The 72089-nt window shown below is 40.2% G+C and overlaps 1 protein-coding gene across 1 annotated transcript; it reads left to right on the forward strand.

Annotated features, from left to right (window-relative positions):
• The first annotated feature begins 21346 nt into the window (after positions 1–21346).
• Positions 21347–47194, forward strand: plekhf2 (pleckstrin homology and FYVE domain containing 2). The gene is made up of 2 exons (XM_022762061.1): positions 21347–21457; positions 46449–47194. Exon 2 carries the CDS (start codon positions 46460–46462, stop codon positions 47192–47194), a length of 735 nt encoding a protein of 244 aa, XP_022617782.1. The 5' UTR covers positions 21347–21457; positions 46449–46459.
• Positions 47195–72089: the final 24895 nt, after the last annotated feature.

Here is a 72089-nt window from a genome sequence, read left to right on the forward strand (position 1 = left end):
TATAGTGAGAGGGAAAATGCACATTTACACCCTGAGCCAGTGCCTTCAAGTCATTTACATGAAGAGTCACATCCTGCTGCAGAACTGAACGGAAAATCCATCCATGGAGAATTTTTCCAGCGCGCTTCAGAGTTTAATTTAATTCGTTGATTAAAATTGTACAAAAGATCATTAAAACATTTCCTGTTCCATGTTGAGAACTATGACAAAGACGCAGCTATAGGCCACCCTGCCATCACTTGTTTTGTTTTCCAGTTTCAGATGCCATATCCCCCCAGCCTTTTTTTTTTTTTCACTGTATATCCATCTACAGCGCGCAGTCATGCAGAAACCTCCCGCGTGTCCGGCCAATAATCCTCAGGATGCGAAAGGGAAATCCATAAAGAAAAACACTTTGCAGCGCGCGCGGATCAGCGCTGTCCAGCAAGACTCTGCGCGTCTTCCAGGACATCCTCTAAAAAAAAAAAAAAATGTATGTAGCTTCAGGCTGCTGCCACAGTCGCTCTGTGTGACACTTTGCGCTCAGAGTTTTGGCTCTTAAACTTGTGGAAAACGCGCAGATCTGATGCGTTTTTACGCGCTTCCAGGTGCCCGGTTTAAAACCTACATTATGATAAGGTTCACTCATCCACTGCATATTCATGGTCAGATCATATTAAACATTGCAGTCAATTCTACTTACTTTAGCTTTAAATTCCCCTCGGGAAGCAGGAGCCAGCGGTCCGTAAAGCGACATTTCCCCCGCTGGACATCCGCACAGCAGGCTTCCACTGCGGCTTAAAGCATCCACAAGTCCTCAAGATGAGAATAAAGAAGGAGAAAAAGGAAGAAGGTCCATAACCAGGAGCGTGAAACTCACTTTTTGATGCGCAGATGAAGCTGGTGCACGCACGGGAGGAGGATGGATGGATGGATGGATGTGTGGAGCCGGGCGCAGAGATCTGGTCCGCTCCGCGCCGGAGACACGGTTAAAGTGTCTCCTCCGCTGGTTTCTCCATTGGCTGAGGATGTGGATGACAGAGGAGTCACCCTCCCATCCCCAACCCCTCACACACACACACACACACACACACACACACACACACACAGTATGAAGCATACCAGGACGCCAGTGCCTGAGGATGAAGATGGTATATTTCCTGTCATCACGTCCTGGTAGAATTCCCATCATTACCCAGGATCCCTCCTGTTACATAAACCTAATTTGGATTCTCCTTTTTTCCCTTTTCTCTGCTGAGTCACTGCTGCAGCATGAAAATTATCTCCCACCAACCACTAACTGGTTTTACAGTTTGACACGAGAAGCTCTGACTTTTTTTTTTTTCCAGTTTTATGATTTTCTTTTCTTTTTTCCTTTTTTTTTTTGTCAGTTGCCATGTTGGATTACAGTCACATTGGGCAACCCTCCCCAAGAACCCCAGGGACCCTAAAAGCCCCACACTCACTATGTGTCAGCTGGTTTGTGGCAGAGACACCAGTGAAGCAAGTGGCAGGATAAAAGCCGGAGGGTCCTGCTTTATTACCCGATCCTGGGCTCCTCTCTGAAGGAGGGCACCTGTGTCAAATCTACTTTATTTTGTTGCTTACATGTTGAATATTTCAGTCAATCTGGGGCGAGCTTAGAGAAAACATCCATCCAACATTGTGCAGAGAGTGGGAAGATAGAGGCGTAATAAAGGTCCAGGAGCTGCTTTTCATTCAATCATTGTAATGAAACGATTGAATGAAATGTGACGCCTTTAGTTCTCTGGCAGGTTTTCTACAAGGACAACGGCCCCCACCACCCATAATTCACACCTCTGACTTGTTTTTACTACAAAACAGTTTCAACAGACTGAGCTCGACAGTTCACCCTTGGCCTTGGAGGCATCAGCTGACAAAGAAATCTCAACTCTGGTCCTTGTTCAGGAGCTGTTGACGGTGAGACTCAGACTTTTAAAGCTCCATGTTTTCTTCTTCTTCTGTGTTTTATTTGAAGTGTTGATCCATCAGAAGATATAAAAACCATCTCAGTGTAGTTTTACATCTCCTCTCTCAGGCTTCTCTCTGGAGCTCTAGTAACAACAGGTCTGTGAGCCAATCAGAAGAGAGGAGGCTCTGAGCCTCTCTTCTGATTGGCTGACTGTTTTCTGAGTGATCCAATAAAAATAAAGCAGATTTCAGGTAAAAACATTCAGAAAAACCAAATCCTGCAAGGTTTGGATGGTGGGTCCAGGTGGGCGGGGCTTGGTGACTGCTTTGTTGTGACATCACAAAGTTCCAGAAGTCCTGACGGCTGGTTTTAAGGCTCAGTTTCTGAATACAGGCTGTGTGCATTTCTCTGTGGACTGAGGCTTTGATACTTTCACAGTATTAATATAGAACCTAGACCTGATCTATAATCACACTACACATGGACAGAGACCTTTACACTGGAGGAGCTTTAAACATCTACATTTCATCATCAACAATTTAACAAACTCTGCAGATGAAAATGAAGTGATCCAGTCAAAAGTGAGTAAGTAGATGTTGAGTTGAGATTTAAGAAAAACACAAGAAATTAAAGATTAAAGCTGCAGGAAGATATTATTTAAATGTTATTGTAGATTAATTTATTGATCACATATGGCTGTAATCAAAGCAACAGATGTGATGCGCCGTATGAAGAGCAGCAACAATCTCTTAATTGAATGCAAAACCAAACAGATAAAACACAAGTAGTCTGGTGACGGTGTAACGTGGAGGTGCTGCTGCACCCGCTGAGTCTTTCTCCTTTAATTTCTCTAACTTCTTCAAAACAACCTTCTTATTTCTCGCCTTCCAGGAAGCCGCCTCAGAAAACCCTGTGACTCCAGCAGGCTGAGCATAGTAAACACCGCCTGCCTGCTGTTGTAGTATCAGTCATCTGCAGGTTTGGCAGCAGCGGACCCGACAAAACAAAAGCATAATCCCGTGCTTCTCTGTGTGTGGCGGGTAATCCTTAATCCAGAGGTCAGAGCAGGCGGCTTCGCTCCGCTGCTTCAGATCACAGCGTGGGGCGTTAGTCTCTGGAGCTTAAATCAGCCGCACGGCTCCATGAAACCTGTCGCCCGCATCATCTTATTGTCATTTTATTACAAGTCTCCATTTAACCACCACTCCTCCATTTATAAACATCCATCCTGATTCCATGAAGCTGTGAAACCACTGAACAAGACGATAATGTCACACGGATTCTTTACAGAGAGATAATATTCACATTATGTATCTGCTCGTTCCATCACTTTTTGGAAGTGGTGTTTATTCATACACACTGTTATCTGCTCGGTGCTTTTCATATCCCGAAAACCTTTTAGCTGCTGCAGAACAGTCGTGAGAAAAGATCTAGGAAACAGCGTGGAGAAGAGAGGTCCTCAAAGTGCTGAGGGAGAAAGGGAAATTTGAATGTGTACAATTACATGGCAACATGGACAAACTCCATCTGCTGATGAAGACCAAGTGATACGACTGAGGGCTCCAGAACAGCTACTCAATGGACCTTGTGTTGAGACTGTGTCAAGAGACAAGACACAAAATATTCTCGATGTATATTTGTACTTTATTAAACCAGGAAGTCACATAGAGATGAAGTTCTCAGCTGCAAGTGAGACCTGGGCGCAGAGGAATAAAAGAAATACACATTCAGATATGTATCATATATATACTTATTCAGTCTACATTTAAATGCTTTCAAATATGCATTGATATGCATTGATATGCATTGATATGTATTGATATGTATTGATATGTGTGGTGCATCATTCTCCTCACACGTCCACACTCAGCCTGACTCACAGTCTTTGTGTTTGTCTTTGGAAAATGCCGAGATTAAAATACATCTCTGTGGGTTTGCATGAAGGTTCTGCATCGACGTTGTGCTTCAGACATTTGAGCATCATCGCACTATAACCTGATGATTGTGACGTGGCGGTCAAACTTCACGTCTCTCCTCGCTGCACCAGCCTCAGCGGCCTGTTTATTAGCCCGTGGAGCAGCTGCCGGTTTCACATCCTGCTGGACGCCCAGAGACTCAAGGGAAAACGTCAGAAGTTCAATCAGACCGGCTGAAGTGCAGCGATCAGACACGACATGAAAACCTGAATTGTTTTTTATTCCCTGTGAAAGACAGGGAAAAACACAATTTGACAAAGAAAGAGAGGAAGGTGACTGCGTTTGTTTTCCTGTCGCTGCTTCTGTTTGTCTGTGTGAAATTGAAGCTGATGAAGCCTCTGGTGATTTATTCCTCCTCTGAGTTTTCCATTGAATAAAAATCCCTCCCTCCCTTCACCTGGGTCTCATCAAACACCGAGTGAGAGACGCTGATCTGTTGAGTTATTACACATTTAATTTAAAAGTCAAGTAGGCACACAGAAATAACAACAGCCTTATTAATACCAGAATTGGGCTGAAATGTCACTTTGGATTTGATTCCTGCAGCTTCCACAAGAAGAGATTATTAGGTTTAAATGGAGAACTTCAGTGTTTCTGGGTTTTTGTGACTTTACTCCCCAGTGCATTAAAACACACTCATTTACCATCAGCAGCTTCAGTTCAAACGTTGACTCGTGCTGAGCGTCTGACACATTAACATGCAGAGTAAACCTTGTGTTTGACTGCAAACAAACTGAGTACAGATCCAACACTGCATCCTTGCATGCAAGTGAAATAGAAATTCATCTCTTTATATTCAAATTAGAGACGAGGAGGCTCTTACTGTGATTGTGTTTCCCCTCAGGATGAATTTTATAAATAAATAAACCGAGATAGTGAACGTGGTCAACATTACAGCATGACAGCATAAAAACAACAATTTAGAAATAATTAAAACTAGAATCACCCCCTCGTGGTCGTATCCTTCCGCCACTCGGACTAGTTTCAGTCTGAAATGTCAGCACATGTTTTGTGAGGTCGCCACACCCTTGACCTTTGACCTTCAGCCACACAGTTCATCCTTGAGTCCTTTTGAATGTTTGCTCCAAATTTGAAGAAGTTCCTTCAAGGCGTTACGGAGATATCGCGTCCACGAGAACGGGACAGACGGAAACAAGAAGCAGCAGAAATACCTTCACTTTAATAGAATTATATTATTTCACATCTTCTTTTTGACGAGGTAAATAATAATTAAATATATGGTGTGTAATATATCGCTGCTGCTCTGGCAGTAATGAGTCACCTCGTCTCCCCCTCCCCCTCCTCACACCTCACCTGCAGTGTTTCAGGGCCTTTAACCTCCTCATGAGTGAGAACCTGAAGAGGGGAGGAGATGGGCTCTAAGGCATCAAGGTGAGAGACGCCGTGAGGAGCGGCGACCTCTGACCTCTGTGGCTCGGAGCCTCTCTCTGGCATCCTCAGAACAACCCGTGAAAAGTTTCCAAAAGCATCGAAGCAGAGCTTGTTGATGTGTTGATGTGTTTACCGCAGGTGTTGCTGGAGTTTGACCTCTTCAGACTTTGGAAGAAAAAAGAGTCGGTGAAGTTGAACCAGAAACCTCTGAAATTTAATCATTTAAATGTTAAATGTACAACTTCTATAAAGTTTGGAGACTCTCAAGAGTTCGAGATATCTTCTCTTTCAATTCCTATTAATAATAATAATTAAAAAAACTTTATTTATAGAGCACCTTTCACACAAGAGAATGAAATAGAACAATAAAATAAAGGTGAATAGATGGACAATGAAATTAGACAATAGGAAAACAGTAGATGATAAAATATGTAAATGAAAATAAAAACAGACACCAGTAAGAAATGTAAAATATGAGAGAATTAATTAATAGCCAAATTAAAATGTGTAAAAATGTTCACAGAGCGTCTGTTGTAGCTCTTGGCAGGATTTTCCACAGTCCTGATTGACTGTAAGTCCTTTAAGGTTCAGGAGTTAGCATTAGCACAACCGCTAACACTGTGTTAGCCACTGCTGGTTTACAAGCTAACAAACAACGTAGACAAATAAAAGATGCTAACTGTGCTAACCGCTCCGATTCCGGTGTCAACAGACTCCTCACTGACGCTCTCTGCTGGTGGAGCAACAACATGTGCAACAGCAACAACAACAACAACTGTGCAAAGTCTTCTGATTCAGCTGCTCGATCAGCTGATCATCTCCACCTGAGAGGACAACAAACAAAAACACACGCAACCGGAAACCTCTCAGGTGAATTGACAGCAGCTGTTTCCAACTGCTGCGGATTCATCCGAGCTCACACATCGTCACGTCGCTCATTGTGAGAAACTGATTGATAACAATGAGTTTTCAGATGTTTAATTCAAACTCATTCAGTGTGATCACAGCACGGAGATGTCTTTTCCCCTTTCCCCGCTACAAAAAATGCTCACACTGATGATGACTAATCACGGAGTGTATCTCATTACTTATTTAAACAAAACACTGTACAACCTTCCACGCTGTTTTAATGATGCCTGCTTCAGGGATTCCCGCCTTAAAGCTGATTTCAGCTCCGCATTTCAGCAGGATCAGGACTAACGTATGCACGTTTATTCATGAAAAGCAAAGACGACTATATTAAAAAACATTTTTGAATAAGTCAGTAAAAGCAGGGGTGGGGGTGGGGGTTTGAGATATTAAATATTTCATCGTATCTAACTTTTCAAAGTGAGTGTTGATCTTAAAATCAACAGTAAAATCCAGTAAGAGACAGAGGACGGACGCCAAAATAAGAGCTTCTCACAGCAGTGTTTTAAGACAAGAGAATAAAGTGTCACAGCAGCTGATATTCACACACTCACAGACGTTTTGCAAGTAGAAAAGAACTGTGATATAATGATCGGTTACCTGCTAAAGTGGCTGGTAGAGCTGACAAATGACCAGCCTTCACCTGTGCCCTTCAGTGGACAGAGCGCGCTAATGGACAGGAGAGTGGACAGACGTTATATAAACCCAGGCTGACCGGGCCGCATGACTAAGAACACGCTCTTTATTTACAGTCACACCTTGAGGCGTCCGCACAGCTCACTCATCACACCTGGGCGACGCTCGCTATCATCTCCTGTGTCGTCGCTTCTCCCCAAAGAAACAGAAAGTCAAATCTCAAATCTCCAAACAGAGTAACTGCACCGTCGTCACCGACCTCAGTCTCTCCGTGACACCTTGAAGGAACTTCTTCAAATTTGGCTCAAACATTCACTTGGACGCAAGGAACGAACTGATTTGACGTTGGAGGCTAAAGTCAAAGTTCAAAGGTCATGGTGACCTCACGAAACCTGATTTTGGCCCCTGTGAACGCAGTATCTCCACAACTCCTCAAGGGAATCCCTTCACATCTGGCACAAACGTTCACTTGGACTCGAGGACGAACTGATTCGGTTTTTGGTGACTCTGGATAAACAGGGATGTAACCTGGAACTAGTCTGAGTGGCGGAGGGATACGACCACGAGGAGGCGATTCTAGTTTCTTTTTACAACATGAAGCGTCTCTTCGGAGCGTCTGTCGTATGATGAAAGCATATGTTAAATATCTGAAAACACATTTGCCGACATGTGAATTTGTCACAGGTTAAGCAGTGTTTTGACTGAGGATAGTAAATGTGACATTGAAGTTTCACATGTGATGTCTTAAAAGGCGTAAGCCACTGATTTAGCATTAGCAGACGATGCTAACAAGCTACACCGAACTTTAAATAAATACACTTCAAAAGACAGAAGTTTCTCATCAATGAACAATAATAAAAAGAGAAATATTACATCTCCTGAACAGTTCCCTGAATAACTCTGTGGAGATCATTTTATCAGACTCTTTTTTCTTATTTTACCTGTGTACAATCAGAAACTGTTTTACTGCTTTTCACTTTTTCAATGGATAAAAATTTCCTCTCATCATCTCTACCTGTGCTGAAAGGAGCTGTTCTTTACCCCAGACATGTTGTTCCAGGTGGGATCTGACATCGTGAGATTCACTCAGCATTCGCTCAGCAGCTCTCTGGGGCAGAGGGGTTCAACCTTGATCATATGAAAGAGGAGGTGAAATACAGGCGACGTAAGAAAAAGCTCCCTCCTGTCAGCGGCGGTGACGTGAGGCAACCTTGGTCGACAGGAGCCGACAGGTTTATTTGACGCCTCATAGATTTTCACCGAACTCCAAAGTCCTTCCTTTTCAGGTCACTTGGTCTCATTTTAGTTTAAACAGGAAAAATGATGAAGATAAATGTTGATGTTTCTCCATCGCAGAAAGATTTTGTGACAAACACCAGAACACCTTTCTAAAGGTTCGGTCGTCCTGGAAGAAAGAAAAGTGAATATCTGCTCTGGGTTCGAAGGTCAGGCTTCTTTTTGTTTCTAGTCTCTAACACTGGCAGGTAAATGTTTCCCTCTCTTCTTTCCTGAACTCAGCACATTAGTTTCTAAAGACGTTGGACTCGTTTGATGACATTTCATCAGACGCAGGTGTTATGTGGTAGTTTTGTTTCCTGCTGGGAAGGACAGTCGTATGTAGTAAAAACACCAAGCGGAGCTGTGGCAGGGGAGCTCACTTGGTTTCGATTTCTTTGAGCTCAAACTGTGAAAAAGAAAAAGATCATCTGAGTCATTTTAGAGCAGAACTGAAGTTCGCTCTCTGTGACTCACAGGAATCAATAGAAAAAAACCTTGATTTTTTTTTTCTTCTTTCTATGTCATGTTGACTTTTTTTTTTCCTCAGGGGCGGCACAGTCTGTGTCCAAACAGCGGTCAAGTCGTCTTTGTTCACGCAGCTCTGAAGAGGTGAAAGCTGAGAAACAGTCCAGAGTTCTTCCCGTGTCATTTTAAATCTGAAACAGAAAATACTTGAATCTCAGTTTTGCCTCTTTGAGTGCGGCTTCCTTTCAGCCACACAGCTGGTGACCCACCGCCAAGATCCAGAGTGTCTGATGGGGTGTCGTTAAGTTTAGTTCAGACCTGAGGATGAATCCTACTGACCTTGGTGAGCCTGTAACCAGCAGGTCAAACGACCATCACTAAACAGAGCAGGAGGTGGTGAACGACACCCGTCACCAGCCACTTATTAAAACACCCGTCCACACCGTGAGTCAGGCGTCGTGCACACTACTACGTTTTCATTTTTAGAAACAAGAACGATCTCCGTCCAGATGACTGTCGTAGCTCCGTATCAGAAACGTTCTCCATCCGCACGCTAACGTACGTGAAAACACCCATCACCCATCACATGACCATTCACGCACGTGTCTACTGTGCAAACTGGTGTAAACAGGAAGCAGATTGTCTTCTCTGCACAAAAATACTAAGAACGAGAAACAGTGAAAACAGTTGTAGGCTGATGAGAGCCAATCAGGAGAGACCGTGGGTGTCTATGTCATCAGTTTTTGCCCGCCCAGCAGACAACGAACCTGGAAATTTCAAACTAAAAAGTCTCTGTTTTAGACGCCTGAAAACTCCAGACGCCAGGAGCGGACTAAAACATGCTAAACTAAAACATGATAACGTGGATGCAGCGTCGGGTGACACTGACGACTCATGTGATAGCAAGGTGGGTCAACGACTCTGTTTAACGACCTCCAAGGTGTTAACGACCCCACAGGGAGTTAAATACCTGGATCTCCAGCTGGAACTGAAGAAGCCTTTTGGACGAGAGGTGAAACGTTTTTTACGATTTTTTTCTACGAATCTGATCTGAACAATTTTAGCAATTTACATTCTACAATTAAACACTTACATATAATCTATAATTATTTTTAAAACACACACAACTGAAAAATACATACTAAATACATAAAATATTAAAAATCCGAGTAATTTAAACAGTTTTGAGATGTTTCAGAGACTTTCATCAACGTCTTCTTGTTGTGTGTGTTTTCTGGCCTGTTCTCTTTGGGTCCAGGTGGGCGGGGCTTGGTGACTGCTTTGTTGTGACATCACAAAGTTCCAGAAGTCCTGACGGCTGGTTTTAAGGCTCAGTGTCTGAATACAGGCTGTGTGCATTTCTCTGTGGACTGAGGCTTTGACACTTTCACAGTATTAATATAGAACCTAGACCTGATGTATAATCACACTACACATGGACAGAGACCTTTATATAATGTGTGACCTTTCATTTGTTGCAGCTCAACAACAGTCTGGAACAAAAAACACATTTAATTGTGTTGGGAGTTACTGACGTCCTCCTCAGGAAACATCATTATCTTGTTAATATGGAAATTCAGCTGCATACATTTGACATTTCGAGCTGTTTATGATTCTGTTTATATCTGTAACACTAATAACTCATTCTCTGTTTTGTTAAAACCTGGTCTCACATGGCCAAACACGCTGTGAGCTACTGTATGTACATATATACGCTATAGTGGTAAAACATAAATGTGAATCTGAAATGGATTTCGCTCCAGGCGTTGCGGTGGTCCCGCTGTGGACACTCCTGGGTGCAGGAGTTAATTTGTAGTCCAGTGTAGGATTTCAGCTCCAGATGAATGTGTCATGAATTATCAAACCACGCAGTGGGATTCATTATTTATCCCACGGACCCGTCATTCACCGCGATAGAAAGAGGCCGTCACAGGGAGCAGGTGTGGTACAGTAACGTTTCCATTAACAGGCTGAAAACCTTCCTGAAATCGTGCTCGACAGTTCAATCTTCACCTGGACGTTCTGATAAGTTCTGCAAAATAAAACGATAATTAGTGTCTGTTCCCATCGAATGACCTTCATGTAAATGTATTGAAGAGGACAAGACTAAATAATGAGTCAAGCATTTTATTTCAGTGCTGCTCTCTGAGCTAATACACCCACAAACAGCCACGCTTTTATTTCTCATTTTTCTTTCTATCTCTGAAGAATATGGAGTCATACGAGTGCCATAAAAACAACTCAATCTGTAAAAGAATAGGAAAATAAATATGGGATATATCAACAGGAATAAATAAAAGAATAAGAAAGTAAATTAAAAAAGTGGAAATCATCAATAAATTTCTTTATATTTCTCTTTATACTCTATATAACAATTTATTGTTATTTATTCCTGTTTATATTTAAACATTTGTTTTATTTTATTATTCTTTTTTATAGCACTCCTACATGAACTTGAAAAGTCAGTTTCCATCAGTCAAAACTGCATCTTCTATTTTAAGATGTGCCAACTTTTCCACCTATTTCAGCTTTTTTTGATTGATTTATTCATTTATTGTTCCAGTTGAAAATGAGAACAAAAACAAACATTTGGAAACGAAGCTTGAAAATGTTTTTCAACATCACATCAATATCTGTGATAAAATCTTCTACACACAAGGTTCAGTTATCGTCAAAGCTTTGTCAAAGCAAGTCTTTCTCTGGTCGTCCGACCGACTCCTGGTCCGTGACCTTTGACCTCTTCCTGATGTTGTCTGTCTAGTGTTCATTTGCTCCTTGCTGTTTTTCTGATGTAGTGTTCACCACAGCTGTTGCAAGCACTCGATGTCCTGAATGAACCTCCACACTCTTCACAAACGTCTGGTGTTCTTAAAGAGCAGAGGATTACTGAGCCTTTCTTCCACTTGATTAATAATAATAATAATAATGATAATAAGAAGAAGAAGAAGAAGTGCTTTACAACAAAGAAGTTACCTGCACCGAGAGCTTCATATGAAAAGACATAAAAACATTAGAAACATTAGTGTAAAATGAGATGGAATAATAACAACATAACATAGAAATAATAAAAATAAATAAATAAAATTTAAAAAAAATAATTACATACAAAGCATAAAATCAGCTTTTAACAGCTTTTGAAAGACGTGCTGAGCTCTGATATCTATGATCTGATCACTTCCTGACTGATGATGACTTCACTATCGATAATCAATAGGCATCAGGATCTAAACAAGAGTGTCACAGTGGTGCAGTGGTTCGCTCTCCTCCCACAGTCTGCAGAGGCAGGTCGGGCTGAGTGTTGACCGGTGACTGTGCGAGTGAGTGTTTGTCTGTGTGTGTGTGTGTGTGTGTGTGTGTGTGTGTGTGTGTGTGTGTGTGTGTGTTTGTGTGTGTGTGTGTGTGTGTGTGTGTGTCAGCCCGGTGACTGACTGCTGATCTGTCTCCTCCCGTCCAGTGTCAGCTGAGATCAGCACCAGCTCCTCTTGACCCTAAAAGAAAAGGGTAAGCAGCTGTCGGATGGATGGACACACAAACAGCCCGAGCTGACGATTACACACCTGCGAAACCCCCAGAGAAAAATCCACCGCTAAAGTTTCTACAAGTCACACTTTCTGTTCATAAACATCTGCACCTCCACTACATCTTTAAGGTTTTGGGGAAACATCATGGTGACAGTAAATGTTAATCGTAGATCTGTGAGGGACACAAACTCTGGTCTCCAACCCAACCGTTCTCCACACACTGGCCGCGAACGCTCGTGTGAAGTCGTCCAGTATGACAGTAATTCCAAGGATTAGGATTGAACTCCTGCAGAAAATCTACAGTTTGCATGTTTATTGTGCTGGAGACGTCTTAAGGTTTTAGGTCAGGTGAAGACCAAAGACGGGTCCATTTCGATCGGTCTTCAGATTCGAGAGCTGCTTCTCTCTGCGCCATCAGCCGGCTTCAGATAACTGCACAGAAACAGAACAACAGCAGAAGAGGAGAGGAAACCCAAAGGGGAATTATAGAGTACACAGAGAGATGGAGATCATTACTGTGGAGTAAAGGGGGGAGGAGAGGAGAGGAGAGGAGGGGGGAGGATGTCAGAGCAGCCAGCGAGGCAGAGGCGCCACCACCAAGTGTGGGATTAATTCGCTCTGACTGTGATGTGCTCGCTTGTCTGTGGGGAAAGACAAGCACTGTAGCCCCCTCCTCCTCCTCTTCCTCCTCCTCCTCTTCATACCCTGACTCCCCCTCCTCATAATGTCCTCCCACCTCACCCCTTTCCTCCCCACCCCCTGCTGGGTCAATCTCTGCGGGGCTGATGAGGCTCGGCTGGGGGCTGATGTTGTGGATTTCAGGCGACAGATGGGGGGGCTGTGCAGGCAGCAGAGCATCACGGTCCGCCGGCCGCTCGCTCGCTCTGAGTCACGTTTGAGTGTGCGGTGATGTCATTTCAGTTTACACTTGCGTATCCGAGTGGGGGGGGGGGTCGGAGGAGAGAAGTGTATTGTGGGGAGGGTATAAGATCATTACAAGAGACACGTGCAGGCCTCAACAGCTGCACGATAAATCTATGTAACAGAGTTTCATGACAAAGGAGAGGTTTTACTGAGGTGGACATGATGAGAGCAAGCTGAGTTCAAACAAGCTCCTCCGCCTCCTAGAAATTAAATTCATATAAAACCAAAGTAAAAAAAAAATCTACAAACTGGGAAAAACATTTCTTTATGGAGCTGGTTTTGTGCAGAGGGACATTGTCATGATGAAACAGGAAAGAGACAAACACAAACTGTTGGAGAACACTGTCCCCAGATCAAAAATATACGGTTGAGGCGTCCACATACTTTTGGCCATATTGTGTATTTATTGTTAATATGTAAACAGCTTTTTACTCTATTCTATTCATGTGGACCCTTTTTGGCGATGAAGTGTAAGATTCTTTTAAACTTTAAAACTTGATATCCTGCCTGATGAACGAAGCTGAAGCTGGAGCTGAAAAAAAAAACAAAACCTGTGTCCCCTTTCATTTCCAAAACAGTTCCCCATGATTTTAATTAAAAGCACTGTGAAGTCAATTAAAGATGAGAAGGAAAAATTACAGCAATTATTACAATTATTATCACAGCCTTTATTTATTTTTGCTGCTTTTGTCCACAGGGAGTTACATTTCTCCCCATGTGAACAGGAAGTTGTAAAACTTTGACTAAGTGGAAGTTAATGGCACAATGTCCACTTGAAAAAATCAGTTTTACGTCTTTATTGTTAATTTTAATGTTGCTGCAAACCTCAGAGTAAACAGAGAAGTCATTATTTGAAGGGCTCTGACGAGAACTGTCCCTTTAATGGACGCTCGGTATGGACGTACAGTATATAGGGAACTATAGGATCCAGCTTCCCCGCCAGTGGTTTCCATTTATATTCATCACAACAACATGTAATGACGTGTTTTTCTGTGGGAGCACGTTCTGCATAATTCAGTCGTCACTGAAATAAACAGCAATGGACGCCGGGTCTCCTCCGTTGCACGTGGCCTTCAGCCTGTCAGTCAAACGCAGCTGAGTGACAGCTGCACTGCATCATGGGTCTGCAGAGACTGAGTCAGCTGTGATCTCAGACCTGACAGCTGATGACAGAAGTGGAGCAGAGAGGAAGAGGAGCAACAGTCCAGTTTCAGAGGTCAAAGGTCACAGACCCAGAGAGTTGAACCTACTTTATTCTTCTTTGTTGCCATCACCCCACCTGTCCAGGTATCAGAAGATATAAAAACCATCTCAGTGTAGTTTTACATCTCCTCTCTCAGGCTTCTCTCTGGAGCTCTAGTAACAACAGATCTGTGAGCCAATCAGAGGAGAGGAGGCTCTGAGCCTCTCTTCTGATTGGCTGACTGTTTTCTGAGTGATCCAATAAAAACATAGCAGATTTCAGGTAAAAAACACTCAGAGAAACCAAATCCTGTAAAGGTTTGGATGGTGGGTCCAGGTGGGCGGGGCTTGGTGACTGTTTTGTTGTGACATCACAAAGTTCCAGAAGTCCTGACGGCTGGTTTTAAGGCTCAGTTTCTGAATACAGGCTGTGTGCATTTCTCTGTGGACTGAGGCTTTGATACTTTCACAGTATTAATATAGAACCTAGACCTGATCTATAATCACACTACACATGGACAGAGACCTTTAGATTATATGGAGCTTTAACAGTGGGCCATGCAGATTCCACAGCGACCACACTGAACGAGACCTGATTAAACATCACCGGTGATCTCAGATCGATGCCCACATGTTTGAAATGAGACTCTGGTTTGAACACGGGACACTGGGTCTTAGAAAACGAGATGATTTCCCTACAGAACCACAGGATTGTCTAGTAGCTTGAGTCGAGGAACATCCTGCTTCCTCTCCCCGTTCAGTTACAACCTCATTTGCATTTAGATGACATGATATTTATATCAGGGTGAACAGGTTTGGAGCCGTTGCTCCTGCTCAGGGTCACAGAACAGCTGATTGGGACTTTGGCTGTTGGTGGGATTGAACCTGTGACCTCTCTGTTACAGCGCACACACACCCTTCAGCTCGTAGGGACCATCCAGCGTCCCAATTACATCCTGCCTGTACAGACGGCTCACATTCATGCTCTTTACCACGCAGCAACAACAGGTTGTGTTTCTGGGATAATGCTCCGGCTTCCTTTTTACTGTGAAGGACCAAATTATGGAGGAGATGTTTTCCATTCCCACAAACCGTCTCAGAACACGCTCTGGTGTCAGGATTAATACAGACTCTCGCCTGACAAACAACGACTCAAATCACAACGAGAAAAAATGTAGAACTGTCCAATGAAAAGGAACCTCACGGTCCAACGCCACCGGACGACTTCCTCTTATCTGAAAATAACAAATGTGTTTCTACAATTTATATTTGTGTGAACTGCCTCCGAAGAGAAGGTACCTGTAGAAGAGAGAGGTGAATAAAAAGAAGAAGGGATGGTAGGAAAAATGGAAAAGGAAAGACAGGAGATGACAGGTTGTTTAACTTCCTGTTTGGAGTTAAAAAGGTCGACAGTTTGCACATCCAAAAAATCCCCCCAAAAAAACCAGCATACAAAGGAAAAGGAGAAGTTTTCAACACTTTCAGTTTTTCCTTTTTCATTTTCAACTCTTTGGATTTTACCAGAATATCAGAATCGATCTGAGTCTATCCAAGTCTATACATCCGTCTGAACGTGATATCTCAGCAACACCTTGAGGGAACGTCTTCAGATTTGGCACAAACGTTCATTCGGACTCAAAGATGAACTGATTAGAATATAGAGGTCAAAGGTCAAAGGTCAAGGTCACTGTGACCTCACAAAACACAGTTCATAACTCACAAATTCATATGCAGATTATCACACAATTTAATTCAAGTGTCTATCAGGTCAAGGTCAAAGGTCAACTTCACTGTGACACCTCTGGATATAATTCAAGCTGTAACTCAGGAAGGAGAGACAGCGATCATATTTCCTGACACTTGGCTGGTTGGCGGAGGGATACAACCACGAGGAGGTGGTCCTAGTTTTTCTCATGTGTCTTACAACATCAGATACAGTTGTCACATAATAATAATAATAATAATGATAATAATAATAGAACCATGAGGCTTTGATTTGAGTATTAATCAGATTTTTATCTCAAATGATGCAACAAACCCTCCGCCCAGCGCACATTCAGGCCACAGCTTGTTGACTCCACCTCTCAGTTATTATCTGGTAGTTTTCCATTAACTAATGAGCATCTCATCTGAAGAACATTTCACCCATCTGTTTTGTCTCTGCTGCAGTCGATACTACGTCGCCCGTCCACCACCGCCACCATCACGGAGATCGGACCCTGATGGTCAGGGTCCGATCTCCGTCCCAACCAGTCGGACTCGGTGATTGTCCGTCTGAACAACATCTCCAGTGGTTGCTAGGCAAACTCTGACAGATCACATGACTCTCAACTGACTGCACCCAGGTGTGTTGTGAACCAGTCTGGACAAGGTGATCGGGGGAAAGGTTGAGGCGCGCCCGGCTCCTGATCCCAAAGCACTTCATTCTACAAACTTTACTTTTGCACGTTTGTTTTAAGTCTGACACAGTAATGTTTAAACTTTATTTCTTATTCTTTAATAACAAAGAGGAATACATTCAGTTCACCATTTTGCATTTTCAAAAGATCAGGAGAAGAAGTCAAGAGTTTAAGGAATTTTATTGAGCAGAAATCTGTTTTCTTTTTAACTGAAAGAGCAAAAATGGCAGATGGGACTAAAGCCAGAGTGAGAAAATAAATGCAGAATGAATTAAAACAGAAAAGCAGACCACTGGTGCCAGGATGGTCCGGTGCCAGTGACCTGCTGCCTCCAGCTCCACCCACCCAGGAACCAACATCACAACACACGAGCTCCGACAGAAGCCCTGGCACCGTCAGTCTGCAGATTATTATGAAAAATAAACTACCGCTGGGTGTCATTTTACCACATAACCCAGAATAACCCAGTCACCCACCCCCGCCCCCCACCCCAGGGTTGATCTATGGAGGTGATTTAGGGCCTAAAATGTAAAATGAAAGTTGTAGATGAGCGAATGAAACTCTGAACGTAAACCGAGAGCGAAAACGCAGAACTGAGAATGAAAGAAATGAAGCATGAACGAAAAGACGGATGTGAGAGTGAAGAATCTGGATCGTGTTACATAATAGTTCCTCAAGCATATGGAGCTGTACAGACGTCCACTCATAAACTCACAGGCTGCAGGTCGAGTGTTTGTCTCATTTCATAGCAGCTAATGTTACTGAAAACATCACATTTTATCTGGATGTTATTCAGCAGCTAAAGTTACTGACATTTTGTCACATTACGTTCGCTGTTGAATAAATACTGAATTAGTGACGGCCAGATTTAGCAGCTAATGTCACCGTCAATTTTTCATTTTCTCTTGACGTTACTTTTGTAGCAGCTAAAGTTGTTGGATTCATTTTCATTGGAAATTTGATGTTTAATGGCCAAACTTTTTTTTTTTTCATTTCATCTTACTATTAGATTATTGATTATTCCTCTACGCCGGCGACAGCCAGAGCTGGAGGCATGTTGATTTGAGGTTGTCCGTCTGTACGTCTCAGTAACACCTTGAAGGAAATTCTTCAAATTTGCCGCAAATTCAAAGATGAACTGATTAGATTTTGGTGGTCAAAGGTCAAAGGTCACAGTTACCTCATGTAACACGGTTTCAGCCTCTTGACTGTGATCTCTCAAGGACGACCTTGAGGGAATTTGTTTAGATTTGTCACAAAAATCGATTCTCAAAACATGACTTTTGGCCGTAACTCATCCACTAATCACGACACAATTTAACTCAAATATCCACAAGGGTAAAATTAAGTGATGAGATTTTTATATATCCAAAGGGTCAAAGGTCAACTTCACTGTGACATCATAATACTTTTATTTCATTCACACAATAGATTCATGAAGGCTGAAGACAGCAGCTAATGTTGAAGAAAATGTCATATTTTAACTATATATTATAATTATTAACCAATTTATTGTCATTTAATTACATACTATTCTTTTTTGAATTCTTATATTGTCATTATTTTCCTTACTAATGCTGTAAAGGGAATAATTCCTGAAAAGTAAAACCAGCACTGAGAGGTCACTGTGTTATTCTAAGAGGTGATTAGTGTTGCGGTGTAATCTGGTTTCTTCCAGTGTCTCCAGCATTAAGTTCATTGATGATTCAGGTCAGTAATCACCTCTATAGATGGATGCAGGAAGTGAGTTGAGTATCTTGATCCTCTTAAACTGTCATCTCAGATCACCTGTGACAGGTGTGCTTTGGCTACACTCACATTATACATTATACATAATACATTATAACTGTCTCCACGCTCAAACTCAACCTTAAAGTCTCCCTGACTGTTATATGAACTGAGTTTGACAGTAGAAGGTCGGTTTCACTTTGATCTGCTGAAAGTTTTTTTTTTAACACATCATTATTCAGAGCAGTGTAAATTTTAAGACTTTGAAGGTGCCCAGAGGAGATGTTTAAGAATAAGCATATAATAATAATAATAATAATGATAATTATTATAACACATAAAATTGCACCGAGACAGAAGAAATGTAAAAAGTTTGTTTGTTGTTGGTTTGAACTCACTGAACTCAGACTTGAACTTAATATATCCTAAAAATAATAGATCCTTTAATATATTGGGGGGGTTCAGTGATTTTTGAGTCGATTGATGTTCTGCACATTTGCACATTAAACCAAATATTTTCTAGGTAAAAGATTTCAGTGTGAAGCATCTGTCGACTCTGGAAAGAGCCGTGGGACAAAGCCAAGGCAAATTTATTTGTATATGACATTATCATACACAGAGGTCATTCAGTCTGCCTGACTGTGAAAACAGAAATAAAAAGCGTAATAAGAAAACAGTACAAAAACAATCTTTTAAAGGTGTGCTTATTTGCTTTTTCTGGGGCTTTCAACCATTATCATATGGTCTTCATCTGCAGGTGCAGTTTGCTCATCTGTTGATGTACAAGCCTGGTAGCTGTTACACTTTCATGCGCAGAAGTATTCAGACTTCTCATCTGTTTAAAGTTTAGCATACAGTTGAAAGCTCTAAAAAAAAAAAAAGCATGTAAGTGGACTTTGAGCAGGGACTGTTGTCAAACTACTATTTTCAAGGTTTAAAATGAACTTTGATGCTTAACTTTTAAGCCAATAAAAAGTCTTAAACATGCTATGGATGAATTCATGACCGCTGCAGAGCTTGGATGTCAACAGACCCGTCTCCGTGACAGACGAGGAAGCTCTATTTGCTGATGAAGACCATGTGATATGGACTGAAAGCTCTGGATAAATATATCTAATTAAGTCAGACAAGCCAGACTTGTTACAGTGGTTTCTGGTGGGTAAAAACCAGCTTTGCCCTTAAGGCAAACTGCCCCAAGGGCAAAGCAGCAGCGCGTTTCTGTTTCTAGCATCTAGAAAAGAAAAAACAAAAAAACATTATTCATCTTTTGTTTTTCTGTTTTTTAAATATATTGAGTGACTGTACATGTTTGCCTGCTGAGCCACAGCCTGCCCTGCTCTCTACACTACTCTGAACCAGAGGCAGGTCTCCTCCCAACAGCACAGCTTCTGGCACTGCTCATGCTGCCTTCGCTGCACGTGGGAATAATCTGCTTCGGCGCTGTGGTAGTGGAGTACCTGCACTTGTTAAAACTTGTGTGTAGGTGTCAGCACGCCAGTGGTGAAGACTTTGAGCCTTTTGCAAAGATGCACTTGTGTGAGTAATAAAAGAATCCTGCCTGACTGTGAGTAACACACCCCGATGGCAAACACACACAAATGAGACATTTCGCAAGATTTCTGTCCTGACATGTTATTCCAAGAGGTGAGTTGAGTCAGTTTAATCAAGCATTTCGATCATTATATGTAAGTATAAAGTTCCACGCAGTTGACTCTACTGACACTATTTTTGTATTGGTGAATGGTGAGGATTTGTAAAATTTGATTAATCTAGACTCCACCAGCAAAACAAGACATTCAGCAACTTGACATCAGAATAAAAGTAATTGTTTAGGTATGATTTACTGAAAGCTGATATCACACAAAATCTATAGCGAGTACTAGCTCTTGGTCTGTTTCTGTTTATTTTAAATATTTTAGCCAGGGGGGGGGGGGTCACTAAATGTGTCATGTTGTAACGTAAAAATTTAAATAAAAGAAAAATCTAAAAAGATTGAATTATGACAATAAATTAATCAGCATTAGGTAAAAAAAATGACCAATACCAAAACAAGAAACTGCATAAAAAGTATCTCAAAGTTGTGATGTACTAAGTCAAAATTAAAACTTCATATCTAATAATTATGTTAGCAGTTTGACACAGTAATTTGGAATTCATTGTTATTGCTATAAGATTGTGAATCAAGTTTGACCCAGCACTGACTGAAATGTCATTACCACATCACAATAGTGGTACTTAATCATAAGAGTGACAGCATGACAATGTAATACAACAGAATGATATCATTTGTCAGTCGTCATAGATTTAAAGTGTAGTGGACCATTGAGGGCAATGATAAAAATAAGTAAGGTGACTGTTTATTAGATCTTTGCATGATTTTGCAACAGTGTGTATAAATACTTTGAAGCACTTGTTTGGCTGAAAACTGGACCTTGTGACTGATATGATAAATTGCATTATTCATACTGTGTCATCAGTGCTTAAGCAGCATTTTACTGCTTTAGTAGTCCAGTGGTTGGGCCCCATCCGAAGGCTCACAACATAAATCTTGAACTGTGTAGGAGTCAGTGATATGACTAATGGAAAAAGAAAGAAGTCAAATACACTACTCTGTTTTCAGTTTTTTGGACTTTTTTCCAATTTTTGATTTGTTTTTGTTTTTTTTTGGAATATTGGTGAGATTTACATCTTTAAACCTTGATTATTTAAAAGAAACCATGAAAGGTTGGAAACCACTGGTTAATTCTTTCTGATCATATCTGCTTTTGATTGCAAAATCTGAATCTGCAAAGTAAGTAAAGTAGTCAAAAATGTGGTGGAGTAAAAGTATTAAGTAGCCTAAAATGTAAATACTTAAGTGCAGAAGTTACATTTTGAATCAGGAGTTGCCTTTTCGATGAACATTTGTTGAGGAGTTTGTCGCTTCTGATCTATTCTCCGACCGTGCCGTGTGCCGTGAACGCAGCGCGTCGCTCCGCTGCCATGTTGTTGTTTTATTTTCGGGGCAGCGGCAGAGTTTCCAGCTGCTGTCGGTGTCTGCGGACACAGCGGGTGGTTTCTGAGGTGGAGGCGCTGCTTTACTGACTCTATCTGGAATACAACTCAGCTCCAAGTCGCCGTTAAAGTTGCCGTCGGGTATGTACTTTTTTGTCTGATTTAAAAGTTGTCTCTGTTGACTAGCTCCGTGGGTCGGTGCTACTTTTTCCCATTCATGCTAACAGGCGCTAGCTGCTCAACTTAGCGCAGTAAAACCTTCCTTTTTTTCGACTTTCCTTAAATCGTGAACTGTGAGATAAGATAGACGAGCATTTGTGGCGGCAATAACAAGCTAGCAGAGTTGAGTTAGCTTCGGCACAAGTATAGACAAATGAGCGGCGTTTTGGAAGCTAACTTCTGTGCTAGCTGTGCTAACGCTGCCAACTGACACCAGTCTGCCAAACTTGGGCGATAACTTAAAAACACTGATGTGCAACAGAAGAAACTTTCAGATGTTTTATTGGTACAAAGTGTGAATGTAAAGGGAGAATTAAGTCATTGTGACCCTACGTGCCTCGCTGGTGTCGGCTGTGTTAAGCCTGTGGGATAAAGTCATTGTGGATTATTTATGTATGGCAGATCAGGACCGACTGGAAACGCACCATTTATCAAGTGTTCCTCGGCTCATACAACTTTAGCTTCATGTATGATTAATCAGAAGTACTTTTCCAAGTGGTACAAAGTTTGGGTTTGCCTGGCTTACTCCACCCACCTGTACACCACCGTACCGGTAGCCTATAATGAGTGAGAGGTCCGGGCTGTGTTGTAACAGAAGTGAATGTGTGTGATCCTGACTGCTAGTGAAACTTTTTCTACCACAAAAAAGAGGAAGTTCGCCTTGTCCTGTCTTTGCTTGAGTCATGTCTGTAGTTGGGATTACACTGCTCCAAATCCTCTTTTGTTTTTACTTGACTTCTCCTGTGAGAGGATGGTGTTCCTTCAAGGCCAAGGGTAGTTCACATGTCTGCCATAGTCTGTCTGCCATAGTGGGATTATTCTTATTATCCATTTACATCCAATAACATGCTTCTTAGTTTAAGGAAGGAATTTTAAACCCTGATTAGAAGATGCCATTTGGACTGGATTTCAAAACAACACATAGTCAGTTTTACATCTTTTATAGCTGCAACTATTGATTATTTCAATTGTTGTTTAACCTGACATATTTATCAGTTAATAGAGAGTTTGTTAAATCTATTAAATAATAGAAAATGGTGAAAAAACACAGTTTTCCAGAGCCAAAGTTCACCTGTTTGGATGCTTTGTTTCGCCTGACCAACAGTCCAAAACCCAGAGACAAAACAGTTATATATTATTATTAATTAATCCCCTGATTATTTCCTTGATTAATTTAAGATATAAAATGAAAAATACCTGTCACAAGTTCTGCAAGTGTAAACTGACTTAAGAATGTCTTGTTTTGTTCCACCAACAGTCAAAAACCCCAAAATATTTAATTTGCAATAATAATAAACACAGAAAAGCAGGAAGTCTTAACGTTGGAGAAGCTGAAAACAGCAAATCTTTTATCCATTTATCAAAATTGATCAATTACTCTCTTACAAAAATATTTCCTGATAATTTTTCATTTGATTAATTAACTAATTGTTGCAGCTCTCACCATAAAAACCATAAAATTTAATCGACTAATTGATTGATTGTAGCAACTTTAGAAAAAGAATTCTCTTGATGTTGAGTTTTATTAAATGACTAATCAATTTTCAGAAATATTTGTAGATTAATTGTCTGTAAATGAGCTTATTATTAAATGAGTTGGTTGTGTCAGCTTTACTCTTCTGGTCTCTCTCTCAAAACGAACAAATTAATCCTGAAATAATTCATTTAATTTGCAAAAATATCCAATATTCACTGAACCCAGCTTATATCATATTGAGTATTTCATGGTTTTACTTGCTTTATATCATTTTAAATTGAACATTTGTGAATTTTGAACTGTTGGTCGAACAAAACAAGCAATTCCAAGATGTTCCCTTGGACTCTGAGAAACTGTGACGTGCATTTTTCATAATTTTTTGATATTTCATGAACTAAACTAAAATAAATGTTTTTTGCAGCTGTAGTTGAACGACCAGAAAAAAAACCTTGTACACTGTTTTTTTTATTTTTTATTATTCTTGCCAAATCATTGTGGTAGAAAACAAAATGCAGCCCTAAACCTGTGGTAAAGAGAAAGTGTGAAGGGCAGGAGAGTTTCACAAGCTGGAACTTGAACTTTGTGGTTTTATTTTACTTTAGTAGATAAATGACCAGAAATAGCTGTTGGCAAACATCACAAAGAAACTCACCTGTTATTATCTAGCTGATCCACAACCACAGCTTTAAGTAGAATAGAAATACAGACACTTTATTTGACTAAAACATCATCTTCTACATCTACACTCATATATATACACACACACACGGATGACAGTTTTGGAATTAGATTAGAAAACATGATTAAACATGAGAATGTGTTTGTTATTTAAACTTAATGAGATTGTTGTGTGGAAACATGATTTAACATGAGAGTGTATTTGTTATTTAAAGTTAATGAGATTGTTGTGGTGTTACACAGAGCTCCTCTGCAGGAGGAAAAAGTTTAGAGGAAGTGGTTGAGATAGGATCTTGTTTTTATCGGATGTGCCGTCGAGTATTAGAAGTGTTTGGGGTTGGGTAATTAGATCATGTTCACCTTGACAGCTTTTTGTAGAGAATCTGCTGCACTCACACCGATTTACACTGGTTGTGTTGATGTTCCTGGTGTTAAGCTTTGCAGCAGCTTAGAGACTCTTCAACCAGATACTTCACTCATAATTGGGATCAAACCTGTGAGCTTTTCGGTAATGAGACTGAAGTACCACCCTACTTTATGTGCCTGAAAATCAAACCTGAATATTTTTTGAAATCCAGCTGAATCGTGTTAATAGGGCTGTAACTAAAGATTCCTTTCAATATAGATGAATAACAATATTCTTTCAATTAGTTTTAAATATGTAAGATTTAAGTGAATGCTGATGAAAACTTCCGAGTCTGAGGTGCCGTCGTCAAGTGTCTTGTTTTTGTCTGACCAACAGTCCACAACCTAAAGATGTTCAGTTTACAGTTTAGAAAAACAGCAAATACCCTCAATCAAGGTGCTCGGACCAGTGAATATTGACTCTGATTAATTGACTGAAGTGTTGTTGATTAATTAATCCACTGCTGGAGACATAATGTTACACACCAACTTCTTTTTTTTTTTTGCAAAACACATTTCTATCTAATCGGTGGAGAATCTGGGTTTGAATCGAGAATCGATCCTGAATCCAATTCTGACCCAAAGAATCGAATCAAATTGCAGGATTCCCGCTGATTCCTTTGTGGCGTCTTGTATCAGAAGGTGGAAATGTGAAAACTTACTTATCATAAACCAGTTGATTGATATTCAGCATCTATTTTGAGAATCATTTAATCAGAAATTCTGAAAAACTGTCAAATATTTACCGATTTCAACGTGTCAAAAGAGATCAGCTTTTAAGGTGAATATCTGAATATTTGGACTCTTGACAATGTCACCTTCGGCTTAGCAAAATTGTTTGCAATATTCGAATAAATGGTTAGTCAATTAATATTCATTAATTTCGGTCCTAACTGGCACCCATTTTTGAAACACTGTGAATGATACCGAGCCCTGTGTGACAGCATATCCGTCCGTAACCTAAAGCTGATGCCTCAAACTGAGAGAAATGTCTAGTTTCTACAGTGTCATGTGCAGAGCAGCTGGTCTTTTGGGTAGTCTCACATTTTAGTTCCTCAGAGGACTGACAGCAGGAGGCTGGGGGGGGAGAGAAATACCATCATCTTAGTCAGATGTAAATGAAGAACTAACAGGGAACCTCCGGTTACTGACTCCTCAGAGAAGAAACTGTCACTTTCCATTTTCCAGTGCCTGACCGGAGCGACTGGTGAATTACAGCACACGCCTCTGGGCAGGTAATCAGCCGTTCATTGTCATTAATCGGCTGCGTTAGCTGTTGGACGACACTCTTGGGTTTCCCGCTGTCAGCAGGTCGGTGAGCGGAGCCGTCTCTCTCTCCTCTCTGTGTCTCAGCGTGGTAAAACTAGTTCTGCCTGAGCTGACGAGGGTGAGGCCGAGTTAAAGCAACTAAATGCTATCACCTGCCACTACCCCCGCCCCACCCCCTCCTGTCCTCCCCATCCTGTTACTCTGCAAGCACAGGATGTCTGGTGTGGCTTCCTGTGTAATCCAGCACCCAGCTCGTAATCCAGTGTATGTCTGTTTATAAATAGAGGCAGATTACCTGCATAAGAAGAGCAGGTTATTTCCTCGTCGCTACATCAAGCAGCTCACAGGTAAACAAACAGATTACAGTATGGAGCGCTTGATTTGATGCAACGGAGCTGACCCGCGAGAGGAGATGGGTGGTACTGCTGATACACAGGGCTGCAGCTAATTATTCATTTCAATATTGCGTAATCTATCCGCAATTTTCTTCAATTAATAGATTCATCATTTGATATATGTAACACCAGAAAACAATGAGACGTGCATCACAAATTCCTAGAGCCCATGAAGACCTCAGGAAATGTCTTTTTATTTCCCACCGACAGCCCAAGCCCCCAAAATATTTAACATGAGACAAGCAGCAAGTTCCTACATTTTAAACCCCGAACCATCAAATGTTTGGCATTTTTGCCTGAAAAAAAATACGATTATTATTAAAATAGTTGTAATTTATTTTTGTGTTGATTGACTAATCATTGCAGCTCTAATATATGTACGCTTATCTATACTCTAGGGCTGCAATTAATGATTGTTTTCATAATCAATTAGTCTGTTAATGATTTCCTTGATTAATTGAGGGAAAAAAAGTCAAATAATTGTATTTTTAATGCAAAAGTGCCATTTATTTATATTACATATAAAGAGATGCGCCTGGCTGACTATAGCTCACGTGTGTTCGGTTGGTATCATAGAAACAACAGCCAGCGCTCTCCTCCAGACAGAGGCTCATGTGTTGAGAGCAGTAACCCAACAAATGTGCACAGGAAGTTAGATGCTCCGAAACAGGGTAACACAACAGATGTAAGGAAACAGATGAAAATGCATTGTATATATTAAAAATACTGTTTGACAACAGGAAACCCACAGCCACAGCCTTGCAGCTAAATTTAACTCCACTCATTTCATATGACACGCGATGCAGCAGAACTACAGATATCACCTTCTTTTCTTTTTTTTATTTATTCTACATATTCTTCTTTGTAAAAAAAAAAAAAAAAATCTGGTGCCTACATTTCCCACAATCCACAGCACGATTGTAGAGTTTGTTGTTTGTAGTATTTTGTCTTATATAGAGAAAACAGACCTCCGAGTCTGAGCTGTAAAACGTGTAAAATCTGTCGACCTCCTTTAACATTTGTGTTTATATCAGCTGCGTTCATTTCTAAAGTTAATATTATTGGAACCAATTAAAATAAATAAACATAATTTTACCATTTATAATCAACTACAACTGAAAGATTCAGTTTAAATCTGTGATCAGCAAACTACATTTATTTTAGTGGCCACTATTAATTTAAAGAAGCCTAATTAATGTTGGCAACCTGTAGCTCCAACCTGAACACGAGCTGAGCTGCTGAAATGTTGATTATTGATTGATATTGATCGTTGTGAGTGACAGTGAAACAACATCTTTCACAAACTGCTTGATGCGAGCTCCTGATCCAGAACTCTATTGATCTGATGCATGAAAAGCTGAGGCTGCGATCGGCTGATTATTCCTCCGTAGAAGAGTCTCCAGTGATCTGTCAATCCAAGAAGAGACACGAGAGATTCATTAGCGTTGGAGCTTAAAGAAGAAGACCAGACAGCACAAGGCAAGTTAGCAGGACCTGTGTCTGTTGGTGTGTAATGTGCAGGGGAGTGAATCATATATTTCTAATAGATCAGGTGTAACGAAGAAAAGACATCAGTTATCATGTTTAGTGGTTATAAAAATGAAAGATAGTCGATGCGTTGGCTTTAAGTGTCACCTCAGAAAATCCTAACTCAGGGACGGCCTTAGTTTTGTCCAATCAGGAAGTGGAACTAATGCTGCTCGTGACAAATATTAATCTCAGCTGTGAAATCAATTTCTAATAAAAGTGTCTTTGATGTGTCTTTGCACTTGTTAGGACTTTGCAGTTTGATGCATTTGAATGTGATTTTGACTATAAAACCAATATAAGTGTTGGATAAGTCACGTGACAGAGAGGACAGCAGAGTAACAGTGTAAGACCTTATAAGGACAGCAGCATGTGCAGTCAGGATCCACTTTCAGCACAGACACTTCTCATTTTCATATCTGGCCACACTCACTATTAACCATGGACACTTATTTAAAAGTGTTTTATAGTAAGTCACAGTTTCACTCTGTTTCTCATCTGGCCTCTGCCGAGCGTTTCACACTTCTGTCTGTGTCGTCTCCTCTGTGCTGTTCCTGCTGATGGTCACAGCGCTCATTTCCTTCCAGACATTAATAACATGCGTTCTGATTACTCGGCCAACGTTACAGCCTGACTCTGAAAAGCTTTTTAGCATTAAATGAATACATAAAAAAAGAAGTAGCTTCGTTTATAATGCCGTAAAGACTCCAGAAGTAGTATATTTGTCCGTTTATAGGAGGCACAAAGAAATAATAAGTAGGTCAAGTTATTTTAAAGACCTTCAGTTATGCAGGGAAGTGTGTGTCTAGTTGTGGCTTGAAAAGGGAAGGTGAAAGTCTGTTGTCATAGAGAAGGGCGAGACATGATAAATGTTCAGCTATGACGGTCTTCCCTGGAAGACATTCATAATGGTGCTCTCCTTTGTGCAAGGGAAAAGTGACAGAAGCTGAGGTGTGAAAAACTTTCACACCTCAGCTTCCACGTAGTTGGCATAATTTTTTTCGGAAAGTGACAGAAATTATCGGACGCTTCGCCCACCTCATTACGCTGTTGGATAGGTGTTGGGGAAGGAGGATTCAGACACTATTCTGCTACTGCTGAGAGGTTGGAGGTGGGCGTGTTGTGTTGTGTCAGTATACCTGAGTTTTTGAGGTAGTGGGTGTTGCCCACCTTGCAGACCCGACTGGTGACTCTCTTCTAGGGAAAGTCCCTAGATCTGTTGTTAGCTGCTAAGTTAGCAACGCTGCCTGTTCTAGCCAAATCATTATGAAAGCGCAGCAACCAATTGGAGAAACTCCCAACACTTGACTGGCCGACCAATGGTTAAACCTTATCACTGAGTCACACAGTATTCAGCTAACCAATGGTGTAACTTCATCACTCAGCCAGTCAGCGACATTAGCGTTTATAGGCCTGTCCCTGCTGTTGCGGTTCAGCCAAAACGAATCCAGGATCATTTTAAGTACACAAGTGAAGTTCACTTACCAAGTCCCAGATTACAAGCAGCCAGCAGCCTGACATACTTCCTCGTCTAGACCAGGTGAGCAGGTGTTTCATTTTGGGATATTTTGAATTGTTTGATTGGACAGCAGGAGCTTGTCAGTGGATCCGCTGCTCCTGAAGAGCTGCACTGTTTAAAATCTGCTTCTCCAATCAGATTTTTTTTTTATTATTGGTGCTTCCTTTTTTAAAAGGGGGAATAAGGAAAGTTATGGAAAGAAAACAGACGTTAAAATAAAGATTTAGTGAAAGTATTAAACCCTGGATGTTTTAGTGAATCATATAATCGTCAACATGGATTATTGCTGATTTAGTCTTCCATGATTTACATAACAACTGAATGAACTAGGGCTGTAAATAATGGTTATTTTCCTCATTGATTTATCTGCTGCTTTTCTCTATTAATTCATCTATCAAACAGAAACAGTGAAAATGTCCACCGCTGTTTTCCCTGCTTGAAAAATCACTTTTAATGATTAATTGATTTTCTGAATTATCTCTTCTCTGAACTTTGAAACACAGATCCATTTCATCCATTTCATATATTTTTTTTATTATTACTGTTTTTAGGTCTTGAAATTTCTCCTTTATGTTTAAGGGGAAAGCACAGGATCAACACCACACTTCATATACTGTATGTGCTCCGTTTGCTATGATTATTTCTGTATTGAAGATCAGTTTGTTGCTCTGTTCAATGACAAAGTTTCCCCTTGTCTGTCCAGATTAGATCTTTCCAGAGGCTTTTATCACAGTCGAGTGAGTCTACATTATTGACCTGATTAGATAAATCCTTTCTTAAAGCCATTTCATCAAGGCTTTTCTAAGCGATACTGAGCAGCTCTGTTTTGTTGCTCTTGTAATTTGTTACTCCTCTTCAGGCCTGTTACTAAATTTCTAATATGCAAGCTGTGATTTGCGACATGAGATAAATATGTAATGCGGTAAATATCTCACTTTTACAGGGTTCAGTCATCAAAACAAAAAGTGCCATGTTGATGCTTTATAGGGGTTGCAAATTTATCTGCAATTTCCTGCATGTGAAATTTGATGCTGCAATCTGAGTGTAAGCAGTACTTGCATCACTTAGAAGCCGCAGGGAGAATATTATTTCTCACAGTGAATAATGTACAAAAAACATCATATTTCTAAACTTTAAATAATTCAAAAAGAACCAAATGTGCAGAAGTGAGGCAGAGGCTGCCTGTGATCTTTACCTCCCCAGGTGATTTCAAGCAGATTTGACACCGGTCTGTGTCCTGCCTGAAACCCTATTCTCCTGTAAATTATTTTGTCAAAACTGATTGTGAACGTCCTCGTCATAGCGCAGAGCAGCAACCAACCCAATTATAAACATGGGCAAGGAGATGAAAACCAACAGTCTGCAAAATTGCTCATTTTGAGGACATGACATAACAAAGTAAGTAGCTCTCAGCCTGTATATATTTAGCCTTTAAAGACTTTTTTTGTAGTTTAAACCGAGTCAACAGCTTAGGTTTTGTAAGTTTAAACATCTTTCATAATATTGTGTATCCTCAGCTGATGTAATTATTTCCAATTCACTTTCATACTGAAGCTAAAATGTGATTTGTTTTATTCTAAACATCTGCACACATTGTAAAGTTTTATTTAGAGCTGCAACTAATGACTTTTTACATTATAGATTCATCTGGCAGTTATTTTCTCGAGGAATTGATTTATCATTTGTCCATTGGATGTAATTTGTCCATTGGATGTAATTAGGCCAACAGGATATTCAGTTTACTATTTTAGGAAAGTAGCGAGTAATTTTGTCGGAGAATCAGGAAAAATCTTCACTAACTTTCCTGCATTGAGCAGAAAATGAGGCACAGATCGGACAGTGTTTATTGGACTGCAAGTCAGATTAAATAAGCAATTTAAAGACACCTCCGGGCTCTGGGTCCTTAGGATGAGCATTTTTCATTATTTCTGAATAGATGGAAAGTAGAAAAGTAATTACTCGTTGCAGCCGTTAAAACAAAAACACGGAGCGAGTTAATCAACTTTCTGGTTGTGACTTCTTCAGGAGTGAATTTGTAGCCACGAGGTGTTTGGATTGAGTGAGGGCGAGTCGGCTTGAAGAATTGATCTGACGTGATTTAAAAATATTTGTTCTCACAGTGCGCGCAGATTCACCGTGACTTTAACCAGCTCCCGGGATTGGAAAATACGAAAACGAGAGCCAGAAACTTAGGTCACGGCTCTGCGCTACCTGTTGGGTTTATTTGCAGTGGAAAGGCTCAAAGGTTGAGCTGCTGCACACACGAGTGCAGCAGAATGAGGGAAACAGATGGAGGCCTGTTCAGAGCAAATTCCTCAGAAACGCCATCCTGTCAGTCTCGTTTTGGAACGCCACTACGCGCCGAGCCACTTGAGGTTGTTAGTGTGTGTGTGTGTGTGTGTTCGCGTGCGTGTGTATGCGTGTGTGAAACCACAGACCAGGAAACCTCTGCAGTTGGAAAGGTTACAGTCTCATAATTTCCTGCTCTCTGACACATTTATCAGCCAATTAGCCTACTTTAGTGTGAAAGTGAAAGTCTTGGTTTATATGGATGGATTTTTTACACTCATTTCTTGAACTTTGAATTCTTCTGTGAGCGTGTAGTCTGAGTCATGTGATGGTAAAACTCTCACTGAAGCTCAGACTGTTCAAACGTCTGGCTGTAGTGTAAAGCTGAAATTTGGCAATAATTCTGATAATCGATTGATCATAATGAGTCATTTTTCAAGCTAAAATGTCGTTATCTGATTCCAGCTTCTCGAAAATGAAGAGTGTGACTGTCAAGTGGACAAAACAAGCAATGAATGTTAACAATTAGTTAAGCAAAAAACTGGCAGATTTATCAGTTGTGAAAATCACAACACCCTGCAGTTTTAATGGAAAAGAAAAGAAAAATAACTATTAATTATTAATATTAGTAATTACTGCCTGGTATCTGAGAGGCCAAGTTGTTCACATAAATTGAATGAAATCTGATGAATGTTGGAAGTGATGTATGAAATGTAAACATGTAAAGATAGCAGCGGTCAGTATGAGCTGTTGAGTGACATCATTTCAGCTCAGATTCAGTGAGATTTTATATTTTTAGTTATGAATTAAACATTTGGGTAAAAAAAATAAACATTGACATTTCCTCAATTTTTCATTTCAAGTGTTGAATTGGAAATACCTTTTTAACTTCATCAACAGCAGCAGTCCACAAGGAGGATGAATGTTTTAATAAAATACTGTTTACAGGTCATCGTCATCCATCAGAATTCGGTATGTTAAACCAGTGGTTCTCAAACTTTTTCACCTCAAGGACCCTTAAACTGACACAGATTAGACCACGGACCCTCATCTGATAGGATTCCTGCTTTTTTTATTACAGAAAGTACTCATGGGAACCCCCCAGGAACCCTGTCTAGGACCCCTTGAGAACCGCTGGTTTAAACCAAGCACGTGGCTTCAGTTATTGCCTTTAACCAGGAGGTGTTTGGGAAGAGTTAGTTGCTGCTCTGGTGTCGCTCACCTCAGGTTGGTTGCTGATGACAGTAACTAAAACATCAGCGCCCACACGTTCTTCCTAAATTAGCAGAAAGCTCTGCGTTGTCACCAGTATGTTTATGATCTGCAGACTACTGATGTTGGGCCTTGTGGCTTGAATGAACACCTGCTTAGAAACATTATTTCTTGCCAAACTTAAAGCTGAATTTAGGTCAGGTCTGTTATTGTGTATTGATGCATCTCCGACTCTTGCATTGGGTTTTATATCAGATAATCTTTACACCTCCAGTCAGTGTATTTGGTCTGCCTGCCCAAGTATATCCTATGAGCCGGAAACACTGATTGAAGTTGCAGTGTGTTTGCAGAGACTTAATAGCATGAGAAGACGTGCTGTATCAGCATCTGAAAGATTTCAGTCTTCTTTCTTCTCCTCTGCGTGTTTGAACGTGTACTGAACTAATTAGTTTGCAAGATACCCTGCCTCCTACACTTCATCTGTTTGAACCTGTATGGGTGACTGATTAAAACCTGCCTGCCTGCTGACAAACTCAATGAGTTTCAGCACGGGCTGCAGCTTTCACAGGCCAAACTAAATCTCAGCAATCACTATCATTTGGCTCGTTATTCCTCCAAACACCCAGCATTTTAATTCTCAAGCTTCATCAGTGATAAAGTCCAAAGCACCGTCAGTTTGACTGCATTTCATTTTTTAAAAATCTGCAAGTCACCTAAGGCATGAAGACGTTTTCATCATCTCCTGTTGGCGGTGAGGTGATGCCAGCCTGCGAAACATTTTGGCAACAAACAAAGGTTTGATTGACTTCTGTATTTGCCCGAACAGAGGTCTGTGTAACCAGCAAGAGACAGAATAAAACAGAAGCGGATGAAATGTGATAGAGTTGAAATGAATGGTTGACTGACAGAAAGTTATTTGATAATTTTTTTGCTAATCAATTAATTATTTGACAGTCGCGAAATTCTTGCTAAAGGACTGAAACACTCTGGTTTCAGCTTTTTTTATCAATGTAAATTAAAAAACTTTGAACAGAACATTCACAAACGTCACCTTGGACTCTGGGAACTGTTGATGTGCATTTTTCATTTTGAAAATAAATGATTAAAAGAAATAAATCATCAGTTTTAGCCCTATACTATGCTTATCAGTATATTAGCATTATTGTTTTTTTTGGCGTGGCTGTGGCTCAGGTGGTAGAGTGGGTTGTCCACAGATTGCAGGGTTGTTGGTTTGATCCCCAGCTGCTCCTGTCTGCCTGCCGAAGTGTCCTCGGGCAAGACACTGAACCACAAGTTGCCTCACTTCTAAACCACTTTGAATGAAAACATCAAAAATAAGTGAATTAATCAATATTAGATGCATCTCTGTGGTTAAATGTTGATGTAATAATTACTCCACTTTAAAAACTTTTACTTTGAAAGTTTCCTTGTGTCTCCTGGAAGTCACATCTCTGCTGATGTCAGTGTGTGACCTTAAAAGGGAAGGCGTTTAATCACTGCGCTGGTCAGCACTTGAAGACAGCTGAGGTCAGGAGGAAGCAACTGCTGGAAATGACTGTGTAGGTCAGCTGCTCTTGTCCGAAGCTCCAGGAGCTAAAAACGAAGCCTTAAGAGCTTTGTCTGGTCGTATAATTAATGACAGTCTATGTATGCAAGTATTTGTATAATATCTTTTTGGAACATGTTTGTTTTGGGCAGTTTTTCTCACTCTTAATGGGACCATTTAGGTATTGTAACTGAGGTGGTAATTATTCCCTTCAACAGCCTATATTGCAAACACAAGCCTTATATTTCAAAATGGGGAAAAATATGGAGTATTCTGCAGAAACTGATGTCTTTGAGTGCAGCTGGACTTTCCCTTATGATGAGGTTTGGTCTGTTATTACTCTGCAGCTGCCCCCCCAGATCACTGTGGTGTTTAATCTGCTGTACATGCCTTGTCTTTTTCCCCTGAGACCCGTCGAGCGCAGTGTTTATGTGATCGGAGGCTGTTGTGATGAGCTGAGAAAAAATTGTTTGCACTGTTGCTGCATACCAGTGGCCTGTCTGAGAGAGGACGGCAGCAGGTCTTTAAAGGTTCGAGTTGTGCAAGGGAAAAGCCCTTCGTCAGTCATGTGTCCGGAAATATAATTTTGTTATCAGATATGACATTAACTGTCCTCCCTTTCTAACTCCAGACTTTAAGTATGACAGGAAGGAAATAACATCATAATTATATGATTCCTCATTCTGCTGGGAGGTCCTAGTTGAGGAACCTTTTGACCTAAATTAAAGTGAAAATCTGATTAGTAACAAAGCTTTGATTGAGGACTGCAACTAACGATTATTTTTATCATTGATTATGTCAGAAAATAGTGAAAAATGCCTGTTAAAATTTCCAATAGCTGAAGGTGATCTATTTTAAGCTCTGACCATCAGTCCACAGCTCAAACTAGCAAATGAAAAATGACCGAAAGGATTAATTGATTGTTGCACGTTAACTTCTTTATAGATTTGGCTTGTCGATAGTTAATCCTTGCAGCTCTAACTCCAATGATGACCTACTTTTATAAAAGCCAAACATCCATAGAAACTTTTCCTGCAGCTTCTCTGCTCCCTGGCTATATTTTAAAATAACCCAAATATTTGTAGTTTCACCATAATATTAGGACAAAAATAATCCAGATCTATAATGATAATAATCTGTATTTATAGAGCACTTCTCTAAACCCCCGTTATAAAGATATGGAGGACATGTAAGGCAACAGAGTTAAAACAAGCAAATCAGAAATACTAATTAAAGTATCTTAGTATTATAGAGCAAATAAACCAAAGGAAGGTGATCTGTAAAAATCAATAAAACCATGAAAATAAAGAGTTCAGTCATCTGGACAATAAAACAGAATCAAAATTATACCATAAAACCATAAAAATACATTAGGGAGAGACAGATTTGCCTTAGGTAGTCAACAAAATAAGTAAGTCAGGAAAAGCTCCCATGTTGTTATTATCATTAAACAGAGATACTGATTGAATCACATTCCTTTCTTGAGATATCAAACGTTATTTTCCTGTGATAATTATCTTGAGATATCACTGAAGTGCGTTCTCATGACGAGACATAATAACCAAGTGGTTTATTCAAGTCGTTCCACATGGGAGAGAAGTTTCCCTGAATGAGATTAATCTACATCCGTGTAGATTAATCTCATTTATCCAGATACTTCAATTACAGGTAATAACACACTGAGTACTTAACATGGTCTCTCCTGTCATACTCATGTGTTTCACAGACGTTCCCAGATCGGCTTGACTGTTGAAATCCTCTAATTGAACCTTCCCGTCAGGTTAAAGTGGTGACATGAAATTTGGTCATATTACATCCTGTTTAATTAAAGATTTAAGCAGGGAAGCCATGTGTCATTTTCTCATCCAGTGTGGGAGATTACTGTTAGCTTCCAGCCACACAGAGGTAAATGAAATACTGTGTGCTGGTCTATAGGAGAAAGGGTTCATCACTGGTTTTCTAAAAGTCAATCAGAACCTGGAGAAATGACAAGAACTGTTGTTGTATTGACTAAATGACCAAAGTACACAGACATAGGGTGCACATAAGGTCTTCAACAATAAATATTGAGCTGTTTTTAATGCATGAACGTAAGATTTGTGTTGGTAATCCTAATTTTTGCACTAATACTTTCTCCATTCTTGGTAATTACACATTTTCTCATGCAAGTTAAGCAGACTTTTCTATTTTCAGACTTTTTATTTGTTGTGTGAAGGCACAGCAATCTGTTTTTTTTTGGGGTGGGGTGGGGGGGGTGGGGGTGGAGTGTTAAAATCATTTTCCGGGATATTGGCTCAGTTTTCACACCATCCTCTTTCACACCAGATTAACCTCCAATCCCTTTATCTGTGTTCATACTCATTCTGCGGCTGTGTAATCTCGTGTGTAGGCTGACAGGATGTTGTTGACGTGTTGCGGCACGGTGGCATGTTCAGGTCGGCCAGGAGCTGATTTGAAGGAGGATCTCTGTTACCAAGGACTGTCCTGCTTTGCTTCAGTCAGACTGTGTGTGTAATTTAATAATAAGACTCCTCTATACTGCTTTCACACTGAAGCAGTTATTCAGGGAACACCTGTTTTTAGCAGGCAAAATACCATCTCAGTGTAGTTTTGCATCTCCTCTCTCAGGCTTCTCTCTGCAGCTCTAGTAACAACAAGTCGGTGAGCCAATCAGAAGAGAGGAGGCTCTGAGCCTCTCTTCTGATTGGCTGACTGTTTTCTGAGTGATCCAATAAAAATAAAGCACATTTCAGGTTAAAAACATTCAGAGAAACCAAATCCTGCAAGGTTTGGATGGTGGGTCCAGGTGGGCGGGGCTTGGTGACTGCTTTGTTGTGACATCACAAAGTTCCAGAAGTCCTGACGGCTGGTTTTAAGGCTCAGTTTCTGAATACAGGTTGTGTGCATTTCTCTGTGGACTGAGGCTTTGATACTTTCACAGTATTACAGAACCTAGACCTGATCTATAATCACACTACACATGGACAGAGACCTTTACACTGGATGGAGCTTTAAACTTAGCTCTCTGGGTGCTAAGCTCTGTGTTTCAACTGTTTGTGCAGGAGGTGAAAACACTACTTTCAGTTATATAAATCTAAAATTAGTCCTTAAAGCATATAAAATAATATGTTTTATAATTAGATTCTATTACTTTACATTCATTTATAGAACATTATTATTGCAGTGCGGCTTATTTTGGCCGCGGCTGCTTGTGTATTCATAGTGCATCATGCTGCTGCTGGTGTCGGCGTGGTCACAGGGTCTCTTTCAGGTCAACTGCATTTTGAATCTGGTCTAATTATCCTCGGGTCTGACTGTGCTCGATCCGGTCTCTCTGTTTTTTGAGAATTCATTTATGCAGGTCAGGATCTGGTGAGTTTTCCACAGGTCCACGTTGTGGACTGGATCAACTTGACTCTTAACCTTTTATAAACTCTGCAGTTCGTTTTCTACACCATGTTGCTTATTTACCTTGTAAGTCGAGAGCGGCAGCTTAAGCACAGAAACTGACACTGCCTCATCCTCGACAGCATCTGCCCTCACATTACCCCCTCGGGGTAAATGGGCGTCCTTGTGTTTGCGGCTGCTGTTTACAGCCCACAGAAACTCTCTCTGTCTCTCTTCACTCCCTGCCTTTGTCATCGTCACTCTCTCCATTTAGCTGGGATGACTCACCACTTCCCTCGCTGCCCCAGGCCTCCCAGTGTGGCGATGCTGGAGGTTTAGCTGTCGGCCATGTTGGAGATATGAAAACCCCCAGATCCCCTTTTTGTTTATAGGCAGAGTCACAGATTCACAATTCTCTCACAAAACTTTCCTGATCAGGTGGCCGATTGATCTGCCCCTCCTGTTATTAATTATTATTTTTAAATAGCGTTGAAACAGGTCTGTGATATATGATTACACATGATTAATGGCATTAGCTGTGTAATCCCAGGGTGTATTCTGCAAGATTCATCCAGAACAAAATATTTTTTTCAAAATCTTTTCATGAAAAAAATGATAACATGGGAAAACGGTTTCTCTTAACGCTGAATTTTAGATTGAACAGGTGTCGAGTTGAGTTCATACTGGGGGGTTAACTTGCTGTGGACAGGCTGTGATTTATATTTCAGTGTTGGATTTCTACTAGATGGTTTTATCGTACATGATGAGCAAAGCTCTGCGTGGATACCCATGTATACACCCTACATGGACTGTTCACAGATTTTTTCATGGATGGGAGTCTGGAGGACTGAGTTACTGGATTTTCTCCATATGTTCCCTAATGTTGTCTTCACTCTCAAATAAATCCAACAGCATTGGAAACTCATGGGAGAAAACACAAGCAGCTCAAGCTGAACTATCTCTGTCGTGGCGGTCCCCACGTGGTCTCTCTGTAGCCGAGAGCTGGATTTGTATTTGTGCGTTAAGAGGCTATATGCTGTATCCATGGCAGCTCTGGTTCTAGCAGACGTGTACCTCCTCGACATGACAGAGATACAAGAGCTGTGATTTTTCAAATGGCGGTTGAGTTTGTTGAGAGGTAAAGTATTTCTTTTCCTACGTTTCGAGCCCCAAAAAACGGAGTCTTTTGGAAACGCTGCTGGACCCATTTCAGCTTGCAAACTACCGGGTTACGTTGCAGTCTGGTCGCGCAGAAACTTGAGACCTTTGGAAACGATGTCGGTCGCTCCCTGTTTGGGTCTCATCAGCTTCGACTACCAGTGGGGAAAGCAACATGGATAACGAAATACAAGCGTTACTGACCCTGTTGTCTTTGCTCTTCCTCATTCGTAGTATTTTGTTTGATTTTACGCGATCGTTTTAAATGAAAACGTAGTAGTGTGGACGTGGCCTAAGACGAAAGAAATTACACTACAAACCGCCTCCCTATACAATCATGGCTGTCGTCTCTTATTCCCTATATCACAAAGTAAATGTAAGAGTGTAAACACAGATACTGTGGGGAATGTGAAGCTCGACACAGCCTGATCATATACAACACATGTTTTCTAACAGAGGTGATGCCAACTGGTGAAATCCAACACTAGGCTATAAATCAAAACCTACACCACAGGTCCCTGCGTATTAACCCCTGATGTGGACTATAAATTCAGCTTATTGCTCAGCTGTGTGTGTAGGTTCTGAAACAACACCGTAACCCCCTGCATGTGCTATACTATAAATCCCCCACTTTACAGTACAAGAAAAAGTCTGCACGGCGCTTTAATGCCTCTTGGTTGCGGTTTCCTAGAATCTGCAGCCAAATGATTCTTGGAGAAACATTTTGTCCCAGTATCTGAAAAAACCAGCTTAGTTTTTTTTTTTGTTCAGTTGCTTATGGGAAATTAATTTATCTTCACAAAAGCTTTGCACCTGAAGGAATAGAGTCACAAAGGTGGAACCAGCTTTTACTGAGTCAGGTTAATGTTTGTTTGTTTTTGTCTTTTTGACTTGCTGTACAGGGCATTCGGTATTTCGTCGCCCCAGACAAAAGCCTTCTTGTGCCCTGTGCCCCCTGTTGTCTGAAATCCTTGCCCTGCCTGTTGTGGAGAACAAAGTACTTTATTACCAGAGGATTTCCTTGCTTTTTGGGGAAGCTTTAATCTGATTCAGTCCTGGCAGTAAATGGCTGCACCTTTTTGTAAGCTGAGAGAGAAGGCATCGGTCCTAATTAATTAATCATTGGGCTTATCTAGAGCCACTGCTGTTCCTGGAACCCAAGGTAGCAGAACCAGAGGCCTGGATCACATTGACATTCAACATGACCAAACTCCAGCTGAGCATTTCCAAAACTACCTGTGTGCAGAAATAGCCTCTTCATTTTCTGCCCTTTTCTCCGTGTGATCCTCACCCAGCAGCACCTGCTTATCATCTGTACAGGATGGACTCAGGGTGGTTGTGTTGTGCCACTTGTAGCGGAATTAAAGCAACTGAATATTTAGAGTATGGAAATGTAAATCCATGAGATTTGTTGAAGCGAATCAATGATCTCGTTGAGAGCAGCTCCCAGAGAGGAATTAAAGTCTAATCCTGACATTACCTGAACAATCCAAGGTACTTTTTTAAAGCACCTTGTGATTGCAGCTGAAATCAAGAGTCAGTTCATTGATATATTGATCAAAAGCACTTTTTATATTGATGAACGATGTCATTTTTCAATCCATATTGCCTCATTCCAGCTTCTTTTGTCTGTTTCATATCATTGTACATTGAATAGATTTGCGTTTAGGACTGTAAGTTGAACAAAATAAGTCATTTTAAGATGTTACCTTGAACTTTTCTACTATTTTCTGACATATTATAGACTAAATAAGTACCTGATAAATCAGAAAATTATAGATAATGATAATTATAGTTATATACTTTACCTGATGTGTAAATTTCTGGTAATTTTTTGATCATTTCCTGGATAGAACTCTTTCATTTGGCAGCACATATAGGTAAAATAGACGGTGTTTAATTGGTACACTTCCAATTAAATAATTCCAGTAAATTTATTTCTATAATCTTCTTTACGCTGCCATTTTGGACAGGTATCTCCGGCTGAACATGCAGAAATAACAACAATTAAACTTTACGAGGAGTAAAGTTTTCAATAACAAAAGGATAATGAATAAATACTTTTTAATGAGGCAAGTGTGTCAGGGAAACTACTGGAAATCAACAATTACTGTAAAACCCAACACAACTAAACTAAGATTAAACTGGAGAACTTTTTATTTTTATTAAATATTTTAAATTACGCAAAAGACCTTCCTGTTTCTGTTATCTACAGTGCTTCAAGCCCTTAACCATGGCAACCTGTCCAAGACTAATCTGATGTTAAAGTGTGTGAAATTGTTTTTGACCTGACCTGGCTCAGTTGAGGCTACATCTGTCAGTCCAGGAGGCAACAGCTGGATGACGGATGTGTTTCAGGTGTCACAGCAGCTGTGTTAGCTGTGTTAGCTGTGTTAGCTGTGTTAGCTCTACAGAGGGTGATACTGGCACAAAGAGGTCCAGTCTGCCACTCTCCAGCTGGCTGACAAACCCAGTCTGTCCCCATGGTGGGAAACTGACACCTTCTGACAACGTAGTACGAATAGATAGTGAAGTTCTTCTCCACTATCAGACACTCACTGAGGACATTTACCTGTACGACCAGCTGTGAAGATTGCCTCCATTTTGCATTTATCAAATTAATTATATCTTTAGTAGTTATCGTTATATGGTGCTGCAAATTCTCCTGAAAATCCTTAGTATCCATAACAACAAGCACCATCCGCTTTCCTGCAAATTGGGCAGCAAAAGTTATGACCAGCTCTTATTATCAAACAGAAAATGTATCTAGAGTCTCGAGTTTACCTTGGCAGGTGCTGTTTAACGTCTGTGAGGTTGGAAAATCGGTCCTCTCACACAGCCTTGTGTCAGCAGACTCTATCTCCTCCGTCCCTGAAATTTCTTCTTCTTTTCAGTAGAATTCGATGGTCTGAGCAAAAAAGGGCAAACAATCATGTGTAACTGCAGGCCGTTAGTCATAGTTCACACTTACTGAATGAGGTGTCGAGGCAGGAAGTCAACGTGCTGCTGATATTTTGACATTATCAAGTTTAAGTGAGAAAAATCCACCACATCATCACAGTGTCATATTGTATATTGATATAGATCAACAGTTTAAGTTGTTTTTCAAACCGTTTTCCTTTTGATTTACAACATTTTAAATTGAAATCGTTGGGTTCTGGACTTTTAGTTGTATTGGACCTTTCATTATTATCTGACATTTTGCAGACTGAATTGATAATGAAAATGATTGTTAATTGCAGCCCCTATTACATAGTTTAATAACAAATTAGAAGTTGTTGCTATTAGCCGTAATCTGCACCTGATCAGCTGATGGGTTTTGATCTACAAAGTGCACCTGTGAAGTTTGACCATAGAATGAGATAATAAAATGCTATTTAATTAATTAATTGGATGTATTGGATTATCCAGGATGCTAACGATATGCAAAAAAAAAAATCATATTGCGATTATTTTTTGGCAGGTTTCAGTTGGAATAGTTGTTTTCCATTTTCACTGAAAAAAATATTAAAATGACGATGATGTAATTGTTGTTGGTCTTGTACCAAACAAACATGTTCCCTTTACGTCTGGAGAATATGATTCGTAGGCCGAGGCACCACAACACTTATGGTGCTAACAGTGTTGTTGGAAATTGCACTTGGCACATATTGCGATTTATATTTGGATTAACTGTGCAGCCGTAATTTTGCCTTCGTTCTTTTCTTCCTCCCAGTCGTCCTCTGTTCGCTCATGAAGCTCATCACTCTCATTCGTCGCTGCACGGTGAAGAAAGCTCATTGTGTTTCTCCTCTTGTATTTTCAGTCTGTTTCGTCCCTCTCTCTCTCTCTCTCTCGTTTTGATTACTGGGTCGGGAGCCTCCAGCCTGTATTCATGCCGCTCCCTCTCTCTCTCTCTCTCCAGACCCCTTGTCTGTCTGCTGATGGGAGCTGGTCGCCCAGTTCCCTCAGCAGTGGGCAGCGAGCCCTCGCTAACAGGGCTGACGTGTCAGCGAGCCCCCCTGTCCTCTCCAGGGCTTTCAGCAGCAGCGGCTCACTCTCGGGGTCATTAGTGTGCAGATCACTGGGGAGCCCGGCCCAGGCTGCACTGGCATCCTGGTTAATTAGCATCGTTTCTAGCTCTGTGGTTTTTAAAAAGGAAAAAAAAAGGGGCAGCAAACCAAAAGGGTAGTCACACCTACACTTTGTTTTCTTTGTGTAAGTGCAGTCCACCCACTGACAAACAAACAAGTGCTCGTAGATGAAAGTCAAAACAGTAACTTGTTTATTGTGAGAAAAAACTTGCCACAACTTCTCAGCCTGGTTCTCCAGCTGGTGTTTTGAGAAGGTAGAGGACAGTGTCTTTTTACAGATGTTTCTCTTGTAAACAGCTGTTGGCTATGAGAGCGGAGAGACTGAACCCGAACAGCAAAGTACTGACCGTCCAGACGGATAAACAATGAGCTGAAACTCACTATAAAGCTCTGTAAAGCCGAGTGGAGCTGATTCAGCTGATGATTCTCTGCAGGTTCATCACTCCCACAGACTGTTTTCACATTGTCATTTCATGAATCATTATAAATAAATCCACTAAAACTGTTTTTAAATCTTCTGTTATTCACTTCAATTCAATAAAAAAACAAAAAAAACAATGACATGAGGAAACAACATCAGTGAAAAGAAAAAACAATCAACAATGGTGCAAAACAAAACCTGTAATATTCTAGTGAGAATGACAATAACAACATGTCAAGTGGAAATAAATAACTGAACACATAAAGTACTGACTATACACTGCTGCAATCCAGTAGAACAGTCCTATAATAAACAGAACCTCTTTTAAACTGACAGTGTTCAGCTGTTGCTTTGACTGCGGTGATGTTTCCTGCTCCTGGTGGTGCTGTGTTAGTTAGTCTGCAGTATTTCGAGGCCCACTCCATTTAAGTTTGAAAACAACAGCAGCAGCAGCAGCAGCGTCCATTAGGGAAGAAAGCGGAAAGCATCAGGAACGCAGAACAACGCTGTGAACCATATTCACAACAAGTCAAGAGATAGAAGCTCATCTGACTTGTGTTCTCTCTGATCTCGGTTTATGTATTTCGCAGTGGACGTGATCTGAGCATCTCTCTGAGGTCACGGCTCTGCGCTTGAGCCTCGAGGCTCGCCAGAGACCCCCAGCACCCTTCCATCTATATCGTCAGTGAACTTTGACCTCCACTGTCATGCTGTAAGAAAAGCCGAAGGGGAGGTGGGGCATCTGGGTCGCGGCAGAGCTGGTGCTTGCTCTCTCCCGCTCTCCCGCTCTCTCTCTGGAGTCTTTGAGACTGAAACCTTTATTTTCAGATTCCACGTGCCAGTTTATAAAAGCCTGGTGAATGTTGAGGAATCTGAGATGTACTGACCTTGCAGTCCAAATTAACACTGAAGGAAGCTGTTCATTCTCCACATTGCACATGTTGTTTGTGTGGTCAGTTTTTTTTGTTTTTTTTTTCCCCTCCAGAGCCGTTCTTTCAATTAGCTTTTAAATCTGTAGTTCAGGTTGGAGTAAGAAATGTTTGGACCGCTAATCATTAGCTGTTTCTAAGAAAAGATACAGAGAATATCCCATTGCATGCACAAATAATACTTTGTCTACGGCCACAAGTAACAATTATTTTCATATTTCCACTATTAAGTAAAGTTCTGATTATTTTCTCAATTAATGAGTGAATCGTTTTGTTTATAAAATGTCAAAAAACTCACTGTTGGTCAGACACAACAAGAGAGAAACCCATCAACAACAACAACAACAACAATAAACTGCAGGGGACAGATACAGAATAGAAAAGTGTGGCCCAAAAAGGCCAGAGAATGAAATGTGTTTTTAGGTTTAAAAACAGAGATGGAGGCAGCACATCCAATATCTTAACAGTAAATGGCTCCACAATCATGAGGCAGCAACTGCAAAAGCTCCGTAACCTGTTTAGTCGTAGTCGTGACCGTGGGACAGACGAGAAAGATTTGTTGTCGGATCTAAGACCTTGGAGCTGAGTGCCAGTGAATAAGGTCTGTGATGGAAGACGGGGACGGACCATTAAGAGCCCTGAAAGCAATCAGGACCATCTGCAGGCGGGTTAATGGAGACTGGGGAAGGGATAAATACAGGGGGATGAAATAGTTTGGAAATGGGTCTTAACTGATAAAACAGAGACAGAGATCAGAACCGAAGACGACAACCCAGCATGTGACTTTCTGGACTCGGACGGACCGAAGATAATTTACTTCAGTTCTGATGCTGTTCATCTGAGGGAAATGATCAGTACTGTTGTGTACTGAATGAGGGCTCGGAAAACCGTAAAAGAGTTGTAGTAATATTGGAAGTGGCAGCCATGTTGTCTTGTTGACATTTCACTCCAGGGGACGGCGTCGTGGCAGGAAGTCAGACTGCAGCGGATATTTTTCAAATTACATTATTATTATCAAGTTTAAATAAGAAAAATCTACCTTCTGACATTTTATACACTACACAATGAATTGATTAATTGACAAAAAATAATGAGCCATTTAATTGATAATGAAATGATTACTAGTTGCAGCCCTAATTATACAGCTTAATAACTAATTTCTTGATTTACGAAGTGCACCTGTGAAGTTTAATCACCGTACGAGTTCATAAAATAATCAGTTACTAAAGATAGGACCAAAGATAATTTACTTCAGTTCTGTTCCTGTCAAGCTGAAGGAAATTATTTGCCATCCAACTTTGAATGTCAAAGAAAATCCAGGAGATTGATTTAGATTTTAGTTGGAGAAACGGCTGTGAATCATGTCGCAATATATAATATAATATCATAAACTGTGAAAGGTATTCATTTTCTCTTTGGTCCCAAATGACAAGAGAAATAAGAAATTCTGTTAAACTCATTTAGTTTCAGTTGAATATGAAGCTACATGTGATAAAGATCAGACGTTTTCTAATCAATGTGATCGGTCTGAACCGCACAGATGTGTTCTGTAAAATCAGATCATGTGGCGCCCAGACAGCACATGACGTGACGGGGGTTTTTACATTTAAAAATGAGAATATCACTGACCTCGGACAGCTGTGGTAGTTTCTGGTGAAAGAAGAGATGCATCATGGGAAAGAACAAGAGTCTCTTCCCACAACCAAGATGTTGTGGGAAGAGGGGGGGAAAGTGTTGCAGCTAAACGAGTTTCATTGATCGGTTTTATTTGTTTTTATTCCCAGGATATAACACTCAGCAGTGAATAGGACTGTGACTCATTTTAGGTTTCAAAATAAAAGTAGAAAGTTAAAAAAAAAACACATCACCTTGTGTTTAAATTTAAAGTATTTAGCTGACACCGGAGAATCCTGCTTTACTCAATAACCTGGTTAATTATCAACGGCTGTGTGAAATATGTAAAATACACCACTCATAAAGAAATGTTTCTCTCTCACCTCTGTTGCATTTTAAAGCTGAATTATGAAATGAATGAATTACAGTTGAACACTGTCTCAAACTGGACGGGCTTCGAGCCGTTACACATGGAACTAGAAATCGCCTCCTCGTGGTCGTATCCCTCCGCCACTCAGACTAGTTCCAGGTTACATCCCTGTTTATCCAGAGTCACAGAAAATATTCACCATTTGTGTGAAATTTCGTCATAACTGCTGAGTGAAGTCTTGAGTGATGGGTGTTCAGGTGAATGTTTGTGCCAAAATTTGAAGGGATTCCCTTTTAGGAGTTCTGGAGATATCGCGTTCACAGGGCGAAAATCATGTTTTGTGAGGTCATCGTGACTTTGACCCTTGACCTTTAGCCTTTAGCCACCAAAATCTAATCAGTTTGACCTCGTCCCTGCAAGGCGTTACTGAGATATCGTGTCCACGGAGTCGGATTCATGATGAAGAAACATCCAGTTCCACATAATGTAATTTAACTATCGCACTGACGAGTTTCTCCGGTGTCATTAATGGTTGATGAGAATTAAATTAAATTAAATTGCTCTGGGACGGAGGAGCATTCACAGAAAGTCTGAGAGCCGATGATTAAACCTCTCTCCCTCTCTCTCTCTCTTCTTTGCTTCAGGTGAGGTGAAGATGGTGGACCGGCTTGCGAACAGCGAGGCCAATTCCAAGCGGATCGCGGTGGTGGAGGGCTGCTTTGGGGCGGCGGGCCAGCCGCTGGCCATCCCGGGCCGCGTGCTGATCGGCGAGGGCGTCCTCACCAAACTCTGCCGCAAGAAGCCGAAGGCGCGGCAGTTCTTCCTCTTCAACGACATCCTGGTCTACGGCAACATCGTCATTCAGAAGAAGAAGTACAACAAGCAGCACATCATCCCGCTGGAGAGCGTCACCATCGACACGGTGCCGGACGAGGGCGACTTGCGCAACGGCTGGCTCATCAAGACGCCCACCAAGTCCTTCGCCGTCTACGCCGCCACCGCCACCGAGAAGTCGGAGTGGATGAACCACATAGGGAAATGTGTGGGAGACTTGCTACAGAAAAGCGGCAAGGCTCCCACCGGAGAGCACGCCGCCGTCTGGGTGCCCGACTCGGAGGCGGCGGTGTGCATGCGCTGCCAGAAGGTGAAGTTCACGCCCGTGAGCCGCCGCCACCACTGCAGGAAGTGTGGCTTCGTGGTGTGCGGGCCATGCTCGGAGAAGAAGTACCTCCTGCCCAGCCAGTCGTCCAAACCCGTCCGAGTCTGCGAATACTGCTACGTGCAGCTGACGTCGGGGAGCCTCGCGCCGCGGTCAGACTCCATCAGCCGGCCGGGGTCAAAGTTCAACAACCTGTCGGACGACGAGGACGAAGACGACAGCAGTGACTGAGGAACGAACCGTTCCTCCCGGCGGCCTGTCCCGTCCCCTCGCCGAGGAGGAAACCGCTCTGATTCTTCCTCGTTTCTTTCTCCTCCCTGATCGTCGAATCGCGCTCAAGGATTAATTCATGAATTCAGCCGGAGTCTCGTCTACAAACCAAATAATTTTATTTCCTCCTCTGATTCCAGCAGGGATAAACACGGTGATTAATCAATGAAATGTGGAATGAACAGGTGACCGGCAGAACTGTGAGGGAAAAGTCTGCTCATCGCCTCCACTCTGCTCAGTCCGCCCTCCTCTCTTGACTCTTAATTAGGCAGCAATTAGTCACTACAGAACACAATGGTGCTAATGAGAAGCTTCCCTCCCCCCTCTCCTCCTCTTAAGTTAATTTCATCCTCGTCAATTCCCCCCCCCAAGACTCATTTATTCTCATTATTTTTAATTTTCTGTCCATGAACTACACGAGGTGACTGCTCTTAATTTCTGCAGGGAAAAAGCAAATGTTTGGGCTCTAACCTTTTTATCTCCTCTATCCTTCAGGTTTTTCTACCAAACGTGGGGCTTTTTTTTCTCACACAAGTTTGGTGTTTAGTTTTGTTTTGGGTTTTTTTTTTTTTTTTTTTTTCTGCTCGATTTTCCAGCAAAATGTAAAAGCTGAAGCAAAGATCCCTTTTCAAAATAACAAAATGTAGATTTTACGCTTTTCTAGTCGACTTAATCTAGTTGCTTCTGACAAATCAGCGAAAGCTCGTCTCACAGCGAGTGTGTTTGTCTCTCAGTGGCTGCCCCCCCCTCCCAAAAAAAAAACAAAACAACTAACTCTACCTTCTGCCTATAATGTCACGTAGTGCCTTATTTTAAAAAAAAAATAAAAAAAATTGAGGTCAGCCTCCAGTAAGAAGGTTGTTTGCTAATGAATCCAGGCTGCAGAAACAGGCGTTTCATGAAAGGTTGGCTCTGAAGCACATTACACAGGATGGAGATATTGTTTGTTTTTGGGTTTGTTTTTTTTGTTTTTTTTTTTTAAATGCGTGAGCGTGCAGCAAGAGGGAGAGCAGGGATATTACCAACCTTTTCCTCTTCTTCCAGAAACTACAGAAAACCAGAAACTACACTTAAACCAGGCGTCAATCACTGGTACTGAATAATAATGTGAGTTGTTGAAGACCTGGTGCTGGCTTTGAGATTGAGCTGCTAAAAGGTGTTTTGTTTTTTTTTGTTTTTGTTTTTTCGCCACTACAGGAATTTAACAACCTGTAATCTGGAGCCTCCAATGAACAGAACCTGGTTCTAGTTCCTGTCTTGTTTCCACTGGATATGTGTCGTTCGGTCGGCTGAGTGCAGGTCGGACTCTTTCTGCTTTGTAATGTCAAATCAGGGAGGTGAAGCTGAAGAATCTGGTGCAGAACAGACTGAAAATCAAATACAGTAACGTAGAGTTTGCTGCCAAAGTCGATATGTAAACATGTAAACATCTCTGCCGACCTTTATGGGTGACTGGACCTCATAGAGGAGCCAGCGCACATATTTTCCAAAGGTCAACAATGTGTTGTATGGACCTTTTGTGTCGAGCCAGTTTAATGCAGCTCCAGTTAGAAATAGAGATCAGGAGGGGATAAAGTTAAGTTTGCACATGAAAGTATAGAAAGAAATAGAAGTAATGCACACTGTACAAGTATGGTGGGAAAACTACACCCATATAAACAGCAACAGGCTGCCTCCATCATGACAGGTGCAGTACTAATATACCAACACTACAAAAACATTACAAGGAGCTGTAGTTAAAACAGTAACGTGTGCACCTCAACAAGCGGTCAGTTCACAGTCATGGACTCTTTTTGCAGAGAGACCAGCTAAAAACACAAGTCCTGCTCTGTTAATCTCAGTGTTTGCCGCGTTGCAACATCAACTCAGAAACCGGTGGAAACAAAAGCAGAACAGTTACAGGTCGTTAACTTCCTGCAGTTGGAACGGGCTTCGATGTCGTTGGGTGGATGAGGAGTTTGAGGCTGGACGTGAGCAGAGAGGTGATATGAATATAATCTAGAGTAGAGAGCAGCAGTGAGGGTGATTGTGTCGAGTGAATGAATGAAATGCAATAACGAATCATTGATAATGAGTGGAAGCGTTGGGGCCTGCGTTGTGTTTTCTTTAGCAATCGCGCGATCGTGCTGTTGCATCACAGTCTGTGTAATTCCTCCTTAAGCTGAAGTGGATATACTGGACTGAACCAGGAAGTCGGCGTCGCTGACTCCTCCCTGTGCTCAGGTCAGAGGGTCGCGCCGTGTTGCGAAACAAACGCAGTCGTCGTTTAACCTCCTTCCTTCCTTGTGTCCTCTCTTCCTTCCTTCCTTTTTTTTTTCACTACCCCCACTTTCCTTTTGAAAAAGCACAGTCTACTGATCATGTGACATTTGTGTGTGTGTGTGTTTGTGTGTGTGTGGGCGTGCGTGACCCGGATCATGTGATCAGCCGCTGAAAAACCGGGAATCGAAAGAGGCCTCTGATGAGCTACCTGCAGGATCCAGCTGCAGCTTGTCTCACAGATGTTCATGTCATCAGGTTTAGGAGTTTCTCTTCCCACTGACTCCTCTGAAGAGTTTGGTTCCTTTTTAAACAACCACAGGCAGGAGTGACTCATCTCACACTCAGAGACAGAGAGAAAAAAAACCCACCTGACCTACATTACTGCTGTTCCAAAAATGTGGTTACAGTCTTAAAAGTCAGCATGGATAACCATAGCAGCCAGAAACTTTTAATAGAGTAGAAATTATTCGTTATTTTTCATTTCAAGTCGTCACCCTGGACTTTCCTCACGGTCTCCAGACGTCTTCACAGCTGCACTCAGGTTTCCTAGTGTCTCAGACCAGGTGTAGAAACTACTGGGACTGTCGACCCCACGGCCGAGCGCATAACACATGGGCGTAATGACCCCTGAGCCCCCCCCCCCTGTATTTCCTGGAGAGACACATTCAAATAAAAGAAATAATTAAAGGGAAACACACACTCGCGACGTCTTGGCTTAAACCAGATGGTCCGAACACACCGCCGTCTCAACATGGACGCACAGAAACACGCCGCTCCTGCACAGCACAGCTCGACAGCAGTCGTCAAATGACATCTACAATGACTGTGTGTTAATATCACGGTTGTGTCTCAAATCACTCCCTAATCACTATATAGTGCACTTTACTTCCTGTCGTGCTTTTTATACGGCCTCAAAAACTCCCACAGTTGTTTTTTTTTGGGGGGGGGGGGGGGGTTGTGGCACAAAATCAAAATTGTTTCCATTTGCTTTCCTCTGGACACTGAGTGAGTAATTGTGTGTTATCTAGTTGGTACGGAGGTGATTTGGGTCACAGCTCTGGACTCGGTGCGGACGGAGGCGTTGATTAGATCTGAAGTGAATCTGTTCCGAAACTCCTTCAGCGCAGACGGCCCTGTCGCACCCGGCTGGATCTGAGGCGCACTCTCAGTCGGCTGTGGTGATGATGATGATGATGATGATGATGAGGAGGACGAGGACGTTGTGTGTCCCCATCATCATCATCATCGTCGTCGTCGTCGTCGCCTCAGTGGAAGAATGTGTTTTTCCAGGCGGGTGGAGAGAGTCGAGCTGTGATGGAGCCTGTGTTCAGGTTTCTCTTTTTATCTGGAAATCTAATGACTGCAGCTCAGGTTAGCGTGGAGGTGTGTTTATTTTATTTTATTTTATTTTTTATTTTTGGAACGAAACTCTTCAGAGGAGAATTTTAGTGGAAACAGGAAGTGAGGAAATTTTTTTTTACTGCTTCTTTACCTGAGATGAAACAGGGACGACGTGTGTGTGAGTGTTATCTTGACTTTAACCAGTCGGGGCATTATCACTCCACACAGTCACTAATTAGCATTATTAGCATTTTTGACGAGGTTGTAGTGACGAGTCTGAACTGCAGCAGAAAGGGATCTTTTTTTTTTTTTTTTAATGTCTTTTTATTTCTTTAGATTTACGTTGCTGTTAATGTTCATGTTACTGCAATAAAAGCAACATAAGTGATTGGAGAAATTAACAGAGTATTGATCACTAACCAGCTGTCCTTTATACTCACTGTGGCCGAGGTGCTGGCGGCGGCGGCGGCACGGAGCCCGGCCTCAGGTTTGCTGTGGATTGCACTTAACAAAGTCGGCACATGGACTCTGATCGAGGTCGAGTCGTGACTTCGTACTGTCGGATCCACGGATGTGTTAAAATGAATCTTTTAATCCTTTTTATTTTTTTTTTTTTTTTTTTTTGTACATTTGTACAGATTTGTTATGGGTTGTTATGTTTTTGTTTTTTTTTCTTTTTGTTGTACAGTTCTGATCAATTCTGAAATGACGCTGTGCTCAGCTCTCCTCCTCCTCCTCCTCTTCCTCTTCCTCCCACTCCATTTTCACACAGAGCACCATTTTAACAGAACAGGTGGAAATTCAGCATCAGGTTGAATCCTGAGCTCAGCAAGAAACATCTGTGTTTAACCACCTATGTATTTGAACTGTGCCGCTTCCTCAGGGAGGTCAGAGGTCAGCAGCAGCAGCAGCTGGAGGGGTTGAAGATATTTCAGCAGGGTCAGAAGCTTGAACTCTGCTCCTCCAGATTCAGTGTGTTTACATGCGCTTTAGTAACCAGGTTACAGTCAGCTGATCTCTCAAACATCATGTCAACCTGATTTACATGTTTGCACAGGACAACATCTGCAGGCAGCAGCTGGATAAACGAGACAAAACCAGGCGACATGTAGATTTTAAAACAACTGCATGTTGCTTCTAAATTTGTTGGTTTCCACCATCGACCTCAGACATGGTGATATCGTGAGGAGAAGCTTAACGGCTCATTCTGCTCTGACGCTGACAAACCAAAATAAAGCAGTTCAAATAAGTAAATAATCCTTTCAAAATAAAGTTAATGGCAGAGCAGAAATCTGATTACACATCTCCTGTGTGTAAACTTTTGTACATTAATTCTGTGTGTGTGTGTGTGTGTGTGTGTGTGTGTGTGTGTGTGTGTGTGTGTAACCTGGTTGCTGAACACACTGTTTGTCTCCTCACAGCTGAGTGATCCTGCTGAAAACACTACAAACCCTCCAGATGTTTGTCTGCTCGACAAACACAAACCGAACCTGAACCTCACACGCTGCTGCTGCTGTCAGAGGCGGCTTTTCAATGTCGGCGTCCAGCTGTTTGTGTGTTCACGCTGCGAGTTTGACGAAGCCTTTTGATTTTCATCTTTTTAACGGCAAAGCTTTGATTGAGTGTGCGACACATGCAGACACATTGTATTGGTGACGGCTTTGATTTTCGTTGTTTGTTTTGATAGCCGGGCGACAAAACAGGTGCTGATAAGGTCACATTAATAAACAGAGACAGAGAAGGAGGAGAAGGTTCAACCCTTCAACCTCAGAGCCGAAGTCATTTAACTTCTTCAAACATCACTTTATTTCTGTTATCTTTACAATAAGTTTGTCTCCTGCTGCGTTCAGTCAATCCCTGTCAACTCCCAGTCTGAAGATGAAGTGACATTTACCAGGTGGTAAATACTCATGAACTCACGGAGAGAAAAGAAACAGGCTGTAAATAACAAACGTTCACTGATGTAAACAGCTGTTTGGAGCGTCTGCGTGACGTGAATTTTCTTCTTTCTGAGCCGGAGACGGGGGAAAGTTTGTGGAGGAGACGTTTGCAGTCGTGCGGGTTGTTGTAAGTCGACTCATTTCAAACACTAAGTTTTTACAGCCTCTACTGCAGCTTCTGCGTCAGCTGACCCCGACAGGACCGAGGTGTCACGTGCTGCTGGTTGGTTGCAGTAAAATAATCCCTCTGCATCTGAACGTGAACACAAGTTATAATCAGACTGATTATCAGGCTTTTATCTGTCAGTTTAACCTCTGATGCCTGAAGCCTTGTTGTTGTTTCAGATGAATTTTCCTGCTGATAAATGTTCAAACTTCACGAGTTGACAAGGATCGCCTGAACTAAACCTGCAACTAACGATTGATTACTTCATTAACTGACGATGAAAACAATCAACAGTTGCCCAGAGGAAAAGGTGATGCTTTTAAGTGTCTGATGAACAGTCCAAAACCCAAAGAGATTCAATTTACATATAAAGCAGGGAAAACGGCAATTAGTCCAAATTATACTCGCATGAAAAACAGTAAATGACCTGATGATAATTCGACTTGGACTGAAATATATTTGAATAAATTTGGTGGTTTGGAGTCTGTGTGCAGCAGGAAGTCTGTTATCAAAACAATCTGATGATTGGCAAACTAGTGGGTCAACTAATCGTTTCAGCTGGACCCTGAACGCATCATGAACTGCGTCAGTAGAAACATGGAGCAGATTCTCGTGGTGTCTCTCTTTACCACGGTGTGAACACACAGCAGCTCCAGGACTCTGATCACTGATCTCCAGAGGTGACGCACCGTCATCGTCTTCATCATCATCATCATCATCATCATCAGTAGTGAGGAGGCGACCTGGGACAGCTGAGAGAGAGAGGTCGTTGTGTTTAGTTGCTGAGCTGCTCACTTCCTGTCTCATGGATTTTTAATGTTCTCGCTCTTTAAATGAAGGCGGCAGTTTGGTGTTTTTCTTTTCTTTTTTCCTAGTTTTTTTTCTTTGGATGTTTTAATTGTTTTAAATGCTTCTAAAAAAAAAAAAAAAAAAGGGCTTCAATCAGAATGTAACCCAGCATATCATTGTTCAATACTAATTCCTTCAGAAATCTTTAAGTATATATTATATATAAATAATGTATTGCTTAAAGTCCGTCTTGTGTTGTCTTCATTCTTTCATCAGAGTAAAAACCTGTTCAAAACAACTATTAAATGTATTATTATTATAATAATAATAATAATAATTATAGCAATTAGAAACTGGAGAAAGTAGATCATTTCATCATTAAAGACAGTTTTGTTAAAATAGAAAAACACTTTACAGTTTCTCAACAAAGTAGCTTAGAACATTTTAATCATTACTTCGAGTCATTATTTATACTTCGAGTATTTCCATTTTCTGATACTTAATACTTCCACTCCACTAAATTATAATGTTTCATAAATTGTTAGTGTCTTTCACTGCACTACATTTTACACTAAAATTACTATATATATCTGCTGTAGGTTTTATAATTAATCCCATTGTGGTTCAATGTAGAAACTATTCATGGTCATTTTCTTTCTTTCTTTCTGTCTCTTTCTCTTTTTCTTTCTTTATTCTGATACTGAAATTAACTTGACCAACTTTAACAAGATAATTTTTCACATTAAAGCATCAGTTATAACAGATGTTATGATGTATAATAGTAAGTCACTCAAAGCAGTGGCTACAAATACATTTACTTGAAGCCACTACTTGATAAGGATCTACATACATATATATATATATATACACGTGTGTGTGATATATAAAATATGAAGTATGATTAGAAACAGGAAGATGCTGGTGTTCTTCCACAGACTCAGATCAGAGCTGTGACTGAGAATTGAAAAGCTGAAATTAACTTGTGAATAAAAAAATAAAAGTTCACACACCAACAGGAAACGAGGCCGGCGTCACCTGAGCAACGTGAGCTGGATCTGCTCTGGTTCATTGGACTGTGATTAAAGAGAAACTGCTGCTGCTGTGAGAACCTTCATTTTCCGGGAAATTAATCAAATAAAAAAATAAATAAAAAAGTTGAATTAAATCAGCACATTCAGAAATGAGAAGGGGATCAGAGACAGGAAACAGGCGATTTCTTTTTTAAACAGATAAAACACACTGATGAATGACTGCCAAAATAAAATGTGACAGTGAAAATAAAAGCGTGAATGATGGATGTTCGGCTGCTGCTGCTCGTGGCAGAGAGAATGAGGATTCATCAGTTTATCTTTCATATTCAGATCCACATGTTCAGCATCTGGAAGCAGAGTACAGTGGTGCTGGTGATCAGGTTCTCAGGTTTTACCTGGAGCTTTAAATCAGGTTCATAACAAAGGAAAACTGAAGAAGTTTCAATCCAAGTGTTTCTGATTCATATAAACCAACGTCTCAGCAGGAGCCAATCAGCTGCTCTACATGAGCAATCAGTCCCTTATCAGTCGTTTACATCAGAGCATCAATATTCACAGAGCAACTCCAAGAGGGAGATAATGTATTTTTCATCAGACGCTGTGAAGACACATGATAAAGAATAAAGGATCAGAACAAATCCCAGATGGAGCGAAGACATCACAAAGGTCTTCAATATTAATTGTATGTTAATTAGATACGGTGTCACGGGGAATCAGATGGACGCTATCACCGCCGGACACTTCAGCCATCTTGGCCCTGAATGAAAGGAGAATATCACAGTATTTCTCAGTCACATCAGAAACATCTTTATCACGACGGTTCATCATTGCATAGTTCCACGTTTCTCATTTTTGCTTTGCAGTTATATTTAATGTGAATTTACAGATACAGTTGTTTTTCCAACTGCTTTCACACATTTTCTAGACTAGGTCTCATTTTGTTTCAAATCCACAAATTGCACACAAAATGCAAAGTGCCACAAATCTGCTGCAAAATGAAACACTGCATTGAAAACATCTGAATAATCTAATAGTCGCATCAAATGCCAAACAGCATGTTCTTCTGTTTTCCATATAGGCTTGTATATACGTTGTCATACAGTGTTGTAAAGTGACGGGACAGTGATCTGCTGAGAGGTTGAAATGTTGAAACAGATCATGGTTATTTTTCCAGCATGTAACTGTAACATAATGTTGTAACTGCAGTTTGTGTCTGAACAGTTTTACTCTTCTCTTTTTCTAAAGTCAGTCAGGTTTTTACCAAAACATCAAAAGATTTGGCGTCTGCAGATTGAAGCTCTGGTGAAAAGGTTTAATTCATCGAGTCATTTTCTTTTCTTTCTCTCATGATGGTTCATCTCAGAGGGATTACCCATGAAGTTATATAATGATGCCTTTAAGTGGGTCATTAATACCGTTAAAATACTTTCTAATTATTGTGCAGATTCATATTTTAAAAACTTGTGATGATAACCTCAGTTAATATTTTATTATTTCTGACACTTTTACTGCTTTAAGTTCATTTTATTAGTGGTTTAAAGAGTTTTTATCTTCTCTGGGATGATGTAGTCCAGATGTGACAAGATTAAATGTAGTGCTTATGGATCTGGGCCTGGTAAAAAATAAAAAAAACAGTAAAATTGTAATTTTTTGAGTTATCATGAATAAAACTGTAAAAAAAACAAACAAACAAACAAAAAAAAACCAGAATTTACAAAAAATATGTGATGAACTTTTAAAATGCGACACGTGATTGAAGATGATGGCGGTTTTGAGCACAAACAACAGGAGAAAGTGTAGTTGAAGTTTCCCTGAGCTGTTGGATCACACTCACCCCGGTCCACAGGGGGCGCTGCAGCACAGAGCCGGCGTCAGGCTGAGCTGCCGTCTGACGGCGGGAACTAATGAACCGGAGCAGGAACGAGCTGCAGACTTAAAACTGTTCAATGAAGAAACATACAAGCTGTGATGATGATGATGATGATGATGATGATAAAGGTGAAGATTTTAAAGATTCACTGTGAATCTGGAGCCGACGGTGATGACGTAAACAGCTGCGCCAGTCAACACACCTGTTCCACCAGGTGAGTTCCGCACAGCGACCTGGTCACAGGTAAAAACGCGGGTAAGATCAGACAGTTATCCGTGATGGTGGTCCGTCCGATCCGTCAGATCGATGGTTTGCTGATCGATAATCTGTGTTTGAATGAAAATCAGATACTTTATCAGGATTAATCAATTAAAAAAATCATCACTATATCGATCCAGTCAGTGGTGGAAAGTAACTATTAGTCTGAGCTCCTTGTATTTTACTTGTTTTCATTTCCTGCTGCTTTATTTAAAGGGAAATATCAAACTTTTTACTCCACTACTTTTTAATTTTCTATTCATCATATGAAATGTGATTAAAAAAACAATCAATTCAGTATCAATAAAGGATAAAGTTTCCAATCATAAACCAATTAGTAATAAATATTCACTGAGGTTTAAACGGATCAGTTTCCTACCTGTATGATAAAGTGTGACTAAGTGTTTTAACAAGAAGAAATGATCATGTGGTTTCATGAGTCTTTATCTTCTCTGAGATTCATCTGGTCCAGATTTTAATAATAATGATATAATATATTTTAATGATAATGATAATAATAATGATAATTGTAAAACAATAAGATTTTACAAGAAAAACTAGAATTCCCGCCTCGTGCCTCATGTGTATCCCTCCGCAAACCGGTCGAGCTTACAGTGCTGAATAATGTGTTTTTGCAGAACATTGTGATGTCACAGTGAAGTTGACCTTTGACCTTTTGGATATAAAATGTTCATCACTTCATCCTTACAGACATTTGAGTTAAACTGTGTCAGAATTAGAGAACGAACTGTTGAGTTGTGGCCAAAAATGTGTTTGTGTTGTTTTTTTTTGTGAGGTCACAGTGACATTTAACTTTTGACCTTTGACCTTTGACCACCAAATTCTAATCAGTTCATCTCTGAGTCCAAGTGAATGTTTGTGTGTGTGTGTGTGTGTGTGGGGGGGGGGGGGTTACAGGTGCGTCAGATGTTTGTAGTGAGTGAAAAGGTTCATGTTTTCTGACTTGTAGTGGAGCAGAGAATAGAAACAATAAAAACTGTTCAGTTCATGATTATTTCCTATATCAGTTAATCTGGTGGTTATTTATATTATTAATCTTTTGACTATTAAATGGGTAAAATAGTGAAAATAACGTCCCAGAGTGGAAGACGACGTCTTTAAACGTCTCGTTTTGTCCAAAACACAAAGTTCATAATCAGATCTGACGAGGAAAAGCATCAAAAGTTTCACATTCTTTCATTAAGTTTGTTTAGAAATAAACTCAAACACTTAATAAAACATCAAAATAGTTGCAGAATAATTGTCTTTCAACCGACTAATTGATCAATTGTCATTTCAGCTCTTAATTCTTACACCGTTGGATATTTTAATCTGTAACAAATGATCGTACTTTATAAGATTTATAAACTCTTAATTAAAGCTGTCAGATGTTTGATGTGAGTGGAGTTCATGTGTAGAGTAACGTACGTCATGCGGGCGCGATGCTGTTGAAGCAGGATCTGTGGAGTGAAATGTAAATGTGGGTTTTGTGTGAATGAGGACGGAGGATGTTGATCAGAAGAATCAGGTGTCCGGAAGTTTCCCGCCTCTCTCTCCTGACTCAGAAACAGAAACACTTCCTGCTCCGCCGTCTCCCTCTCTCCGGTTCTTCAGCTTTAAAGTTGACCCTGCCTGCACCTTCGCTGTGAGCGACAGGTAATCAGAGCGGCCGGCGGCCATTAGTCAGCTGATAATGGAGGATAATGGCCGTAATCACGCCGGTTGTTTTAAGAGGTGACTAATCCCACATCACAGCGCTGCAGGACGACGACGCTCGGGTCAAACCGCGGCCGCTGGTTCTGATTACAGTCTGACGTTTTTCACACGACACATCCTGTAGTTTCTGACCAACGTGTGGTCAGACGTCTGATGGACTGATGGACTGTTCGTTCAAATTAATCCGCAATTAAAGCTCATTGTCATTATGGATTATGATTAGTAAGTTGACGATGTATCAGCCTGGTTGATTTCTCAGTGTGACTCCAGCGAAATCCTCAAGTGTCTGAGTCCCTGCAGCTCACATCCAGTTTCACTCTCTGCTCGGCTCTATTGATTCTTCTTCTTCTCAGTTAATGGTTCTTTTTATAAAACGACAGGAAGAAGTGAAAGAAAATCCCAGAGTCCAAGGTGAAATCTGCTCTTTGTTTTTGTTTTTTTATGTGACCAATAGAAAATCAGCAAATCTTCACATTTTATCAACTGGAACCTTCAGATGTTTTGACTTTTTTTCACTTGATAAATTTCTTAATCTGTTTTCAGAATTGTTCCTTTTGATGAATCCTTTCAGTCTGAGTGGAACAATAATAATAATAATAATGATAAACTGTATTAATAGCGCACTCACATTAGAGATGTCGCTCAAAGTCCTTTACAATAAGAAAAAAAATCAAATAGTACAATAAAGTAAAGGCGGATTAAAGGACAGTGAGATTAAAGAAAAGAAAGACAGAAGATGATGAAATATGTAAATGAAAATAAAAACAGTAATAATAAACCAAAGCGAAATACGAGAGGATTAATTAAAAGTTAAATAAGTTCCCTGAGCGCCTGTAATAGCTCTGACAGGTTTTCCAGAGTTACAAAAACGCTGCACTGTCTATTTTCTGACTGTGTATTTAGAAGTCTGGAGGATTATAAAACCAGAGGGAATCTGCAGTTAAAAGGACGTTAAAATCTTTTGTAAAAGTCACGGGGAGCCGGTGGAGCGAAGCCAAACGCAGAGTTATCTGATCTCGTCCTCGTTGTAGTTACGAGTCAAACAGCAGCACGTCAGCAGTCGATCGCCTGGCGGCTTCAGAGGAGCAGTGGAAAGATCACTGTGCAATAATCTGATCTGCTTGGAATAAAAGCATCAATACGTTAGCTGTTCTGGACAAATCTTATCTCGCAATTACAAGAAAAGATCTCGTACTTACGAGACCTGTGTTCTTTAATTAACAAGGAGAAAAACGAATAATAGAAATGACACCAAACCAAAATAACGACCTGTTTTTCACACTGTGTTCCACCTGATGTTCGGTGCTCATGGACACTGTGAGTTGTTGATTTAAAACAGCAGAATGACTTCGGCTGTGCTCAGTGCGTCCTGCCGGGGCGATGCGGTGGATGGTGTGTCCTCAGGTAGATCCGGCCGCGGCTCGTTACTGATTCATCACGTTAAAACATCCACAATCGATGTTTCTGCTGCGACGTCTGATTAACAGTTCGATAGAGAAAATGGTTCAGGTCACAGCTCTGATAAATATGTTGTAACGTTCCTCATGAGATCGTAAAACATTGATTCAGTACTTTATGATCCATCGACATTCAGCCGAGGTTTGGATCTTTACACTGTTTAAATACCTGGGAGAAATCCTGACACCTGAAGAGACTGATGTCCTATTAAAGTCTCCAGTTCAAGGTCTTCACTCTCTCGGGCTCCACAGACATGGACAGATTGTTTTGTAGTTGTATTGATCGGGGGCTGGAGCTTAAATGGGAAAAATTGCAAAGAGAGAAAACAAACTTTTATTTTTTTATTTAGTAAGTTTAGCAGATTAAACTCAGAGCTACAATTTAGCTGTGAATGGGAGAGTGAACAGATAATTGTCTTTGTTCTGATGAATGAATCAGTGACGAGCTGCTGCTGCGTCGACACACGTGAAATACACACACTGTAAACACTTCTAACACTGTGGCTCTTGTTTGAGCTGAATACATGATGATTGGACCAAGAGGGACACCGTACCTGAAGCTGCAACTTCACCGCCTGATCTGGATTATGATCTGGATCCATATTACTATCTGGATCTGCACCAAACTGCACAAACTCATAGATCTCAACGCCGTAAATATAAATAAATAAATGAATAATTGAATTGATAAATTGATAAATGAAAAATGTCTCTCGTCGAAATGTTCAGGAAAATGATAAAAAACATTCCTGGATCTGCACCAAAGTGTTAATGGCTTCGTCATTGGTTCCTCCTCCATCCCTCCATCAAATTTGGTGCAAATCGGTTCAGTACTTTTGTGTTTAATCCTGCAGACAAACAACAAACAACAAACAAACAAACAACAAACAACAAACAAACAAACAAACTAGAAGATTACAAACCTCCACCAGCGTCAAACAGTCCGACAAACGTCTGTTCAGCTCTTATAACAGAAAACTAATGAGGAAAGAGGAAGTAGTCTGACACATCATCATCATCATCATCATCATCATCATCATCATCATCATCATCATCATCATCATCATCATCATCATCATATACCTGTTGTTGTTGTGCAGGTTTATTAGTTGTGTGTTGAATGAGATGCTGCTGGAGCCACATTCACTGTTACTTACTAATAATAATAATAATAATAATAATAATAATAAACCAAAGCGCCCGGGATTGTCCCAGTTAAAGTTACGACTTGGATGTTGACATGAACGCTATCTTCAAGTGGGAAACTGTTAATCACGGAAACTCCAGTTTGAAAAAAGAGCTGAAATCTCTTTAAAAATGCAGTTTTATCCTAATAACCACTAGAGTTGATTCAATTATTCAATTATTTTTGCCTTGACAGTGGATGTATTAAAAGGGGCGGGGCCAACTGTGTTTGCAGCATCGTTGTCCGTTGTCACGGCAACAGAAGTTACAGAGTTTAGCTCAAAGTTGCAGCCTCATTAAATCACAGCCGTCGTTTCAGCATCGAAATGATTCTTGACTGATTTTGTTTTTCGGTGGAAACAGAAGTAGGTGACACCTCACAGCAGTGTGTGTGTGTGTGTGTGTGTGTGTGTGTGTGTGTGTGTTGAAAACTCACTGAATGCTGTTTTAAATGCAGCTGTCTAAACAGACATTATCCTGGTCGGTGGACGGGGGTGGTGGTGGTCAGGGGGGGGTGGGTTGATGGGTGAACAATGAGCCGTCACTGTGGCGAGAGCGAGCTGTGAACTGTGGGAACACACTGAGTGTTTTCATATTAAAGCTCGATGACGCCGCGCTGAAACTGCTCTGTGTATAATAACCAGTTATTACCCAGAAAGCTCGGCTCTCCACTTCACACTCAAGTCTAATCAAGAGCTCATTCAGAGACGGGCCGGATACACACACACACACACACACGCTCTCTCTCTCTCTCTCTCTCTCTCTCTCTGTCATCAACAGGCTGAGCAGTCACACACTTTCTTTGAAACGCCGGCCTCCATTTTCTCAGCGAGGGGACGCCTCTCCGTTTGACCTCGGTGAAGATTTGAATCTGCACTTTGAACAAAATGTTTGTTTATCTGGATCGGCAGCAGCAGGAACTCGTGTTTGTGGATCCATTTACAAAAACCCACTTGTTTCCACTGAACCCAGAGCTGCGACTAATGACGATGATCGTCCTTGAAAATGCTCCTGATAATTTCCCACAGAGCAACGTGAAGTCTTCAAACGTCTGACACAAAATCCAGACATATGGGTGGTGGATAATATCCTCAGTTGTTCTGTAAAATGTGTTTGAATGGACGTCAAAGATAAAACAGTGTTGTGTTTAAGACCAAGATCAAAGTAAAACTGTATTAAATCAGGATTAAATTCAGTCCACAGTGACGCAGGGACAAGAGGAACCGATCATTCAGAGACACTTGTAGTTTGGTTTCTTTTCACTCTAATTTCTAATATAGAATAATTTGTCGTTTGGTGTTCAGTGATTTTACTTTAGTGATTAAACAAAATCTTGAAGATTTATCACTTTAAAGAATTTATATTTACCTGCAGAAAACAGCATTTGGATGACTCATGATCTTCTTCACTCTCGTTCCTGATTTCATTCAGGCATCGTTTCATTCAGCTGCTCGTGTTTCAGACGTTTAACATTTGAGAAATTTGACTTTTTGTTGTTTGGTTTTATTTTAAAAAAAACAAAATCATATAATCTCATATCATATATAGATATATATATCAGCAAAGACGAGCCTTAAAGGTCGTCTTGTCACGTCTCCACGGTGATGAATTGATAAATCTTTAAACTGAAGCTGTGACGCTGATCTGAGTGTTTGTATCTGAAAATCCTGAGTTTTTTTACCTCTGGGAACAAAATTGTCATTGTTTGTTGTTGTCGTGGCAACTCACTCAAAAAACTGGTCTCATACTTTCCTCAGGTGAAACGAACATATTTCTTGGTCTGTGTCTTTCCGTGCAGCAACACACCTTTGTAGATTTGAGCTTCTAATTTTCAACTGTTGACTACCAGTAGTTAAAAGGTGTGTGTGTGTGTGTGTGTGTGTGTGTGTGTGGTGACATGACAGCGATGTGTCTCTTTGCTCTTTGAGCACAAATTAAATTGTTTTTTGGACCAGAGCCCATCTGTTGAGCCCCAGAGAGAATTAAACTAATGAGCTGCTGTGTTTTTGGAGAATTAAATCCAGGAGACAGAGACTAAACAAACACCGGTGTCATAAACAGGATCACATGATTTTAATTATGAATATAGCTGCAGGAAAAAAGCCTCTGTCGCTTTACTCTAAAACAGGCTGCAGGAGGAGAGAGGTGCAGGGAGGGTTTGTAAGATTGTCAGTATTGTAGTTAACAGAATAAAACATGGACGACAAACAGCGCGTTAAATTTAGACTGTCCGTCATCGGTTTTCATCGTCTGCCTCCTCAGGAGCGTCCAGATTTCCATTTATACACGAACGTTGTTTCTCAGAGCTGAGAACGGTCCCGACTCCTCCAGGTGCCTCGGTGTCATTAGGTGGTTCAGACTCTCCTCTCACTGTTCTGTCAGTCAATATAATTACTGTCTCCTGTGTCCTTTCTACAAGCTGCCTCACTCTCAGCAAGCTCCCCACACACACACACACACACACACACACACACACAGAGCCAGAGTCAATAGTTTCTAAAGTTGTCATTATGCCTCATTTTGATTGTTTATGTCCTTTTTTTCCACACTAAAAAAAACAGAAATCAGTCCAGTACATCATCCTCTATGTGTTTGTTTGTTTGTTTGTTTGTTGTGGATGGAGACACAAAGTAACACAGTGTAACAGTCTGAGGTCAGTAGAGCCTGGTCCAGTTCCTGCAGGACTTCAAATGTCATAAAAGATTGAATTCATCATCCATTCATTAGCTACAGTTCAACCATTGATGGTTATTAGATGTACCTAATAAAGTGGTCAGTGAGTGTATTTTCACCTTGAAAATAATTGAAACTACAAAATACGTTTTGATCATAGTCTCTGTGACGTCACTAACAGGTTTCTGAAGCTCAGAGTGAGCTGCTCCACCGTCGCCATCTTGGCAGTGTCTGACTCCGCCTCCTAACTCCCAGCAAATATGAAAATGGTCAAAGAGGAGGAGAGAGCTGGTTTGTGGCAAACATTTGCTCACCCACCTGTCACGAAAAAAGGCCACGCCTTCAATCCTCCATAACATTAGTCCTTAATAAAATGTAAACAGGTGAGTTATATAAACAGGTGTCATGAAGGAGGAAATTAGCTCTAGAGACCAAAACAGTTTTTGTACCAGGCTGTAAACATGTTTATTTCTGCTGTAAAGTTGGACATTTTAACATGGGAGTCTATGGGGACTGACTCACTGTTGGAGCCAGACTCTAGTGGTTGTTGGAGGAACTGCAGCTCCTGGTTCTTCAGTGTTGCTGCTTCATGTTTCAGCCTCGGAGGTTGATGTTTGGTTTTAAATCTCATTACTGATGATTAAGAATGAACAGGCTGCAGATGTACACTGATCTTCAGCAGTATTATAAAACCAGCTTCCTGTTTTAATGTTGTGGCTGATCGGTGTTTTTACATATTCTGCAAATTCAGACCAACATCCAGTCTCTATCATTAGTGAGGATTTTATGCTTTTCCCTTTTTCAGATCATTGTAAACTGAATATCTTTGGGTTTTTATGGACTAACAAATTAATCGAATTATTAAGAAAATGATAATGAGATTATTGTATAGTGATAATAATCATTAGTTGCAGCCCTACACAGTCATTTGATCCATTGTTAAGGTACAATATGGATTATCGCAGCTTTTACTTTAAGTTTGATCTGATGTTTTCTCTGAACACCAACCAATTTTCCAAAAAATACCAAAGAAAAATCATCTTCTTCTTATTGGATGCTTTTGGTTTTTGAAGTGAGTTTCATAAAGTTTATGAAAATACCTTTAATACACGAGCGTCGGTGAGAAAATATTTCCCTCAGTATTTTTTGAGTAATTGTGTTGAGTGTGATAAGGTATTGAAGAAGAGCCTTCAGTGGGCAGCCGCCACACAAACAGACGCTCAGCTTTAATTAAATGGTTGAACAGACTCCACGAGAGCGTCTCCACGGCTCCTACACTCTCTATCTTTTTCATGTCGCCTCTTTGTGTTCACCTCTCTCTCGCTCTGCAGCTCTGTTGTTCTCTCGCCTGCTGCTCTCTGCCCACGTCTGCCGCACTGGAACCATCTCACAGCGTTTTGTGTGAGAGGATCCTAAAGAGCGACACAGCTTCCGACTTGCTGTAGCCGTCACTGGTGTTGGTTTGACGGTGTAGTGAGTAAACAGATTCATTTCAGGTTAAACAGATTCATGATGGTGGATATTTATATTTACGGCAGGAAGTGTAAATATTCACACTCCATAATGTGAACATTTGAAAAGCTCTGCACTTCCTGTTTCCTGCATCAGCTCCATGTTGTTCAGGTCTGTTCAATGACTCCAATTATGTGACATAAAATATTATATGAGCCTGAAACATGTGAGGCGTTTAGGGGACATCTGCAAATTTTAGTTTATACTGATTGCCTGAATGTGAGGCATTTAGGGGACTGACTGCCTAGAAGTGAGGCGTTTAAGGGATGTCTGTGAATTTTAGTGTCTACTGACTGCCTAGTTGTAAGGCGTTTAGAGGATGTGTGAATTCTAGCGTCTACTGATAACCTGCATGTGAGGCGTTTAGGGGACACGTGAATTTTAGTGTCTACCGATGATTTGCGTGTGAGGTGTTTAGGGGACTGATTGCCTAGAAATGATGCGTTTAAGGGACACCTGTGAATTTGAGCATCTGCTGATTGCCTGGATTTGAGGCGTTTAGGGGACATCCACAAATTTTAACATCTACTTATAGCCCTCATGTGAGGTGTTTAGATTTTTATGGCTGCAGATAATGATTGTTTCCAATTTGATTAAGCTCGTCTTTATTTTTGTGAATAATCAGTGAATCAGTTTCACTGTAAATATCAGAATATAGTGAAAAAAGTTCATCACAAGTTCCCAAAACCCAACATAGCGTCTTTTAACGTCTTGTTTTATCATTCCAACGGTTCAAAACTCAAAGATTTTAAATGTTCACTGATCTAAACCAAACATCTGAGAAACTCTACTTTCTGCTTGATAAACGACTCGAACAATGAATTGATTATCAGACCTTCTGTGGAGGCTTCAAAAGGAAAAGAAATACGTAGATAAGAATAAAAAACTAAGTATCATCTATCTCACTGCTGCTGCGTCTCTGTACATCTCTGTATCTCCAGCCCGCCGCCCTCTGAGCTCCCACAGCCCCAGTGTTAATTGTCTTTCTTTGCACTTCACACTGAAGCCTCAGATGTGTGATGAGCCGTGGAGCTGCTGGGAAAAGTATTACAGGGAGTTTGGACGGACGGAGACAGAAACACTTTCATTGCAGGAAAAAAGTTTTGAAAGTCCAAAACGTATAAACTGAAACTATACGTGGGAGACTAGGCGGACTCTGGAGGCAGGAAATGAACAGAGGAAAATGTTCATTAGCTGATCTCTGGTTGCAGAAGTTGTTTTAAAAAAGTTCAGGTGAAGAGAGAGAAACAGCAGGTTGATGTGTAAAGCTGAAGAGTGATGTGAAGGATCTTCAGTGTGTGTGAAAGGCAGACGGATATTTGTTCAGCTGGGAAAACACAGCTGAAGGTTTTGGAGGGAATTCACTCAGAGCTGCAGTTTGTTCTTGGTTTGGTGACGTCAGCGTTGGAGGAGAGGAGGCAGTAAAGTATGAAATTAAGTTTTGTTTTCAATTTCTCCAAAATGAAAGTGGCTGCCTGTTCAGGAGGAAAGAGACACACTGAAGTATGGAAATCAACATTCATCAGTCGGACAGTTTTACGAGACTGTGTATGTGAAATTAGTTTCTTATTTTTAAAGTGAAAAAAGTTTAATCTGTTCTGTTATTCAGCTGATCTGATGTAAACAAACTAATTTCACTGATAATGATTTGGTGATGATAATGATTTGGTGTTTTTTTTTCTTTCTCTCTCTCAGATAGAAAGTATAATGGCCCAGGAAATCCCCGACAGTAAACAACATGTCCTGAAGCTCACAGGCTCCAAATATCGTTTGATCCTGATCTGAAGTTTCAACAACGTCTCATATTAGACACTTCATCAGAGCTCAGTGTTTCTGCGCTGCGTTAATTACTCCAACTTGTTTTTCTGCTGCATCAGCGTTCTCTCTTTTCAAATAGATTGAATGATTTTTCTTAAAAAATTTGATTCCATGCATCATTTATTGAGGTAAATATGTAATAAAACTTAACAAAACTGACCATAAAAGGCTCAATAGGGTGTGAGGCAAATCGTAAAGAAAAAAACTGAAGGTTGAAGAAACATGTAGATTTACACTGAACGTGGAGATGTCAAGTTAAAAAACAATTGCAAGATAACATTTAAATTTCCAGTTTATTTTTTTTATTTTTTTATTTGTTTTAAAAGAATAAGAAAAAAACACACATTTAAAAGAAAACATTACTAAAGAAGAAGAAAAATACAGAATACAAAATTGACCTAAATATTAAAATGAACGAAACCTGTTGACCGGATTGATCATCAATATTCAGGCATATGACCAGAGATCATGAAGGCAAGGCAAGTTTATTTATATAGGTGCTTTACAGACGCATGGAAATACATTAAAGAGTGAGATGATGTTAAAATTGCCTTTGAAAACAACAAAACAAATTTGAATAAATAGAACTATCTAAATAAGTCATATCAAGATTGAATAAAAACAGGTATGAATATATCCCCAAAGAATATTTGTAGAAGAAATGAATTATTCAAATTAGTGATATTTTTCATATTTTAATTCTTATCCACTCCGCACATATTTAATTTCCCAGCATAAAGATTTAAATCTTGTTTTAAAGCATTTTAGATGAAATTCAGAATCCTTTAGATTTGTCGGCCTAAATGTTGGAAAACTGAAAATATTGAGTCTAAAAACAAGTAATATACCCACAATGTGTTATTTATTTCATTTGAAATTGTAAAATGTATGTTAACCACTTGAAATTCCCAGAACTAGTGCTAAGGGTTGTAATATCAGAGGTAGCTACAGCCCTGCTCATATTAAAAAGTCATTTAGTCCATCAGTTAAACAAAAAGTCTATAACATCTTCCAGTTCTCAAGGCTTCATGTCGGCTCTTTAAAACGTGATTTATATATAAACTGTCGACTCTGTTGTTTCAGGTTCTTGATGTTTAATTCAGTGGTTTGTTCTTTTCATGTCTAAAATTCATTTTATTCTTTAAACGCAGTTTTGAAGTGAAGGTCAAGTGGATTTTAGTGTTTTAGGTGTCAGTTTCCTGGGACGTCTGTTTCAAAACTGTTTCACTGAACTGATGCAGGAGACATGTTGTCATCAGCATATTCTTCCCATCACAGCGGTGTAGGCAGCATATTATAAGAAGGTCAGAGGTCAATGTCGCCTTGTTTGTTACATGACATTAAACATGGGCAGGGCTCCTTGTTGTTTGATCATTCAGTGTTGTGGTCTTCAGTTCAGCAGCATCTGCAGGCTGAAGAAACCAAGGTCACACTCAGAGAGAGAGTTGGTGAAAGAGGAGCTGCATTTCCGTCACGAATCTCAAGTCTGTTGTACTGAGGTTGTGTTAAGTCGTAGGTTTGGTTCATTCACCTGTCTGAAACTTTGCTCTTTTGTTCAGACACAGGATGAAAAAAGAACTATGAGCTTCATGAATGTTTGTCTCTACAAACAGTGTCCTCTGATAAAGTAAGAAACGAATTAAAGATTTATACTATTACATTTTTTTTTATTTAATGCCTTACTATACCATGAGGTTTTTTTTTTTCATTTTTATGCCATACTACACTGTGATGTTCTTTTTCATTTTTATGCCATACTATACTGTGATGTTTTTTTTTCTATTTATATGCCTGAATATACCATGACGTTTTTTAAAAAATATATTTTTATACCTTATTATACTATGACGTTTTTTTTTCATTTTCATGCCATGCTATACTATGACTTTTTAAAAAATATTTTTATGCCTTACTATGCTATGATGTTTTTTTTCATTTTTTTGCCTTTCTATACTATGACCTTTTTTTTCATTTTTATGCCTTACTACACTATGAGTTTTTTTTTCATTTTTGCACCATAATATAATATGACTTTTTTGAAAAATATTTTTATGCCTTACTATACTGTTACAACCCGGCTCACAGGGGAAAAGGGAAGCAACACAAAACCCAGTTGGTATTAGGTATAAGGTTGTTTATTGTAACATAGATTGTCAAAAGAATGGTTTATATGGACACAAAACACAAACCAAGGAATGGGGGCCGGTGGGTGCTGTCCAAATCAAAAACAGAATATAACAAAAGGAGGACTCTCTATGAGCTAATCAGTAAAATCAGTTACCCAATTGAAAGTAAAAGGAAAAACAAAACTGGCTACCAAGGCCGACTAAAGAACAAAAACACACCAGGAACAGCACCCCTGCACCTAGTGTATGTAACAAAACAAATTGCTACCAGTGGAGGAACCAGTAAAATCAGTTTAAGTATAAAATCTAAACCTGACCCCACTTCCAGGCTTCCAAGACTACCATCAGTAAAATACTACAAACAAAACTGTCGCAAAACAAGCGACCACTCTCTGCTATCTCACTGTTCACACACAAGACAAATATTCTTTCCACAAAGAGGCGAGCTGCCACTAACAGTCAGCTGCCACGACTGACAGACGGGCCGGAGCTTTATAGCTGGGTGTTCCTGATTGGGCGGCAGGGATTGGCCAGCTGCAAACAAACCGCACCAATTAGGCAAGAGAGGGTGGAGCATCCGTGGGGACAGGAGCAGGCCGCTCGGCAGGCAGCCTGGCAAACAGAAAAATTAAACACAACAAAAGTGGCCAGAGTAGCGGCCGTAACAATACTATAACGTTTTTTTCATTTTTATGCCTCACTGTACTATGACTTTTTTTTGCCTTACTATACTATGATGTTTTTTTCATTTGTATGCCATATTATACTATAACGTTTTTTTTTCATTTTTATGCCTTACTATACTATCACGTTTTTTTCATTTTTATGCCATACTATACTATCACGTTTTTTGCCTTACTATACTATGACGTTTTTTTTCATGTTTATGCCTTGTTATACTGTGATTTTTTTTGCCATACTATACTATAACGTTTTTTTCATTTTTATGCCATACTATACTGTGACGTTTTTTTTCATTTTTATGCCTTACTATACTATGACTTATTTTGCCATAATATATACTATGACGTTTTTTTTCATTTTTATGCCTTACTATACTATGACGTTTTTTTTCATTTTTATGCCATACTATACTATGACGTTTTTTTCATGTTTTTGCCACACTATACTATGACGTTTTTTTCATTTTTTTGCCATACTATACTATGACATTTTTTTTTTCATTTTTATGCCATACTATACTATGACGTTTTTTTCATGTTTATGCCATACTATACTATGACGTTTTTTTTTCATTTTTATGCCTTACTATACTAAGACCTATTTTGCCATACTATACTATGACGTTTTTTTTTATTTTTTTGCGTTACTATACTATGACGTTTTTTTTCATTTTTGTACCATAATATAATATGACTTTTTAAAAAAATATTTTTATGCCTTTCTATACTATGATGTTTTTTTTCATTTTTATGCCTTACTATACTGCCGTTTTTTTTCATTTTTATGCCTTACTATACTATGACTTATGTTGCCATACTATACTATGACGTTTTTTTTCATTTTTATGTCTTACTATACTATGACTTATGTTGCCATACTATACTATGACGTTTTTTTTCATTTTTATGCCATACTATACTATAACGTTTTTTTTTCATTTTTATGCCTTACTATACTATGACTTATTTTGCCATAATATATACTATGACGTTTTTTTTCATTTTTATGCCTTACTATACTATGACGTTTTCATGACTTTTTTTTTCATTTCTATGCTTTACTATACTATGACTTTTTCTGCCATACTATACTATGACGTTTTTTGCCATACTATACTATGACGTTTTTTGCCATACTATACTATGACGTTTTTTGCCATACTATACTATGACGTTTTTTGCCATACTATACTATGACGTTTTTTGCCATACTATACTATGACGTTTTTTGCCATACTATACTATGACGTTTTTTGCCATACTATACTATGACGTTTTTTGCCATACTATACTATGACGTTTTTTGCCATACTATACTATGACGTTTTTTGCCATACTATACTATGACGTTTTTTGCCATACTATACTATGACGTTTTTTGCCATACTATACTATGACGTTTTTTGCCATACTATACTATGACGTTTTTTGCCATACTATACTATGACGTTTTTTGCCATACTATACTATGACGTTTTTTGCCATACTATACTATGACGTTTTTTGCCATACTATACTATGACGTTTTTTGCCATACTATACTATGACGTTTTTTGCCATACTATACTATGACGTTTTTTGCCATACTATACTATGACGTTTTTTGCCATACTATACTATGACGTTTTTTGCCATACTATACTATGACGTTTTTTGCCATACTATACTATGACGTTTTTTGCCATACTATACTATGACGTTTTTTGCCATACTATACTATGACGTTTTTTGCCATACTATACTATGACGTTTTTTGCCATACTATACTATGACGTTTTTTGCCATACTATACTATGACGTTTTTTGCCATACTATACTATGACGTTTTTTGCCATACTATACTATGACGTTTTTTGCCATACTATACTATGACGTTTTTTGCCATACTATACTATGACGTTTTTTGCCATACTATACTATGACGTTTTTTGCCATACTATACTATGACGTTTTTTGCCATACTATACTATGACGTTTTTTGCCATACTATACTATGACGTTTTTTGCCATACTATACTATGACGTTTTT

Source organism: Seriola dumerili, unplaced genomic scaffold (genome assembly GCF_002260705.1).
Source record: "Seriola dumerili isolate Sdu_G_001 unplaced genomic scaffold, Sdu_1.0 BDQW01000435.1, whole genome shotgun sequence".
NCBI classification, from domain to species: Eukaryota; Metazoa; Chordata; class Actinopteri; order Carangiformes; family Carangidae; genus Seriola; species Seriola dumerili.

Bases quoted from the DNA above. Each gene is read 5' to 3' on its own strand.
- plekhf2 (XM_022762061.1), top strand. From the start codon at position 46,460: ATGGTGGACCGGCTTGCGAACAGCGAGGCCAATTCCAAGCGGATCGCG.